At 42.0% G+C, this 72,089-nt stretch overlaps 1 protein-coding gene across 1 annotated transcript; it reads right to left on the bottom strand.

Moving 5' to 3' along the window:
- Positions 1 to 48,491: 48,491 nt before the first annotated feature.
- On the bottom strand, positions 48,492 to 68,381 carry LOC311058120 (hydroxycarboxylic acid receptor 2-like; the record flags this gene model as incomplete). The annotated part of the gene is made up of 8 exons (XM_084075426.1): positions 48,492 to 48,716; positions 49,476 to 49,566; positions 59,488 to 59,636; positions 60,946 to 61,108; positions 62,008 to 62,251; positions 66,208 to 66,218; positions 66,492 to 66,729; positions 68,294 to 68,381. The coding sequence occupies 8 exons, from the start codon at positions 68,379 to 68,381 to the stop codon at positions 48,492 to 48,494; spliced, it is 1,209 nt and encodes a 402-aa protein (XP_083931552.1).
- Positions 68,382 to 72,089: the final 3,708 nt, after the last annotated feature.

Genomic DNA, 72,089 nt, shown 5'->3' with positions numbered 1-72,089 from the left:
GTTTGAGAACATTCGCCAGTTCCTCTCTCAGGAAGAGGGGGACAGGATCTCTGCCCTGAGGGAGGAAGAGAGGCAGAAGAGTCAGATGACGATGGATAAGATTGAGGGACTGAGCAGAGAGATGGTGACTCTTGCCAAAACCATCAGAGATGTCAAGGCAGATGACATATCATTCCTGCAGAACTATAAGACCACAGTTGAAAGATTCCAGCTCACACTACAGGATGCACAGCCACTCTTCTGGGAATTGGGTGTGTTGTCTTTCCAGAGGAAGGGAGACAATGGAATGATGTGGTGTTTAGGCTTTGTGAATGGTAGATACACAGCAAGCTCCTCAACATGGTCAGGGATTGATATATCAGTGAACCAAAAACCCTCAAAGATCAGAGTACATCTGGACTGGAACAGAGGAGAGTTGTCCTTCTCTGATCCTGATTCTAACACTCACATACTCACCTTTGCGCACACTTTCACTAGGAAACTATTTCCATTCATTTCTACTTATGGTCATCTCCCTCTGAAGGTGTTACCTGGGAAGGTCTGTGTCACACTAGAACACCACAGTTAGATGTGAAGACAACAACAATGACAACAATTAGCATTTGTTAGATCCACAACATATCACCAAATATAACAATGTCTTAATACTTTGTTTTCGTTGTTTTATTTACTATTTTTGGGGGGGATGTGATGCACCTTTTTTCTCACAGTCTGTGAATCCAGGAAATAACCAAACCAACTTTGTAGTTGTGTCAATCTGTGGAAGTAAAAATGTACGTATCGCTCAGCTAATTTCTTATTATGAGTAATGTGACGTGCCAAATTCACTGATACAAGAGGTTAATACTTGTTGTGTACTTTAAGTACTTTAAGTGATGTTTTGTATCTTGACGTGCAAACACGTTCATACAACCTGGTGACTTCCTCTGAAATGTTCTTGCTTACAAAAGTATTGTCTGGCTGCAGAATGTTAATAAAGTTTGGTGAAATGAATTCTTTTTTGCTCAATGAATTGCTCCATCCATTACCTGATTACCATACATCTGCACATATTTGGAAGAATCCGTGGTAGAACTTTAAACAAACATCCTAGTAACAAATATTAATTAACAACAAATAAACTACTTCATACCATTGTGTCAGTGTGGGAACACCTTTGCTGCCAAATCTGTGATCAATGTTGGAGCAAGACAATATCTGACTTAACAAAACACCAGAGAATTCATACTGGTGAGAAATTATTTCTCTCTGACGTGTGGGAAAGCTTTAAGAAAGCCAGACAGTTTCAAAGTTCAAAGGCTTGTGCACACAGAATTTAAACCCTTTCCTTGTAGTCAATGTGGAATGAGTTTTACTCAGTCAGGCAATCTAAGATGTCATGAGCACACACATTATGAAAGCCCTATCAGTGTGACCAGTGTGACAAGAGCTTCAGTAGAAAAGATCAGCTCATAAAACGTCAAAACACCACATGCAATAAGTGTAGCATGATGCTTTATATATGTTATATGGCTGATGACAAGGGTAATATTGTTGTTTATTAAGACAGGTAACTAGAGCATGTTCATTTTAGATGTGTGGACATTAAACTCAGGATGCATACATTTGTGGGTTGTTGTACAAGTTCAAAAGCAAGTACACTTTACATTGATCATTTTCAGGATTGTAAAACAATTACTTTTGAGTTCCATGCTGTCCAACAGTATTATATTGAAATGTATCTTCGCTGTCTTAATGCAAATGACTCACCAAATATTCTGCTCTGCTGTTTGTTTTCTTTAAGTAGAATGTGAAGGAGAATGCATAAAAAAACACCAGGGGCTTGAGAAGTGGCATTCTCCAGGAACATGTGTACATTAAGTTTAGGGTAATCACTGTTTGCATTGTTGAAAAAATGGGACATGTTTATGCTAATATGCAGTGTGCCACTTCTATCATTTGATTCACTATTTTTCACTCATTCAAATCAGTTAGCTTGAGAGTGAATGGAAAGCAGACAGTGTGAATGGTTGTCTTTGAACTGGTCAATCTGAAGATTCCCCAAACCTTTTCAGCTTGACACCCAAATGAGAAATGTGGTGTCTTACCAGGAAATAAACTTGATCATTTACAATCTCACAATGTGACATGCAGTGGGCTTATGGTTGGGCTATTGTTTATCCATCCATGTATTCATTCATTTTCATATTTTCTATGACTGGTAGAGTAATTGTATTACACTGATGTCCTTACATTGTGTACAAGTTCTCACTTACTGACTGAATTACACATCAATAGTAAACCAATAGACCAAACAATGACCAATGAGCCATCAGATAAACCAATGCAAATGACTCACCTTTAATGACAATGAACCATCATCATTATGCACTACTTAACTTACTTAATTGCATGTGAATAGTAAAGCTGGAGACCTTGCCTTGCCTACTTGTTGTTAACAAGTTGTACGAACTCTTGTTTTATTGGATCTTGTTTATTCGATACACTTATTTGTTTTAGCTCTTGCTCATTTGATTTTCCTATTTTGTCTCATCTGTTTATGAAAGTAGGTAGCTGATATATTGCACCAAACTAGTGCTAGGTATACTCTTCGTTGCTTGTTTTAGAAGAAAATGCACTCAATGCTTCTGGTGATTAGTAGTTTTGTTCCCTGAGACAAAGATAGGGCTCGCAACTCACTTTTGTGATCCAGGTTTTATTCAAACAAAACAGCTGATGATACGACGTTTCGACCCCTTCTGTCTCTTTCAAGTATAAACAAGAAAGCAGGAAATTAGGAAATTACCTCTTTTTATACAGAAATTAATGATTTTGGTCTCCAGCCCCACCTGGTGATCAGGGGCGGTACCAAGACTTAATAAACATTTTATCAAAAGACAACACATCATCTTTTACATTTTACAAAACATTTTCTTGATTTTTTCCATGTTTTTTTAGAAAAAGACTTTAGTAGAAATATAAGTTTTTAAAAAAAGTAGAGAGGGCACGGTGGCGCAGTCGGTAGCGCTGTCGCCTCACAGCTAGAAGGTCCTGGGTTCAATTCCCGCCGGGGACGCTGTGGGCGCTGGGGGCGTGTCTCCTCCTCCGCGTCATCAGCGCCCATACCCTAGGTGGGGTTGGCGAAAGGGCCCACTCTGTGTGGAGTTTGCATGTTCTCCCCGTGTCTCTCATGGTAGTTGATACCATCCTGGTCACTAAACTCCTCCCCCATGACAGCCGGGGCGCCTGATGGAGGGGAAGGGAACTGGTTGGAATAACGTGTTCCTTCCACGCGCTACGTCCAACCAGGGAAACTCCCCCCTGTCAGGTGACAAGAAGGTCAGTTGGCTCTCATGCATTGAAGGAGGCATGAGCTCGGCCCTGGCCTCCCTAGGCTGTTGAGGGGAGTGTAGTGCAGGATCACTTAGAAAATTGGCACCGGGTGAAAAATAAGGGTTACAAAATCATGGGATACAACTTATTAAAAAAACAAAAACAAAAAAAAACAGTAGACTCTATTCATTTAATTCAACAGACAGACAATAAGGGCTATGCTTAATATCATATAGTTTTGTTCCCTACCTATGTTGAATGCACTTATTGTAAGTCGCTTTTGATAAAAGCGTCTGCTAAATGACTGTAATGTAATGTCATCCTGGATTAGAATGAATGATCATACTGATAGATTATTTGTGTGTAATATCGAACCCTTAAGTATGTGTTTTTTCTCTCCAATGAACAGCTTCTCCTCTGTATGCATCCTCATATCATGTGATCAAATGTTTGGTCAAATGCATGAGTCCTCATGTGTCTTTTCAGATTAACCATTTGACTACAGCCTTTGCCACAAACTGGACAAGTAAATGTTTTTTCCCTTGTATGAGTCTGAGTGTATGTGTCTTTTCAGATGACCCATGTCACTCCAGCCTTTGCCACAAACTGTACAAGTTAAAGGTCTTTCCTCTGTATGTGTCCCCATGTGTCTTTTCAGATTACCCGTGTTACTCCACCCTTTGCCACACACTGTACAAGTAAAGGGCCTTTCTCCTGTATGAGTCCTCATATGTCGGTTTAGCTGACCACTATGTACACAGCCTTTTCCACAAACTATACAAGTAAAGGGTTTTTCCCCTGTATGAGACACCATGTGTGATTTTAGATCACCTTTTCGACTACAGCCTTTGCCACAAACTGTACATGTGTAGAGTCTTTGCCTTGTATGAGATATCATGTGTGATTTTAAATCGTTCTTTCGACTAAAGCCTTTGTCACAAACTGTACAAGTAAAGGGCCTTTCCCCTGTATGAATCATTGTATGGGTCTTCAGATGTATCTTTTGATAGATAGATAGATAGATAGATAGATAGATAGATAGATAGATAGATAGATAGATAGATAGAGTGATTCAGGATGTAGTAAAACTACACATCTGGTTCATTGATATGCTAATCTGAGTTCCCAGAAGTTTTCGCCGGCTCGGCGAGGAACTTCTGGGCCACAGCCCTGGTATTTGTGGGCGGGATGTACGTCACGCTCTGAATCTGAGCGGACACGCCTCTTACCGGTCTGAGAGCTGTGCAACTCGTCTAAAAAGTCCGACGAGAGGCAAACAGCAGTACACAACAATGGCGGCTGAAATTTCTCAAGGGGAAATTGCTTCCCGTCGATCCTATTTAGATGCATCACCCACTGCATGTGGATCCCGCCCCCTTTTCTTCATTGGCTGTTGATTTGAATCACAACGCAGTGGCCGCGCCCCTGCTGTCCAAGCTCCGACGCTAACCCTCCCAGACTATTGATATGCTGACTGGGACATTGTAAGGTTAATATTGCCACTCACACAATAGTGCCACTCCTATCATTTTATTGACTGCGTTTCACACATTCAAATCAGTCAGCCTGAGAGTGAATGGAGAGCAGACAGTGTGAATGTTTGTCTTTGTAATGTGCTTACTACTTCTAATTGTTACAGAACTGACACGATAGTCCATCAAGACCAACTGGTCAACCTGAAAGACATGTTTGTCCACTTCTGATTTCCCAAACCTTTTCAGCTTGACAGCCAGAAGAGAAATGCGGTGTCTTGCCAGGAAATACACGTATAAATACATCATGATTTTAACCAACCATTTTTTTTACAAGTTCAAATTGATCATTTACAAGCTCACAATGTCAGTTGATTTTTGTTGAAAAAAGTAATGCGCCTATGCACCTAATATACATTTGTTAGCTATTCCCATATTGTTTACAATAGCAGGTGACATAATTACTATCAATTAAAATTGAGTAATTCAAATGTTTTAATCTACATGTTGAATCTATTTAAACAAGAGCTTTGACAGTCATTAGTTCTCGACAATGGCAAGGAATTAGCCTGCTGTATTATAGAAAAGCCCTGTGCTATCTTGCACTTACACCATAACTACTGTGAACAGTACTGGAGCAAGTCAAAAGAATGAAGTGGGGGGGGGGGCAAACATACATAAAACAAGTGAAAATGTATATGGATGACAACACCTTACACAGATTGTGTCAAAGGCTCTGGTTAATTAGCAGTCTTTAAACATTTGAGCAATGGAGATAATTTCAACAATGGTAGATCTGGCTCTGATAGAAAAACAACTTTGTTACATACAATGCTACAATTTTGTTTAATACATTTAAACAAATTCATTAGGTCTGTTGTGTTTTATGGTACAAAATGCCTCAAATCACCAACGCAGCATGCAATTTCCTTGAAATGTTGCGCACACATTCCCACTAGATCGAGGAAGAAATGCCACTTGAACATTTTCACATAAGCCTCATGGTGGCGCTGTAACAGGCTGTTTTGCGTTTTTACCTATAACTGCACCGATCTGCGTGAAACTTTGCACGCACACTTCCTAGAGACCAAGGAAAAACCTTTGCCCTGCATTTTTCACATCTGCTTTTTAGAGCGCCACTAGGAGGCCTTTTTGTGCAAAACATTTTTTTATATTACTCCTACAGATTCTGTCCAAAAATCACGCATATCAGTTCACAGTATCCCTATAGAAATTGAATGCTGCTCTTAGAACACATTTGGGCCCCTATAAGTCACATCTGCATCTCTATAGTCACGTGATCAACACAGATCTGTCCGATTTTTCATATTCCATCCCAATTGGCTAACATTGGCTTCCAAAGTTTGCAGGAGAGATCCGTTTTGAACAAAATGCCTCAAAACATGAACGCAGCGTGCAATATCCGTGACATTTTGCACGCACATTCCCACTAGGCCGAGGAAGAAATGACACCCTTTTCACTTTGGCCTGTTATAACGCCACCAGCAGGTCTAATTTATCAAAACACATTTTTGGAACAAAATGCCTCAAATCATGAATGCAGTGTCCGAAAGGCCTAAGAACCTACAATGGCCACAATAACCTACCTGACCTGGCGGAGACCTGTGCTCCGAGGAGCACTTTTTCTAGTTTACATTGTGTTCACGTCTGGGTGATATGGCCAAAAACTGTTGAACCCTTTAGAAAACGTTTGCTGTTCAAATGCTTCACACATTCACATGGTGAATTGTTCAAGAACAGAACAGAGCAAAGGAGCGACTGTTCTAGCAGTTAAGATTTAAGCCTGTTGCTCTGCAAGCCTTTATCTGATCACATGCCATCAGATGTTCACACCTGCATAGCAATGGCTGCATTCCAATGCAAATAGTTACTCTGGAAGAACAATCTGCTATAATGGCTCTTTCCTGTGAGTGTTGTAATTAAAAAAACAAAAAGTGCAAGTCAGAAAGTCATGTAGCTAGTAATGAAACCGTCGTATGCAACAATGCAGGGGTTTCCAGTTCATTAGCAAATTAAAACTTTTCTGTGTTTTTTCATCATCTTGTCATTGTCAGAGCATTTTTTTCGTTTCTGTCCACAAAAAGACAGGTAAGAGTAACATGATGATATTATATATATATATATATTACATAAATGATAGTAATATTAAAATAATTTGAAGAGTGTGAGTTTATAAATAGATGTAGCTATAAGAGAGAGATACAATTGTTTAGAGTAATGATTCATTTATGTAAATTATGTCTGATGTCAATTGTATTATTATCCTCAACAACTGTACATAAATACTATTTTAATGAACCAACTGCAATAATGAATATGTTTTCCACACACGGTGGAAAACATGTTATAAATAATGAATGAACATGTTCTTATATAAACGACACACTTTATTCACAATTTTCCGTCATAAGGGACTTTACAGTATAAGCAGGAAACTTGTAAACACACACCTTGTTCTAACTACACACCCCAAGTGGAAATTCTGGCAGAATTGTATTCAAATGTGGCAACATTTTTCTCTAGCAACATATTTATCAAAAATATGTAATCTCCTGTAATCTATTATTATTATTATTATTACCCTTATTATTATTATTATCCCACAGATTACTTTTGTGACACAGAGATGGCAGATGAGCAGGCAAGTCTAGACCATTTGCTTTCCTCTTTAAACATTTTAGCTCTCTTCTGCCACCCACTGTCCACCTACTGTATTACAACAATGAAAAATTGAAAACACGCCCCCAAGGATAGCCACACCCCCAACCTTTCACATCCTAAGGATATGGTGGGTTTTGATTGATTGATTGATGTACTTTATTTAGTAAGACATGAGAACAACAGTACATGGAAGTACAAATTCACAATACAAGGTCTACTAAACTGGAAGACTCATAAAAGCACTGAGCTTGTTTCAAATGAGTTCCCCATGCACACAAATCATGATGACATATAAGAGACAGACAGATATACACAACTACTATAGAATGTCATACAATCAGTTTACAGGTTACTGGTATGAAGAGTGAGAAATATGTACAAAAGGAGAAGGAGAGAGGGGGGGGGTAGGGGGGTAGGTTAGGTTAGGACTTAGACAGGGGCCATTTTCCAATTGCAACCTCCTGAAGGTGTATCTTTAGGGCTGTTTTGAAAGAGAGTAGGGTTTTACACTCCTTTACTCCTTTTGGTAGGGCGTTCTACATTTTTGATGAATAGCATGAGAACGAGTTACTTCCCTTTGCTGAGCCAAAAAAGGGTTGGACAAGGTTTGTGGAGCTGCCTCTGGTATTGTGATCATGGACATCATTAACATTTTGGAAGTATTTTGACAAATACAGGGGGATCCCAATGTTGTGATATATCTTGAAGACCAGGCCCATAGCAAGTTGCTGTACTCTGTCCGCAACCCTAAGCCATCCAATCCTATCAAAATGATGAGGGGTTAGATGGGTTTTGTAGTTGAGGCCAAGAAGTAGCCTTACAAGTTTGTTTTGGGATGTTTGGAGCCTTGTTTTTAAGGCCTTGGAGGTGTTGTGATACCATGAAGTACATGCATAATCGTAATGACCTTGTATGAGGGCCACTGCAAGAGTCTTCAGAGTCTTCTTACTGACTTTACGATCAATACTCCGCAAATAGCGTGTTTTTTTGTGGACCGTTTTGATCGTTTTTTCAGCATTTTTGTCACCAGAGAGGTCAGCCTCCAAGATAGAGCCCAGGTAGGTAATTTCGTTTTTTCTTTTGATGATATCATCACCCGCTTTGATCGTGAAGCTCTCTGCCTTTCTGAGGTTAGGAGTGGACCCAAAGAGGATGCATTCCGTTTTGCCCAGGTGTAATGAGAGCTTGTTGTCGGAGAGCCAGATGCAGATCTTGTTGAGTTCAGAGCTGAGAGTTTTCTCAACCTGCAGCCTGTCCCTGTCCGAGACTAGCAGGGCCGAGTCATCTGCGAACAGGAACAGGTTGCAGTCGCAGGCTGACGACATGTCATTCACATATATCAGGAACAGTAAGGGTCCTAATATACTTCCTTGGGGAACACCACAAGTCACTGGGAGGGGGGGGGGACTGGGTGCCGTTTACTTCCACCACTTGCTCCCTCCCTTCCAGGTAGGATCTCATCCAGTTCACTGACGTGTCATCAAAACCTATTGCTTTGAGCTTATTGATTATAATCGGGTGATTAACAGTGTCAAAAGCCTTCTGGAGGTCCAGCATGACCATGCCGCAATATTTGCCCTTTTCAATCTCTTGTTTGATAGAGTCGTTCAAATAGAGAAGGCATGTGTCAGTGGAGTGGTTTGTTCTGAAGCCAGATTGGAATTTGTAGATTAGATTTTTCACGGCAAGATACTTGTCGACCTGTTCATAGACTATTTTTTCCATGACTTTCGAGATGGAGCTTAGAATAGAAATAGGGCGGTAGTTGCCAGGGTCTAATTGGTTTCCTTTTTTGAACAGAGGGGTCACCCTTGCTTTTTTGAAGTCGTTGGGGACCTGTCCCTGTGTGGTGGAGAGGTTTAATATGTGGGTAATGATTGGAGCAATGGAGGCGGCTGAGTCTTTTAGAAATTTGGGGGGGATATTGTCGAGGCCTGTGGCTCTGTGTTGATGAAGAGCACTCAATTTTTTAAACACCTCTTCTGTTTTCACAGGGGAGAGTTTAAAGTCATCTTTGCAAACACCCTGTTTTTCGTAAAATGAGACAACATACTCCTCACCATATCTCCCAGAGTGTGGAGGAAGTTTTTCAACCAAATCTGAGGCTACGGTCGTGAAGAATATGTTGAGGATTTTACTCACTTCGTGTTTGGATGAAATGAGAGTGTCATTCACCTTGAGGCTTAAGTTTGAAAGCCTGGTTAGTAAGAATGTCCGAATTCATCCATGGTACCGAGCGGGTTTTGACCCTGATGGTTTTCATGGGAGCCACACTGTCCAAAATTTGAATGAATTTGGTTTTGAAACTAAGCCAGGATTCGTCTACCTGTGTGCTGTTTAGAACGTCGGACCAATCCTGTTCCTCCAGTCTGTGATCTAAGTCCTCACTCTTATAATTTTTGAGGTCTCTGATTGTGACTGTTTTGTGGTAACCGGTCTTAGGTTTACGTTTCTTTCTGGTGCAGAAGATCATGTTGTGATCAGATATGCCACAGGTGGAAACACCACTATTTAGGATTTTTTCCTTGTCCGTTGTTAGAATGAGATCTATGGTAGTTTGAGAGGAAACACACAGCCTTGTGGGCTGAGTGATCAGCTGGTGGAGTGAATGCCGATCACAACACGCCTTGAATGACTTATACACTGACGCTTCCTTGCGGAGTATGTCAGTGTTAAAATCACCAAGAAGAATCGTCTCCGCATGGTCCACTTTAGCTAAGCATTCATCAAGTCTATCATAGAAATCAGTCTGGTTAGGAGGTCTGTATATGGTACCGACTAGCACAGGTTTGGCATGTTTAAAAATGATCTCGACCCACACAGCTTCAATGTTTTCATCCATCAGGTCTTCCCGAAGGATGCAGACATTGTCAGTATGAACATACATGCAAACACCACCCCCGTTTCTGTTCCTATCTTTCCTGAAGAGTTTGTAGTTTTCAATCTCAATCACAGAATCAGTTATCGCTTGATCAAGTTTTGTTTCAGAGAAAGTTAAAATGTCAACCTTACCATCATAAAACATCTGCTTGATTTGTGTTAGCTTGTCTCCTGCTAGAGAATTCACATTAAGATGTATCATGTGCAAGCCAACGCCAAACGATTTGATCATTTTTTCAATGGATAGGTGTTTATCCACTGAGAGATGTTTAGGAGCAGTCTCGGGGGGGGGGGGGGTGTAGTGTCCATCAAAGCCATTGTTCCGTCGTGGGCAGCCAGCAGTGGGGGTTGGGGGGGGTTGGGGGATTGGGGAGGGTTGGGGTAATGATAGGTGCCTTTCAGAAACTGCGAGGCAAAAGTGAACAGGTGTCCACTGTAGTATAACTATTTATGAACATTTACTCTTTTTCAAGTAATTATCCTTGTCACAAGGGCATACATTTCATGTGTTGTTCTTGAGTTGTTGGGTTTCGTGAAAAAAATGCATCAATATTGGGAGAAACAGGAAGATGTGAATCATCTCACCTGCATATTTCCTGACCAGGCCACACATGAACTTGCGCTCCACAGTGAGGTTAAAGATGTTATTTAACACCTCCTTGGCTCGCTTCTCCATTGCTGACGAGAGGAAGGTCTGGGCCTGAGGGGAGGTGAGTGACCACCTCTGCTTCACATGGTGCTTCTTTTCTAGACCACAGATCTTTCTCTGAGCCCTACCACACACACACACACACACACACACACACACACACACACACACACAAGGTACAAGGTAGAAGAGGGCTGCAGACAAGTCAATAATTAAAATCAGATGTAGACTTGTTAATATGCAAAACATATAAAAGACATGTTCCAACAATTCAAGGAAGTCATTTTAAGTGTGTGTCAAGATTTATCCAAAATAGCAGATCTAAACAATTTTGCAAACTTTGAATATATATTTTTAAAGCGAAAAGTTTTCACTCAAATCTTTGCTTCTGGGGTACCTGGAACAACATATTTTGAGAAGGGGGGGTCCACAGCCAAATACATATTATTTTGGGGGTCCTTGAAACATGCATGACATGAAAGTTTGCACACCAATGATCCGACATACGTTCTTCAGGGGGAAAAAAATTTAGAAGACATTTTGTAGAATCAGCCTCAGGTCTTAATGGGTTAAATACAGTTCCAAATACAGGATGTCACCTTGACAAGACATGTATTAAAAGGCTGAGCACCATTTTATTTCATTTGGGTGCCCCTCTACCCCACACCCAAGAGTTTTTTCATTCATTTTTTTTGTTTTACAAACTGGGCAATAGCAGGTTTCCTGGCTCCTAAAAGCACAGAAAAGCGATTACTTTCATTTGTTTCAACACTTACTTTTCTGTTTTTGAGATCAAATCCACAACTTGAGCTCCTCCTTGAGATGTTTCAAGTTGGGATCTAAGAAAAAGGAGAAAGAAAGGGGGGGGGGGGGCATTAGCATACTGTAGGTTCACTGCAAGGAGACAAAATCTTTAAGCAATGGGTACTTTGTACAAAAGTGTTTTATGTCACAAATTAAATTAGATAATAAAAATATTTGTATTTACTTACTGTCCCCTCTGAAACTGGTGGAGATTTTCAACATACATCTCTCCTCCCAGGAAAAGGAAAGCTCTTGCTTCTTCAGTGAATTCTCCAGATCCTTCCCCCAACCCCTGATGTCTTCAACCGAGGTCCCTTGAAAATGCATGTAAAAACAAAATCAAATAGACAGCTTGTCAATTAGCTCAGCGTTTCTCCAACAGTGATGGTTAACAGTCAATGGTTGAATCATTTTATAAAGCAAGTCTGGAAAAGGATATGGATGCTGACACAAAAGATATTGAGTTTGCATACCTATCAAATCAGTTGGAATTTCAATGAATAACAATGAGCCCTACATTAATTTGGCCAACATATGAATGGCTTAGTAAAGACACTCATTTAAGTACAATATCAAGACAGACAATAACAGTAATTAAGAACATGAAAAACATGTATTATGCACACCTGATCAGCTTAGAGATGCCTGATGCCTGAAGAGTGTCTATTGAACGAAACGTTGCCTAAGCCTAATAAAAGTTATTTTTGTGAAAGTGTCGACAGTGTGCGGGTTATTTTATTGTATTCAATAATTAAGAACATACAATGAAGAAAGTGTACACACCTGGCAGAGACTTCAGGAGACTTAACAACTCTTTCATTGACTCCTCTTTTATTTTCTCAGCCTTCAGAAGTCGCTGAGGAATGCCTGTGACTACAAAAAGATAAATACAGTTTAACCAGTATCACTGGATTAGTGACTGTTCTATGTAGAGCATCGTTTCCCAAACTGGGGATGCATATGTGGAGGTACTACAGGGAAAAACAAAAAGGAAAATCATTTCTTAAGTTATACTGTTAAGAGTATTCAAAGGTAGGTGGGTTATCATTCATTCCAACATATGCAATAGTTTTTTCTTGCAGTCAAAGCAAAATTCTGTAGTCGGGTAAAGTGGTTACTTGGATTCAGAGGTCAGAAAAATGGGGTGCATGTGTGTGTGTAAACATACTCACTTTGTTTCCGTTGCACTTTTGCCAAGTAGTGCAGGAGGGCACCTGTAGGAGGTCAGTGCGGTGAGATGGGGTCATCTCCTTTGTGATTTTCCCAAACTTACGCAGGTAGGACCACAAGCGTTCACTCTGCTCCCCATCAGCTAGTCCAGTTCCCTTCTGGAACCGAGTGTTGAACTTGAACTGTAAACACAACATAAAACAAAACAAATATTAATATTGTTTAGTTTGTGTAAAGTTCCTGGATATTGCTTGTTATAGAAAACCTTTGTTACCTGACATGCAAGATTGTGCCCATAAGAATGGAACACAGGGACGACAAAGTCCTTGTTGGTCATCAGCTCAGGAGGATAGTGATGCTAAAGAAAAGTAAAACATTTTTTTTAAATTCAGAACTACATATAGCCAATTGACCCTGCAACAGCAACAAGGTTGCACTCAGTTCCAGGTAAAATCCTTTGTTATCTGGCTTCCATCAAATCAAGGGGGATATCAGAAAGAAAGAGACAGAGAGACAGAGGCAGACAGTCAGAGACAGACAGACAGGCAGAGACACGTACACATGAGCAGAAATACACAGAAAGAGACAAACAGAGATGCAGAGAGAGACACACTGACAGATGCAGTGATTATAAAATATTACACATTTGCTCTGTCAATAGTAACTTTAATGTGTCGTGTTACCTGAAGGTGGGGTTTCAGTTTGCATGCAATGTCGTACATGAAAACTATCTTCAGCTGACGTTCCTCCTGCCCTCTACTGATGTCCTTCAGTAAGAGGACAGCGTTAGACAGTCTGAAGAAATTAAGCAGAAAGATTGTTAGAATGACTACAACAAATGACGTATTTAAGCATACATTTAGCATTAGTTCTTACAAAAATCTTAATACCTTTCTCCATATTTCAAGTTTAAAAACTTGACTGGATGTTCATGCCTGCAGGTGAGGCCGAACACCCCACTCTCATCCAACTTTTTGTATCTGACCTTGGACCGTATTGCGCTCCCAGCGCGGAATCCAGGACACCCCCCCTTTGAGGGCAGAAGACACAGACACAATACCTTAATTACTAAACACGTTACCTTAATTTGACATCTTTAATGTGGTAGGATGGAAATTATAGTCCTACCTCAGGTTGTGCAGATGCCTTCTCAATAAAACTGTCCACTTCAGTCTGATTGAGGAAAAATCTTTGTCCATGTTTTGGCGCCTCAAAACTTTGCCCGGACGACTTTTTCCGCGGGAGACCAAAGAGGGCATCGGCAGCCACACAGAGGGTCCCATTTTCCTAATAATATACAAGCAATGGTTAAATATATGCACATAAAATAATAAAGTACATGCAAAACCACATGCCTGCACTAGGGCTTTCACCAACTACTAGTCGACTAGTATAACCACTAGTCGACCTTGTTGGTACTAGTCGAATAGTTAAAAAAAAAAAAAACTTTTTTTTTATTTATTTATTTTTTTATTTAATTTTTAATGCTATAGTAATGGCCCATCTTACTATTATTATTATCCTCCTGACTTTATTTTTTATCAAAAGGGGGTCAAAAGCATGCCCAATAAAAGCCTATTATTGGGCAATGGGGATCCTTGGAGACGCTGCTGTGGTGCTGTGCTGCTGTGCCAGAAGCGCTTCCCTTAAAACGCCATAAAAATAAGGGCAGGAGGATAATAATAATAGTAATATAGTAGTAGGATGGTATTAAAACAGTGCCACCCAAAAAAAAATATATATATATATTTTTTTTTAATTTAAATTTCGACTAGTCGACTAGTCGACTACCACTGGGTCAAATTAGTCGACCTGTAAAAATCTCTAGTCGTGAAAGCCCTAGCCTGCACATAAAATGATTACCTTTGGACGCATGGGACAACTGGCTCCATCAGCCAGATTTGGTGCCAATACGGAGCAGGCTGTCTGCAGGAACTGCCAGTGCCTGTACTCCTCATAGCATTCCTTTATTAAAATGCTATACAGATCAAGCACCTACAATGAAACAAAATAGGAATTTAAACAATAATACACCAATAATGTGAGCCCTGATAATGTGATACAAAATTACACATGCAAATCATAACATCCACCTGAGTTGAAGGAAAGGCTTCCTGAATAGCAGAACTCATCCCCCTGAAACCCCACACTCCAGTTGCATAATAGCAAGAAGCCTCATCAGACCCAAGGCTATGGCTGATTGTGGGCGTCTGGGTGAGCCTGGCCACAACCCCACACGGATAAGAGTCGCATGTTCTGACTCGCACACACAAAATGTGCACAGAACAACATGCACTCTCGCTGCAACAAAAATGATTAAAAAAAAGATTAATCTTTCAGGTGGATGGGTTATACAATTAGAGTGTTAAATTAATTGTTCCGACTGCATATTGTGATGGTCTGAAATGATTTTTAGTTTTTTTTTTTTGTACTAAACAGAGGTACAAGCTCATAGTGTGTAGATCTGCTATTTTTGAATAGCCAACATTAAAATATAAAATAACACGGATGCTTTCCCGGTTATAATGTGTTAATACTCTGTCGGAGATACTGTAACTGGGGAAAAAGTGGAACCAACTCCTATGAGTTTGGGGTTTAACCCTTATTGTCTCCGCCAGGCCGAAAGGCATGGCGAGAGAGTATGTTTTCCACCCCGTCCGTCCGTCCGTGTGTGTGTCCGTGTGTGTGTGTGTGTCCGTCCGTCTGTGACCAGCTAATCTCCGGCACCATTGTCTTGATCGTAGCGAAACTGTGCACACACACTCCCTGGATGCCAATTCAGAACCTTTGCCCCAAATTTTTCTCATGGGCCTTTCATAGCGCCACCAGGAGGCCGATTTGTGCAAAATATATTTTTTGACAGCACTCCTACAGATTTTGTCCAAAAATCACGCAAATCGGTATACAGTATCTCTGTAGTCATTCAACGAAACGGGTCTTTCAGATTTCTCATATTCCATCCTGATTGGCTAAAAATGTCTTCCAAAGTTTGCAGGAGTACTCCGTTTTGAACAAAATGCCTCAAATCATAAACACAGCATGCAATATCCGTGAAAATTTGCACACACATTCCCATTAGGCCGAGGAAGAACTACCATTTGAAAATGTTCAAATCAGCCTCATGGTGGCGCTATAACAGGCCGGTTCGTGTTTTTACCTATAATTGCACCGATCTGTGTAAAACTTTGTATGCACACTCCCTAGAGGTCAAGGAAAAACCTTTGCCCTGCATTTTTCACATCTTCCTTTTATAGCGCCACCAGCAGGCCGACTTATGTAAAACACATTATTTTATACTACTCCTTCCAATGTTATCCAAATTTCACGCAAATCGGTACACATGATCTCTATAGTCATGTGATCACGACGGATGTGTTTGATTTTTCATATGCCATACTGATTGGCTAAGATTAGCATCTAAAGTTTGCATTATTGGCTTGTTTTGAACAAAATTCCGCAAATCATGAACGCACCGTCCAATTGCGCTCAAACTTTGCACGCACATTCACACTATGTTGAGGAACAAATGCCACCCTTTTAACATTGGCCTGTTATAGCGCCACCAACAGGTCTAATTTAACAAAATGCCTCAAATCATGAATGCAGTCAGTGTCCGATCATCGTGCAAGGCCTAAGAAGAAATGGCAACCTTTTCACGTTGGCCTATTATAGCGCCACCAGGAGGCCACAATAGTCTACCTGACCTGGCGGAGACCTGTGCTCCGAGGAGCACTTTTTCTAGTTGCTCCTGTTTTGGTGTTAAGCACTGCATATTATGTCAATTGGCACTATGGCAGAAAGCACAAAGGAGCTGGCCAGATGTATGGAGATCCGAGGTGGGTGACAGGAGACTCCGATGGAGGGCTCGTCTGAGGACGACGTAGAGAGACAAGTAAAATATCAACACATTGAAAATGTCCATGCATGTACCCCCCCCAACAGAGCATAGATCTAGACACATTTACACATTTTCATTAGTCTGAATAGGTTATGCGATGGAATACCTTTCTGATCAAACACATGCAGTTGTCTTTTGTAGGATGTCATGCAGGTGTGTCCATCATGCCTTTTCCATTCCCACCTGAAGCCATTTGGCAATCTCCTCACATATGCGTTACCCTATTGTAAATCAGAAAGAGCTTCCATGTTAATATTTATATGCACATCTAAATACCTCATGCTTAGTAAAATGCATTGAGTAAACGGTTAATAACTTGATTGATTTAAATAAAGTCCCCTTTGACCTTTTCTGCAAAACAATGGTTTCATCTAGGAACATTTGAGAATCTACTATTCGTAACATAGGGGAAGACGTGGAAAAGACTTACATCCCACAGCTCTATTCCGGGTGCATTTCTCCTTTTCGACATGTCGCCTTTCCGACGTTGACGAACCCTATACCTAACCCTAACCCTAACCTTAACCGCACGCGGAAGCCACTAGTCGGAGTGGTGAGATGTCGGAATGGAAGGAGCACCCCCTCTATTCCATGCAACATATTGAACTTGCTGTGGACTTCAATGATACATGGGGAGCAGAATATAGCCTGACTGTCACAATCCCCACACTTCCACATCTCTGCATCACTCAAAACAGACTGGCATATGTGGCAGAACGGATTTAGGGGTGGGCAGAGGGACTCCACAGCTGGTACTTGCAGGCTGGGACGTATTTCGATCCATGCCTGCACATCCTCTAGTTTTCGAACTTTGGAAGGCACTGGACCACCCTCAGGTTCTGGAGCTTGTTCAGCCACTGCCTGCACTGCTCCACCTGTGACTCTAGAATAAGGACCTCTGTCCTCTCTAGAGCTGGTAGGAGGGGTGCAATACGTTAGTCCGACAGCGCATTCCTCCGACAGCGCAGTGCTCCGACATTAAACAGTAAACCCGAACCAAACCCGCACCCTAACCCTAACCGCACGCGGATGCCACATAGTCGGAGAAAAGGTCTGTCGGATTAACGCATGCCTCCCGGTAGGAGACTGGAGGATGTTGTGCCTCCTTACTGAACTAACAGTACTCCCCTGGCGAACAACACAGCTTTTCCACTGGACAAATACCTTCTTCTTCTCTTTAACCATCTTTCTGCAAGGAATAACATGATGAGAAACAGAACATACTTTGTTGCTAAGAATGTAGTATATTTGTATATGTATGTAGCCCAAAGCCCATAAGCTACAAGTGATTAGATAGCTCATTAGAATAACTGAATAACTCTGTTAAATGATAGATGTGGGTATAAAACATCTGTGAGCACATACAAATCAAATACTTAGTAGTTTTTCACACGTAAAGGGGACATTATACCAAATGAAGAATATGAGCATTTTTACATAGTATAGTCCATTGGATGAACGTAATAATCTCTTCATAGCTTTGTGTTGCTCCACACCAAAACAGAGCCAATTATAGCATGAAGGTTTTTGCATTTGTAGGTATTTGGGTAAAGTGATCTCAAACTCTACTTTTCAGGCCGTCTTTCATACAGTAAAAGTTCTGTTAATGTTCTCAAGTATGTTTGATTAGTATTTCTTGGATAAAAAAAAATGGAGCTAGCGTTAGCTAATGCCTTTAAACGCTTAAGACGTTTGTTAATGTTATCCCACATATGTGAGTGCACGAAATGACGCAGCTATAGTTAACAAGATTAGATCTTCAGCTAACACCAGTATCTAACATTAGCTTTGATATTTGATCTGAAGTAACGTGGCCCACGTTCACTAGCATTCTAGCTAACCTGCAGCAAAGGTACACAAAACATTAGCTTTGCGTCTAAAATAACGTTAGCATGTCATAGCATGTCATCCATTTACAGAACAGAAGCTAAACAAACTTATCTCTTAGCTTCTAAGAGTCCAAGTTACAGGGTGTAATTGGTGAAGTTTAATCTGTTTTACACTCAATGGGATTAGCGCTGGTAGCTACCGGTAGCTGCTACTACTTCTCATATATGACCTCGACTACAGAGAGACGTAACTTCCGCCCCGTTGAACTTCCGGGTGAAATATGCGATATTTCTTTTATAAATATTTTTTTATTTTATTTAGGAAGGACAAGGTACAAAAGTGTCAATGTAAGCTATTGTACAATAAGTGCATGATTATACTTCCACCCCCCCCCCCCACCCTATTTTCGTCCCACCCTACCAATCGCCTAATATACTGACAATTAAAGTACTTGAAAATAGTAATAATAATACAAAAAGATCAAATAATGTAAGTAAGTATATATTATTGGAAAAACCAAAAGAGGGAATACAATGGGGGGGGGGGGGGGGGGGCCCTCCCTTACCAAGGGGGTCCTTGGTAAACTTAACAAATAAACTGATTTTTATCATTTAATAATGAATAAACACGATGGCCCAAATTACATTATCAATATCATTAAATAATTAATAATTAAACACAATGGCAACGCAACGTCGGTCAGCACGAAATAAATGAATGAATAAATAAATACATTATAAAAAAAAAATATCATGTAAATTCACTGAAGGAAGGGAAAATAAAAAATAAATTATGAATGTGACAATATAAATGTTGTCAAAATGCATTTAAAACCACTGTAATATTGAAACGGCCACGTGACCATCGTTAATTTTTAGCCCATGTTGCCATGGCAACCTCTCAATACCATTAAATGGGACTTCGGCAGTAATTTTTGTAACCCGAGTCTGAAAGAGGTGGGCGGGGTGTCCGACAGAGCAGCCAATGGAGAAGACTTTTCATTAAATGGGGATTTAGGAGTAATTTCGGTAACCTGGGTGAGCGGGGTTGCAGAGATTGTACAATTCCACCCCATTGAATGGGAACATTTGGATGCAATTCCTTTCCATTGAATGGGGTGATTCATAGTAGATCGGGTGCAAAAACAGTCATCACCCCGAGGAATCAAAAGGACTGAGTGTGTGTGTGTGTGTGTGTGTGTGTGTGTGTGTGTGTGTGTGTGTGTGTGTGTGTGTGTGTGTGCGTGTGTGTGTGTGTGTGTGTGTGTGTGTGTGTGGGGGGGGGGGGGGGGGGGGGGGGGGGGGGGGGTAACTTTTCTGATTCTAATTTGAACATATTGTTCAAATTCCAAACACCTTTGACTATTATGATGTATTCACTTTATGCTGAGCCTTGATGTGCATACTGTACTGGCTGTTGCTGTATCATTTGGATTCTACAGTCATTGCGAATGCGGAAGGAGGCTGCCCAAGTGGAGCTTACTATGAAAGTCTGCTCGGCTTGTGTGTGTGTGTGTGCGTGTGTCTGTCTGTCTGTCTGTGTGCAGTGCACTGCCTGGGTGCGGCCCACAGAGTGCGCCAGAGTGCAGCTACAGTCAAAACACAAACACACACACACACACACACACACACACACACACACACACACACACACACAGTCCGTAAATACACAATATTTTCGAGCTGCGTTCGCTTCCAGCGTTCGCGCGTCTTACTTGTATTATATTGTTTCGATAAAATTAAATTGTTTTCTCCAGTTTGATCTTGACTCATTCCTACAAGTACTGTATACACTCTATCTGGATGAAACTTTATTTTACAGTACATGTTACGGTAATTGGGTATATAGGACAGAACAATCAAAAGCAACTAAATGAAAATGAACATTTTTACTTTTACTTTATCTGCACGTTCTTTTACATGACATGTTGTAATGCATCCTCAAAAGTGTTATTGTGTCCTTGTAAACATTTTGATAAAGACAACATTTGAGGGGGAAAAATTAGTTTGTTTTCATTTACAAAAACAGCTGGCAACTTATGTCGTGGTATATGCGCCTAAACCTGACGTCTGAATAGCCAATCTACAAACCCACAACGCAATGCACCACAATGTTGGACAAAGTACTCAACCCCAGTACTCGAGTCAAAGTATAGATACTCCTGCTAAAATATTACTCCAGTTTTCAATGTACTAAAGAAACTAAATGTACATGCTTTTAAAAAGACTGGCATTGAAAAGCAATGCTATGTTTTAGATCAATGGATTTCTGTATTGAAATTTAGAAATGTACTCCAAAAACAGGCAAGCCTGTCAGTCAGCCAGCCAGTCAGTCAGTCGATTCAGTCAGTCAGTTCTACATCTTCCAGAGCTGTTACCAACATGTCACCTTGTACCTCACTGTCAGGCTCTTCATTTTTGAATACATCCTCAATGACATCTAATATTAGTTGTGCCTGTGAAGTGTCTGAGACTTGGATTTGACAAAGAATATCCTCCAATGTAAACAGAGTGCTGCATGACTCCAATACCTCTTCTATTATGCCACTGGGGGTGTCTTCCACGTGGTCTGATTGGCAGTAGAATGCTACACCACTGTACTTCCTGAATGAGACACTCACTTCTCTGTTCAAGCTCGGCCCGAAGTAAAGCTCTCTGTTCTTCACTGACTAGTCTCTGTTTTTCTGTGGTTCCTTTTCCTGCATGTCGCTCCAAAGAGCTAGAACCACGTTGCATTGTTGTACACAGTTACAGGACAGAGCACACAAATCACAACATGCATGCTTGGGAGTTAATGGTTGAACCTCTTCCCTATCATACAGGGCCAACAATTTCACCCTCCTACAGGAAGACACATTTGTTACATAGTCTCTCATGTTTTCTCTCAGTCCAACCCTTTGTGCTCCATGGTAAAGAATGATGGAGTGTGCATCACCACCATCTCTAACAGCTCTTCCAAATGCTTGCATGTAGGACTCCAGCTCTCTGGGGGGGGGGCATAATTAACAACAAAGTTCACCCCTTTAAAATCCACCCCCATCCCTAAGGCAGATGTTGCAATCACAACCCGGAGTACAGACGATGGATCGCTCATTGAGTTTATGATGTGCTGTTTGACTTTGTCTGAGGTCTCTGAGTGGAACATATCGACAAGTCGATTCTTGTCAACATCATCACTTCCTGCAGGGAATACGGACTTCTCTCCAAGAAACAGCTTAAATACATCCCAGTAAAGTAGGCCACAGTCATCGATACTCTTGCAGTATATTACAACTTTTTCTGTGTTAGGCCCCTTACTTGACAACTCCTGACAGAGCCATGCACATGTCTCACGTGGATATTTTGAAACTTTTTTGACTGCTAGTCGAATGTTGGTGCGGTCAGGGCTCCTGACCACCTCCAGACATTCCTGCATTCCCAATTCTTTCTTTATCATCTCTCTGGTCATTGCTGATGCTGTTGCTGTTACTGCAAGCATTGGTACTGATCCTGAGACGATAGAACGAAGCTCTCCAACCTGTCCGTACCATTTCCTAAAAGAAGCTTCTGTGCCCTGTGGTAGCCCCCTGTAAAGAAAGTGAAGAATACAAAAAAACACTGAAATTATAAAGACTCAAATAGTATGAATAGTGTAAACAAAAACAAAAAAAGACAGATTTCATATCTCCATAAGCATATTCTGGATACACTGCTGCTGTGTTTACACATCAAGTGTTTTTCATGGGATAGTAGCACTTTTACTTTTTACATTAGGCTAAATAATATTGGCCATTTGAAAATATTTTTAAATGGAGATCTGTGGACAATTACATATTAATCTGGGGGTCCTTGACATGAAAGAGATATGCTAACCACTGTTTTAAACAACATTAGGAAACAAGCCCAAATAAGAAACTGCCAGTGGTGGAACTCTGCAGTTTCTGCTTGCCGCCTTTGCCCATGAACGCATAGAGGAACGGGTTGATGCAACTGTTCGCGCTCGCAAGAGTCACTGATATATACAGTCCAATGTCAATAAATGCGTAGTGAGTCAGACCGGGGATGATGGTTAGTACAATAAAGATGTTGTAGGGGAGCCAACAGAGCACAAATGTGACAATCAAGGCAGTCATGACTTTGTAGGGCTTGGCCGTCCTGGCCTTTCTGGCCATCCTCTTGTTCCGTAGCCTTACAATGATAATAGAATAACACACAATGATGATAACCAGAGGGAATACGTAGCCTAGAACAAAGCGAAAGACAGGGACACCTATAGAGCCGCTGGGTAGCATTCCATAATTGTTGTAGCAATAAGTAACCTGATCATCGTCTGTTTTAACGTCGCGAACCACTAAGGAGGGAATGCTCAGCGCCATCGCAAAGAACCAGGCCACGACCACTGTAAGCGCTGCCCTTTTCAGCGTACGATTGTTTCGGGCCCAAAATACAAACACAACAGCCACACAACGGTCAATACTGATGACAACCATCAGGAAAACGCTACTGAATATGTTGAGGAACAAGACAAAGGAGGTGAACTTGCACATGAAAAGTCCAAAGATCCAATATCCTGTTGCTGTCAGATGGATGTGGAAAGGCAGCGTTGCACAGAAGAGGAAGTCGGAGACGGCCAGGCTGAGGTACCATGTTGTGGTCATTGTCTTCTGCTTCATCTTGAAGCCAATGACCCAGATGACCAGGCCGTTGCCCACAACCCCGAGCAGGAAGACGATCACACGTATTACAAGCAGAGTGACGCACCATGGTTGGTTAATGCACGGTGGTGAAGGGTCGTTAGTGATGTTTGGAGCTGGTGTGTGGTAATAATCTGCACTGGTAGGTGAAGGTGACGTCAAGGATGCCATGGTGCACTCCTACTGTATAAAGAAAGGGAAATGCACATTGTTTATGCAAGTTAATTTTAGTTATATACCTCTAGGGTTGTGCGGTTTACACATTTTTAAACCACGGTTTATGCCCCCCCAAAAACCACGGTATTCGGTTTTACCGTTTAATTAATTTTAAGTGGCCAGCGGCCACTTAGCCTGGTCTGATAATGACAGGCTGTTAAATGAATGCAAACAGAGACTGCTATTACAGTCTGTCGCCACCAGAAAGCTCCCTTTCCCCAATAACAGTGGTATTGAGGAAAAGAGACATCTGGTGGCGACAGACTGTAATAGCAGATTAGCGCGGTCTCTGATTGCATAATTACCACACTCTAAAATTAACGCATAATTGTCCATTTAATGTGCGTTTATGTCGAGTGTCGACCCATTCAAACAAAGCAACGTTACGTTTCCAACCAACATTTGACAGCATTACCATTTAGACAGGCTGCTATTGCTTAAGGATCAAATTAAAGCAGTTAGTTTTCTTTCAGTGCTTTAAAGAAATAAAAAGATTCTTATAGGGAGAAACAACTGCACTTTATTAACGGACTCCAGGCGCTGGGAAAAGTATTCACATTTTTTACTTAAGTACAAGTATCATTACTGCAATGTAGAAATACTCTGTTACAAGTAAAAGTCCTGAACAAATTTACTTGAGTAGAAGTACAAAAGTATTGATGCCTTGGCCTAGACAGAACATCGGATACAAAACATTTTATTGCCACTTAGGCTATTAGGTATGATGTTTTACCTACAAATACAACTACAAAAAACATTTCAACAATACCAAGGAACAAGCCCCTAGGGGCTAAACTGTTAATATAGTATTTGATACAAAAAAAAACTTTTTTTCTTTTTTACAAATGAACACGAATATTTTACATAAGTGCGCGTTTTTAGCCTCACTGTAGGCTTAATACCAAAGGCAACTTCAAGTTCAGTGCAAACTTTGTAACAACTCTGAAGTTTGTAAACAATATAACATTGTAGGCTATTGCCTATGTGCATGTGCAGATTGTGCACGTTAAGTAGCAGCGCATACTTAGCCCAACAGGCTTTATAACAACAAGGTGACTTTATGCAGTGCAAGTAGCTGCAGGCTGCAGCAGCACAACATTCAACATTCTTCAAATTAAAATAATAAAACCTAAATTAAACCAAAATGAAAGTCTCACTCTCTTTCTAAATAAACGTTGTGTACACAAAAATCAATTGCTCTTCATAGCCATTATTCAAACAGATAGCGGCAACCTACTCTAGGTTTTTAGCCAAAAACACTAGCATGTCAACTTTTTCTGGTTTAAGGAGATTTCGTGTGGGGCACACTATGTTACCAGCTGTGCTGAAGACTCGTTCAGAGGCCGTGCTTGTGGCACAAACACACAGATATTTCTTGGCAACGATCGACACTTGTGGAAAACGGTCTGCATTGCATTTCCACCACATAAGGGGATCTTCATCCCCGGGTAGGACAGCTTCTCTCAAATAGTTATCCAGCTCTTCTTTTGCCTTTTGCTCTGGGGTCGCAGCAGGCTGGTCGGCTGCAACAGGTCTTTGTTGGAGCAGCCTACCCAGCGAGATCCTTTGTCGTGGTGCAGCAGCAACGCGACGCTCTGTCTCCTCATCTTCCTCCGTAGCCACTGGAGGTGGAGGACGTTCCCTGACTTCCCTCCCAGCCAATGCGACCATCTCCGCCTGTAGATCAGCTTTCGTATCATCTAAAGCAAGTTGAACTGCCCCTCCCCCATACTGATCCTTGTAGCGAGGGTCAACAATGGTGCACTTGCGCAACAGTTTCTGAGCCTTGTCCGAGTCATATTTGTCTTTTAGCCTGTCAACAATTCCCAACTTGATGTCCTTCGTTAGTGTGACATCATCTTCTGTGACATGCAGCACATCATCTCGGCACTAGTTTAACAGGGGTAGGATACAGGAGCTTGTGACATATTTTTCTGCAGACAGTATGTCTGTGAAGTCAGCAACAGGTTTGAGAGCAGCATTTATAGATTTCAAAACATCCTCGTCACTCCACGTGAATTTCACCTTGGATGTTCTGTCCGCTGCCAGTATTGCTCGAATTGCTGGTCCCTGTTCCAGGATACGGTCGATCATTGCTTGTCGGGAACCCCAGCGGGTCACACACTCCTAAAAGTAAAAAAAAAAAAAAAAAAACGAGAACATTATAAGTCACGAAAATAATAAAAGATAAGCACACGTTTGTCGGCCTACGCTAGGCATAATTTATTGGCCATTAAATAAATTAAATGAGAAAATATATGTAATCATTAATATCCCAAATAAATAACATATTTAGTGCTACATCTTACCGTTATGAGACGATGATCTGGTAGGTCCAGCTCCTTTTGTTTCTTGTGTAGCTCCTGCTGTCTACGCCAGCTGTGAGAGAACGCAGTAGTGATGCAATGACAAACTCCAATCGCGCGGTCCACTATCCTTTTATGTTGTGAAACTGAGTTGGTGACTGCGAGGTTTAAGTTATGGCCGAAACAGTTCAACCATTGCCATCCAAGTTTGTCGATGGCAGATTTTATGTTGCTGGCATTGTCTGTGGTTATTGCCACGAGTTGTCTTGCATCTAAGCCCCAGTTTGCAAGTGCATCTTCCAGGGCAGTTGCAAGATTGTCAGCGGTGTGTTGCTCGGGGAAAAAGCTAGTTTGGAGGGTTTTAGATTCCAGTTTCCATTCCGGTGTGATGGTATGGAATGTCAGCGACATATATGGTGTCATGTTACGAGCTGACCACATGTCGGTTGTCAGTGAATAAAAGTCAGATGCCGCCGCCAGTACCTGCACGTCCTCTCTAACTTTATTGTATAGGGCAGGTATGGCCGTCTTTGAAAAATACCTTCTATCTGGCAGCTCATACTGTGGATCCAATTTGCTCAGCATGTCTTTGAACTCTTTTTTTTCCACAGTGTTGAATGACACCATTCCCCTCGCTAAGTAGTTGGTTACAGCTGCGGTGCGTGACTTCCACCCCGCACTGTCCTTGCTATATTTTGTGCATTTAGCAAAGGCAGATAAGATTCCTGGCTGTCCTCCAGCTGCAGGTCGCTTTGTGCCCACTTGAGTTGGAGCCATCCTCGAGTAGGTTAGCGGGTGGTTCTTTTGTAGGTGATTTTTTAGGTTTGACGTATTACCGTCGGCAGCCGCAACTTTTTTCAAGCACAGCTTGCATATCGGCTTGTTTAGGTTTTCTGGGTCTCCGTTTTCGTTGGCTATGAATCCAAAGTGTTCCCATATTGGGGCTGTTGTTACTTTTAGAGACCAGGTCTTCAGCTGTTATTTGACTCGCTGCCATTTTCTCGAGTAGGATACTACTGCTGCAAAGCGTGGCCGCTTCCCAGCTGATTTCTGCTGCTGTGCTTCCGTAATCAATAATCACGTGACACCTTTTCACGTGCACGTACCAGAGCCTTCTTTTTTTGTTGAGAGTTAAGTCAATGAGGGGGACAAAACAGCGCTGGTCATACACGTAAACACTTTTTAACATAAGCGCAACGCACATGTCACGTGACATGCGGTTTGGCTGACAGACCGTCAAGATTTTATAAAACCGTATTAAACCGTTAAACCGCACAACCTTATATACCTCAAGGATGCATTTGTATCAGTTGCACATTTTGGGTTGCAGAAAAAAGGCTCTTTACACTACAGTTTCCTACATTTCATTAAGTAATGCAAAAAGAAAAACTATACAGAAAATGTATTAGAAACCACATAAAAAACTTTTTATAACTGTATCCAGGGCATGTACAGGAGAAAAGTGTATTCTAAATGCATTTTGCAATAAAAAAAAAACATAAAAATGATGTAATCATGTTTATATTGACATTCATCCCTCGTCGAGCCTACCACCCCCCCCCCCCCCCCCCCCCCTTTGTGTTTTTTTTCTGTTTGCTGATTCCCAGCAACAAAATAAGTCTAAATAATAGCATTTTGTCTTATTTCAGTGATTCTTGTGAACAGAAATTAAATTATCTTTTTTGAAACGCAGGTAAAAAAAAAAGCTTAATGAGGCTTAAAGAGATAAAACAAATTGAATTTACGTTACAAGTGTAATGAAGAGTAGACTCTTATATCTGCATATTGTGTTTGAATATGGGTTGATATCATTCAGCAGGATATGTTGTAAATGATGTTGGTGTGTGGTGTTTAAAAATAGATAATTTTTCCTTTTGAACTTTGATCACCTGCCTCTGTCATGACCTGTCTGCTTTTGTTTATTTTGTAGTAGCCTCGGAAACCCATGCTTTTTTTTGTTTCAAAAGAAAAAAAGCCTGGGAGAACCTTGCAGGAACGCTGGTCTTAGGACCTTGTTATCATCTAACCAATCAGCGTGCTCCAAACCCAGGCGCTGGAATCCAGCGCCTGGGTTTGGCTCCGCCCTTCAAGACCATCGATTGGGCTCGTTCTTTCAGTCTAATTTTGTAGTGACTTAATGTGGTTTCCTGTATGGTGTTGTATTTAGGTTTTAATTAAGTTATGTGCCTTTATTTTGCAGTTTCATCCTAGTGTTTCCTGTTTTACTAAGTTACTCTTTGCCTGTCTTGTCTCATCTCACCTGTCCTGTAATTAGCAAATGTGATCACCTGTGTCTTGTCCGGAACCGAATACCCAAGACCCGAACCGAGAACCGAACTTTTTCGGGTCCAAAAATATTGACTTGTCCGTCGGGCAGGGTCGGATCGGTTCCTTATTCCCACGGGGCTTGGTCGGATCCATTTGAAATGGATAGACCCGTATGGTCCCGTGAGGACCCGAGCTTTAAAAAAAAAACTACATATATATATATATATATATATCTCAGGGATTCCGAAATCCCTGAGATATAGTAGGGCAGTTTCGAGGCTCCGTTAGCACCCCAAAAACACATCTCTTAAAGGAGCATTTCACCCCTGGAAGAAACTGCAATCACGCAATGGTAATAGTATTTGTAGTAGATAACAGTAGCACAATTTAAAATTTGCACCCTATGGCCAGAAAAATAATGAAATCTGTGTTTGACTAGGCTTTGACTGGACTGCTTATTACTACAATGACCATAATGCTTTTGGTGCACTGCCCCTCCTTGTGGCAGGGGAGGTTCGGTGTGGGTGGGATCTCCAACAACAATGTTGAAACAGCATGGCAGTGTTGCCATGTCTGCTTATTATAAGCGGCTTCTTTCTAAAATGTAGTTGATATTTGGGCTTGTTTCCAAATGTTTTGATTGTTGTTTAAACCAGTGGTTCTCAAACATGTTCATGTATTTTTCCACAGTCCCCCATCTGAAATTATAATTTGTGCCAGGGAGCCCCTAACAAATATGTGTGTGTCAAAAATATTCCACATTTTGCACTTTTTCCCCCTCAAGATTAATTTGTAAATAGCAGATCTACAAGCTCACAATGGGTCGCAAAGCGTTGTGAGCTTGTAGATCGGCATTTTTCAAATATATAATATCCCATGTCTAGGTAAAGTGCTCTTGGCCTAGTTATCTTCTTTTGGGTTTGTTTTCATAGACCTGGTTGCTTAATTCTCTCACAATATCTGGCAACACTGAATGAAGATCTAGTTACATATATGTCCAAGGATTCGTTAGTGATGTCATATCACTGACAAATCCTTGCTATCTTCATGCAGTTCTACTTCCGTGTCGCATAGTAGTGACATCACTGTCGAATCCTTGGTATTTTTATCCTAGCCTTTCGCGACGGTTTGTTTACCAGCGCTGCCACTACACGCTGTCTTTTTTTTTCACGCTTGCGCTTATGAAACACTACAAAGGATTATTATTTCATGTCAACATTCAAGTACAACTATCAGAAGATAACTCAGGTAAAGTCTCACTCTGCAAGGGGGTTTGTCCGCTGGGCGCAGCTAATGGGAGTGACTGGCCGTGTGGGGACACCTCATTGGGGCGGTCTTTGGAGCTGGTCTGTGTGAGACGCGTCGAGACATGTAGTGCGGAAAGGAATTACGTAACATCTCGTGACGTAAATAACGTCACGAGATGTTCGAAGATTACTAGATATCTAAAAACACAGATTATACACACACAAAAAAACAGGACCTTGTTTCTTGAGTCCTAAACTTCATTAAAAGTGATCTGCGGTGAAATGTCCCTTTAAACCTATTTTTTTAGGACCCTAAAGGTGTCTAGTTATGATTTCTGCTTGTTGCCCATGTCAACTAATGTCCCATGGGGTTTATTTTTAACCCTTTCTGACACCTACCCCCAACCCAAACCATAACATGGAGATAACAGAGAATACCATAACTCTTGAAGTAAACAACATACAGCAACAAATGAACACATTTTTTCTATATCATTTTGACCCAAGGAATTCATTAAAGTGTTTTTTATTAAGATTCAAACACATATTGACTCTATTTCAGGGCAGAAACAGCCAAAAACTAGCAGTAAATGTTGAAATCATAATGATCACGTCTATATTTCTCTTTGTACTAAACGTTTACCGTGTATTCTTTTTTACCATATGTTTTTTAGGACCTTTATGGTGTCTAGTTACGATTCATTCTTATTGCCCTGGTCAAATAATGCCCATGGGGTTCATTTTAACCCTTTCTGACACCTATTCCCAATCAAACCATAAAATGGAGATAACAGAAAATACCATAACTCTTGAAGTGAACAACCTACAGAGACAAATTAATACATTTTTCTATATAATTTGGACCCAAGGAATTCATTGAAGTGGTTAATATTAAGATTCAAGCACATTTTGACTCTATTTCAGGACAGAAACAGCTAAATAAATAGCAGAATATTTTGAAATCACATTTATATTTCTCTTTGCACCACATTTTTAAGGTGTATTCTTTTCTACCATATGTCTTTTAGGACCCTAAAGGTGTCTAGTTAAGTTTTAATCTTGTTGCCTTAGTCAAATAAGGTCCCACTGGGTTTATTTTAACCCTTTGTTACACCTATTCCCAACCCGAATCATACAATGGAGACAATAGAAAATACCATAACTCTTGAAGTAAACATACAGAGACAAATGAACACATTTCTATATATAATTTGACCCAAGGAATTCATTATCATTCATCAAGTGGTTATTATTAAGATTCAAGCAGGTCTTGACTCTATTTCAGGACAGAAACTCCAAAAAACTAACAGAACATGTTCAAATCACATCTATATTAATCCTTGTATTAAATACTTAAGGTGTATTCTACTATACCCCATGTTTTTTAGGACCCTCATTGTGTCTAGTTAAGATTTCTTCTTGTTGCCCAGGTCAACTAATGTCCCATGGGGTTCATTTGGTGACCATTTTAAATCGATGTCCACGCGAGTGGCGTTTTCATATCTGAACCAGACAACTTACAAAGACAAATAAACCCACTTTTTCATAGAATGTTTACACCAGGAATCTAATGGAATGGTCACTGACATGGTACAACCATTCTTTATTGGTGAAAAACACACAAATATCAAATTCTGGCTTATATTTAGGCATAATATAACTTTCTTAAATAATCAAAACAAAATGTCACTGATCGGTATCATCCATCTCAACCTCTTCCCTCTTATCATCATCATCATCATCATCATTAAATATTTTTAGGATGATCATACACCAACCTGAAAGCCTTTTGAAATTTGGGGTTCTTCTGGAGCTTTTTTAGTGGTGCCACCTTGCCCTTGAAGGAACTAGTACAGCCCTGATCACTGAATGGTACCCAAGCAGGGTGCTACAGTATGGCTGCCCAAGAGAGGTTGCTAGCTCCGTGACATTTACCAGCTGACGGTGCCTGCCTGTGCGAGTGTCAAGGTAGATGAGCAGGTTGATGTCGTCATCAACATCAACAATCATTCTTGCAAAAACACAAGAACTCACCAAAGTTATCTAGGTATTGATCAATCAACTCACTTCTCAATCGAATGCCACAAGTGTATGAGCTGTTCTTTCCACGATGAGAGCAGCTGTTACACTTTTTGCCAGCCGGGATGCTGCCTCCTTACTCCCCCAGACCTTGAGCATCAACTGGCAGAGCTGTCGCTTATTTTCCGCATTGCCCAGAAAGTCCACGCCTCAGCCTCTACTGCGCCCTTGATGGAATCAAGAGTGGTCTTGATTCCATCAAGGCGCAGTAGAGGCTGAGGCGTGGACCAGCTCGCTTGCCCCCATGCCAGGACACACTCATCCCCCACATCCAGTGGGTGAACTATAGAGTGACCTGTTACAAGCAAGTAGCTGAGCCAATCTTTTGGAGGCCTAAATCCTATGATGATGGTCAGGGGTGGCAAAGCAAAGCAAAGCAAAGTTTGTTGTTTACCCAGGGTGTCGGACTAAGTACGAAACTTGTTTCCAGCCGGACCCTGCATGGAAGCCTTGCTCAAGGGCTATTCAGCGGTGATTCATGATTGATGTGATGAATTGGGGAATCGAACTAGGCACCTTCCGGTATCAAGGCCGCCCCTCTAACCACTAGGCCACCGCTACCACAAAGACAGAAGGAGGGATTTTGGAGCCTTTCTGGTCTTGTGGGCCAATTCTGCCCCTATCTCTCATTGACCTGTTGGCTGCTGGTGTGATCAGTGATGATGATGATGATGATGATGAGAGGGAAGAGGATGAGGTGGAGTTTGATGATGAGATGGATAATACTGATCAGTGAAATTGTGTTTTGATATAAGCCAGAATTTGATATTTGTGTGTTTTTCACCAATATAGAATGGTTGTACCATGTCAGTGACCATTCCATTAGATTCCTGGTGTAAACATTCTATGAAAAAGTGGGTTTATTTGTCTTTGTAAGTTGTCTGGTTCAGATATGAAAACGCCACTCCTGTGGACATCGACTTAAAATGGTCACCAAATGAACCCCATGGGACATTAGTTGACCTGGGCAACAAGACGAAATCTTAACTAGACACCATAAGGGTCCTAAAAACATGGGGTAAAGTAGAATACACCTTAAGTATTTAATACAAGGATTAATATAGATGTGATTTGAACATTTTCTGTTAGTTTTTTGCAGTTTCTGTCCTGAAATAGAGTCAAGACCTGCTTGAATCTTAATAATAACCACTTTAATGAATTCCTTGGGTCAAAATTATATTTAGAAATGTGTTCATTTGTCTCTGTATGTTTACTTCAAGAGTTATGGTATTTTCTATTGTCTCCATTGTATGGTTCGGGTTGGGCATAGGTGTAACAAAGGGTTAAAATAAACCCCATGGGACCTTATTTGACCAGGGCAACAAGATTAAAACTTAACTAGACACCTTTAGGGTCCTAAAAGACATATGGTAGAAAAGAATACACCTTAAAAATGTAGTACAAAGAGAAATCTAAATTCAATTTCAAAATATTCTGCTATTTTTTTGCTGTTTCTGTCCTTAAATAGAGTCAGAATTTGCTTGAATCTTAATATTAACCACTTCAATGAATTCCTTGGGTCCAAATGATATAGAAAAATTTATTAATTTGTCTCTGTAGGCTGTTTACTTCAAGAGTTATGGTATTTTCTGTTATCTCCATTTTATGGTTTGATTGGGAATAGGTGTCAGAAAGGGTTAAAATGAACCCCATGGGCCATTATTTGACCAGGGCAACAAGAATAAATCTTAACTAGACACCATAAATGTCCTAAAAACATATGGTAAAGAAGAATACACCTTAAAAGTTTAGTACAAAGAGAAATATAGATGTGATATCCTTATCCTTATCCTTATAATTGTGATTTGAACATTTTCTGCTAGTTTTTGGCTGTTTCTGCCCTGAAATAGAGTCAATATATGTTTGAATCTTAATAAAGACCACTTTAATGAATTCCTTGGGTCAAAATGATATAGAAAAATGTGTTAATTTGTTGCTGTATGTTGTTTACTTCAAGAGTTATGGTATTCTCTGTTATCTCCATGTTATGGTTTGGGTTGGGGGTAGGTGTCAGAAAGGGTTAAAAATAAACCCCATGGGACATTAGTTGACATGGGCAACAAGCAGAACTCATAACTAGACACCTTTAGGGTCCTAAAAAAACAGGTTTAAGAGATGTGTTTTTGGGGTGCTCACGGAGCCTCGAAACTGCCCTACTAATATATATGTTTAATTGGCCGGTAATTATAAACACCACCGGCCATCGTGGCCGGTTGGGAAAATGCTGTTATTAGGCTATTTTATAATTGAAGCCTATTATTAATATTATTATTTGGATAAAGTAGTTGGCTACAACCATTAAAATCATAATCATTTAAAGTTTTTATCATGATCTGACTGTGTGGTTTAATTCCGACAGCCTGCTCTGCTGCGCGCTGCAGTTATAGATTAGCCTATTCGTTGTACGATGGTGTCGCGCGTTGAAAATATCAGAGCTGCAAGCTCACAGCACGTTGCAACTCGCCGCTTTGTGAGCTTGTATGTCTGCTATTTTTGATACGCCACAACACAGCTGAGACTGAGAGACACAGCTGTGTCTCCTACTAATCAGCGCTGAGTAGGGTGTTCGCTCGGTGTTGATAAACAGGCTCTGGCGCAGCTCGCCCCAAAACACCCTCGCCCCCATTTTTCAGGCGGACCAGCGGTTCTTGATATTGGCATTATTCCATTTCTTCTTCTTCTTCTGCCGTTTTTGCCAGTTCTGGCTGAACCGTGCATACGCTTTTTACGAAACTCGGCCATATGATAGATGGTCATGAAAAACTATCAAGAAATAAATCTCACAATCTTTCGTCAAAAGGTGGCGCTATAGCACTCAGTTGAAAATGCCAACTTTGAACAGGTACAACTCATGCCTTGTTTGACCTACAGCCATAAAACTTTGATACACACATCAACACGTCTCCTCATGATGAACAACTTTCACACTCTGACGTTTGACCTCTGACCTTTAGATCTCCCACCATTTTGAATTACATGAAAAGCTGTTAAAATGTATCTCCTCCTGGGATTTTTGACAAAACTTTTTACACATGAACTTTGGACCTATGCATTAATGAGCCAATGAATATTGCAGTTTTATGACAATTATTCATCTGCCCCTAACACATACATGCAGACTCACATTTCTTTGAAAATTTGCAGTAATGTACAGGGTCATTCCAAATATCACTGAAACCAATCTTACTCCAATTGGTCAAACGGGGGTGCTATAGCAATTTTTTGAAAATGCAAACTTTAAACAGGCAAAAGTCATGCCTCGTTTGGCCGACAGCCATTAAACCTGCTTACACATGTGCCTTGACTCATGAGGAACACATGTATCACTTTTACCAGTAAGCTCCGCAATTTTGAGTAGTTTGAAAAACACTTAAACCCAGGATTTTTCAGCTATTTGCGTGAAATGGTATCATCTGTCTGACCTCTGTTTTCACTAGATCAGGTCTGTTGGTCCAATGGCTTCCCGCATAAGTGAATCATGGTAGCCGGTTCAAGCCTCACTTGGTGCAGACTTCATTTAAAGTGCATTGCAAACAACAAGACTGTATCAATGAACACATGTGCAATTGCTAAAGATAACATGAAATGCTTATTTGAGAGGGTATGTTTTTGCAATGTATGACATACTTCATTCTGAAAATAGCCGCTCTACAATCTCAAAACTTTTCAGATAGCAACGTGTTTCTGAGCTTGTAGATCGGCTGCTTTCACTGGTTCACTTTTATCTTCAACAGACAAACTCAGCCTGGACAAAGCTATAGCACTATAGGTAGTGTTGCAGCCTGTCAATCCGAAGGTTGAGGATTTGATTCCTGTTAATGGCAATAGGTTGAGATGTCAATCAATCCAATCTGCTTCCATCTCTCTTCAATCTATTCCCCCCCTCTCTCTCTCTCTCTCTCTCTCTCTCTCTCTCTCTCTCTCTCTCTCTCTCTCTCTCTCTCTCTCTCTCTCGGTGAGAGGTGGCCAGGGTTGGGAGGGTTACTTTTAAAAAGGAATCCCCTACAGTTACAAGTTACTTGCTAAAAAATGTAGTCAGTAACGTAATCCCGTTACTCCATTTAAAAAGTAACTACTTGTTACTTTCAGTTACTTTTGGATTACTTTTAAGCAAAACTCTATTTAATTAGATAAAACACGTTTTACCATTGAAAGCAGGCCTGGAATTTCATGTCAATTATCTGAGGGCACAAAGGCCAAATGCCAGGGCAAGAAGGCCATCAAATAAAACGATGATTCCACGGAAATAATGAATTTAACTTGAAGGTTAAGGATGATTTAATTTTAATATAGTACAAGACAAGTGTAACTATCTGTGAAATATAACTCATTAATTTCATAAAATGATGTAGGCCTATTGGGAAATTACCAATATTTGTACAAAGTCATAGCCTATTGGTCTCAATATTTGTCACATTCAGCCCTGGACTTCACTGACTGTAGGGGTCACATTAATCACATTAGAATCACAGATTAGAGATTTTATGTATTTTCCCCACAAGTTATTTTCATTCAAATGAAATGTGATTGAACTTGCACTATTAATGACTTTAGTTGGTTTTTCACAATTTAAAATGTAGTATTTCTTAATTATTAATAATTATAGCTTGTAGATTGGCTTTTTTCACCATTTTAAATTGTTTTAAACTATATATATGTTTTTAAAGGAACAGTTTTTCCAACCAACAGTGACAACAGTTAGCCTATATGGTTCTGTATCAGTGTATGAGTCAGTTTGAGCAGATTTCATTCTAATTGGCTACTATGACTGCCTATGAATTTCATAGGCCTGGGTAGGTCACCCTGGCCTGGCGGAGATCTACCCTGTTGTGCGCAGCAGGTGAAGGCAATTAACTTAAAGAGGAGCTGCGCACCAAAAACAGCTCAAACGATGTGAAACTGCTGAAATAAACTTCCCACTTGGATTATTGTTAACACACAAAGAGAACATGGATATTGTTTGCAAAAGGATTATATTTACTGTCCACCAGAACATTGAGATCACAGCTTCTTTCTAAACTTTACATGCATACTGTTATTTCGACTTATTATTATTTTATTGTTTGGTGACGGTGTTATAATGATGTATATATAAGAACTCAGGCCTATAAAATTATATTTATACCCCATAGGCTACTCTTTAAATAAAAAGCCTCATTTTATTTGACCTAAAAGAAGACTGCGCTACCGATTATTCATCCCCAATCCAATATACTGTATATGTTCTCCTATCTATCCCCCTGTCTGTAGTGTTGCCTGGTCTGATTATTATAAGCCACATTGGGCTTACTTTTCTGAAGTTGCTTGTAAATAATGGTAGAACGGTTGTGAGCTTGTAGATCGTCTATTTTCAAATTGCCAACATATATAAATATGTACATTGTTTAATGGATGACATATATATCTTTGAAGTGCTCATGTGGCCTTTTATAGTCGCTTCTTTTGGGCTTGTTTTCATAGACTTATTTTCTTATTTCTCTCGCAAAGTCTGGCAACACTGCTCTTGACGCAGCTGTCTCCAGTCTCACTGTGAGGATTTTACGCAGATTTTACACAGAGAGCTACGCGCTGCTCAACTCCAATCCATTGCGGTCTGTGCGGACTAGTGTGCGCTCTTGCAGGTGGTTGGTTGTTTCGTTTGGTGTTATAATAATTTATAACTTGTTTGTAAAATTAATGAGGGGAAGGGGAGAATGTAACCCTCCTGTAACGCCCGTTACAACACCCCCGTTACTGTAATCCAGATTACACATTTTAAAATGTACTCTAAAGCGTTACCGTTACGTTTTTTTTTTACTCTGTTACGTAACGGCGTTACATGTAATCCGTTACTTCCCAACCCTGGAGGTGGCATTGCAAAAAACATGACCTTAAGCTCAGTCTTCTATGGCTTATTGTGCATATTGCTTATAGTTTTGTCTCTCTTTTAATGTATGATATACTTCATTTTGAAAATAGCCGATCTACAACCTCACAACTTTTCAGATTGCAACGTTTTGTGAGCTTGTAGATTGGCTACTTTCACTAGTTTTCGTTCTGAGGAGACACAAAAATTGCCTTTATTGGTAAATGGTTTGTGAACCAGTGATCTAGAGTAGTTCGGGACACAGAGGCCTGGTTCAAAATGAACGGAAATACTTATAAATATCAACAGACACTAGCAGGGAGGCCATATATCTAGCTCAATGAGAAGAAAGGCAGTCTTGGAGTCCGTAGGTTGCTGGTTCGATCCCTATCCATGACAATGTATTGAGGTGATCATGATTTGGCATTATTCGGATAACACATAGTGTGTCTTGAGGATAGGCTTAGGCGTTGTTTTACTGAGGTTAGGGTTAGTGAGGGTTTAAAATCCTCATGTTAATTACATGGTCTTCTTTCTCTCAAGTTCAGTATTCTATGTTTCTATGGCTTATTGTGCATATTACTTATCATTGCTTCTTTCTTTTTTCTCTCTTCATTACCTGGCCCCGTATTATCGCTGCTTGCAGCTATATTCTTGTATTTGTTTTACTGAGGATAAGGGTAGAAATAGGTTTAGGATTAGGCATAGTTTTACTGAGGTTAAGATTAGGAATAAGGTTAGGTTTAGGCATAGTTTACTCATGTTTATGAATGTTTAGGAATACCAGGCGAATACCGCCGGATTTCCCCCGGGGCGACTGTGTTTTGGGTCGAGCGGGCGTTTTCATAGTTTGGGTATTCGTTGCGCAGCAGTTCACTCATGCCCACTTTATTCATTTCATTTTTAACACCTACAACAGGACAGGTCACACAATGGACAATTGATATGCATCTAGGCTCATTCCTATGTTAATTTATAGGTTGAGTTGGGGGGATAGGAAAATCTGTGAAAACGTAGCTGTTCAACTTCTGCATGACGCAACCCTCCGCTGTAGCTCGCCTCGGAGAGGCTGCGGAGGGTGGCGCTGACTCGCTGAGACGACCAGTCTCGATGTTATGGAGAAAATAAGCATAATATAGCATCGGACACGGTTCGGGTCTAAAGACCCGGCCGGATCGGCTCCATTTCCCCCGGGTCCATTTAAGATCGGGTCCAATTTTAATCTGCTCCGTTTCGGACCGGATCCAATCATTCTCTGTGCCGTTTCGGGTAGGGTCCAGTAAATTTGATTTCTTTCTAGGGTCCGTTCGGTTCGGTTCAAATATCCTTGGATCCGTTTCAGTTCGGGTCCAATGCGACCCTCTAGTTCCAACCAAGGGGCAAGGCTTGGATATTTACAATGAGGCCAATACGGAAGAGAGACAGTTCATACAAACGGCCAGTAGGTGGCTGCAGGTGTCAGAAAGAATATTCTCTCATTGTAAGCGGATGTTTTTTTTTTACAAACTTTAGACTAGATTTTCTTACCTTAAAGGTAGGGTAAGTGATATTTTTTGGTTAAAACAAAAAGTATTTTGTTAAAAGGTTAAAGCACTATATTCTGATAGGAATCATTGCTATAGAGTGTTTGTTCAGTAACAGGAGTCTCCCCATCTCTCCAGCTCTTTAAAGGGTTAGTTCAGATTTTTTGAGTATTGTCTGTAGGAAATACTTACCATTAATGAAGTGGTTGCAAAGGTATTAATTGATTGCCCGAGTCCCGTGGTCAGAGTTATGGTCCGTTTCTGATAAATATGAAGTAGTTCCGGTAGATTAGTAGATTTGGTGGGGGCCGCTCATTAAAAATAAATTCATTTAAAAAACTAGCGTCATTTGTATTGTTGACCTATTTCTACCATATAGAGCAGGTTTCGTTCAATTTCGACCCCTCTGTCACATGGTACTAATGTTTGTGTCCAGAAACACTGCGCCGCGGCAGCCTACTCACGCACAAAATATACGACACAAAAAATAGCATTTACGGTCTGTAGAAACCAATGGGTGACGCCACGTTCCCTTCGTCCATGTATTTTTACGGTCTATGGTTCCAACCTATCATGTGTTGATTGCAGTTTTGTTCACATGCGTCTAGTTAGTCTTCTGTCTCGACGTATACCCTCTGAGTCTAGTTTCCCTTGTCAGCTTGTAGAAGTTGGTAGTGTTTTCATGTTCTCCATATATCTTGTATGTCTTATCAAGTAACACCGTTATGAAAACAGTCAAAGACATTATGCGGAATGAGCTTAATGTATGTATCTGTCATGTTATCTGTCAGTATGTGCACTGAACTTCCGCATAAGCACATGTACACATGCCAAATCCTCATTGTTAATTTAACCACCCAATATACCTTCACCCAATATAGCCTACCTTCAAAATCTTTGAGTTAATGTGGTTTAAAGTGTACAAATGGAACCAAATGGACCCCGTAAAGCACTAACCCTATACCATGTAAGTATTACATACTGCACTCTGCACAAATGCATCTGATGTCCATATGTTTACAACTGATGTGCACTCAAGCCATTCAATATTCAAGTCAATATCTTTATTGTTGCATCTTAGTACATGAGAATAACATTTTTGTTGTGGTTCCTCAGATATCATGAACTGATATGAGTTCTTCATCTTTCACTGGTTGTGATGTTCTGTGTTCCACTTGAATGTGTTCTGACTACTTTTGGATAGATCAGAGATCTCTGCCTACCAATATGTCTGGAGACATTCTAATGGGCCAGTAGTTATCAAACTTTTTTATGCCAAGGACCCCCACATGTTATATTAGGCCGTGTAGAGATGTCACCAGACAGTATCGGTCGTCTGTCTATGCAGGACTAACTTCAGGAGTGCTCTTTTCCCTAAACATATAACTTACAACTATCCAACAACTGTCCTTGTTGCCTCTTTTCACTGTGAGCTTGTAAAGCACTGATGATGTTTCCTCTTCCTCTGATATTGCTATCAGAGACAGAGCAACAACTGCAACAGACAGACACCTACACACACATGTTCAAGTAAGCTCAACACTGTGTTTCTACACACAGACTCACAAGACAGAGCTCATTCTCATCTCAAATACACACAGAAAACAGTTTTGTTCTGTTCTTCCTAATTTGAGCAGACTGCACTACACTAGCCTCCCTGTCTGAGCCTGTGAATGAGTGTGAAACATCGCCCCTGTGTGGGGAGGCCTAAGAACTGTGCCAAATGGCCAAATGCCTGTACACACATCTGATTGCACACACAAAATAAACAAATGCACACACGCACGCACGCGCGCGCGCTTTATTAACGCGAGAACAATGTATTCCATTATACCATGCTAACTTTCCAGGAATAGAAAGCCTGCAGTTTCTACTAGGATTCCCCATCAATGATGTCACGGGTGGGTTTCTGAACTGTCCACAGTCCTCCTCTGAGACACAGAGTAGACAAAAATGGTGACATATCATAATGAGGATTAGTGAGGACCAATTATATGAAGATAGGTTGAAAACGGGTGAAGTCGTCCTTTAAAGGGGAATTTCGCCCGGCGGTTCTTACCTTTTCTATGACGTTATATCCTAGGACGAGTGGAACTGTACTGTCCTCAATATAAGTGTTAAATATCTTGACAGTCAGATAAACTCCTCCTTGACATTAAGACTCTGAAGACAGTTGTTCCATATCCACAGGTTTAATAACGTTCAAGGAAGGTGAAACTGAAACATACAAATATGCATAATCAAAATTAACAATAGTCAAAAAATACTCATCTACAATCATCCATAAACATGTTAACAATAAGTACATACCCACGATGCTATCAAACAGCTAAGATGTAGGTAGATGTGGTTACATCCGGCGCGCCATGGAGAAGGCTGGCGCTGGTACGAGCTCCGTAACACCGCAACGTTTTTCCCTCTTTTTAGTTTTTTTTAGCGTTTTCTTTTTCTCCTACACCGTCGGGTGCCTAAGGAGTTATGATAGACAAGCACTTATGGACATCAGAAAAGCGATTGCACATAGAATTTCGGACTTTTTTACCGAAAAACCTCCACCCGGCTGGGTGGGGGGAGGGGATCTCTTTGTCCCTGGAACAGCAACAACGCAGAAGCGTCGCAAACGCAAACGGCGACCCGGCCGTCGCGGAAGGAGAGCAGGCGTCCTCGTTAAAACAACAAAACGTGGATATAAACCTGCACTGTCTTCAATCCTGCTAGCGAACGTTAGATCTCTGTGTGAATCTAGAACAGTGACCACGATGGACGACTTACTGGCGCGCGTTAAGTATAACACCGAGACGAGGAATACGTGCTGTGTTGTGCTAACGGAGACTTGGCTAACGGAGCTAGCATCTGATTCTTCCATCACTCCTCCTGGCTTCACCGCGTATAGGAAAGACAGAGACGCTGTACTGAGCGGTAAGCAACGTGGAGGGGGAGTTTGTGCCCTTATCAATAACAAATGGTGCAAAGATGTTAAAATCCTAGATAGCCACTGTTCACCAGACCTAGAACATTTAATCATAGCCTGTCGTCCTTTCTACCTACCACGTGACTTCAGCATTGTGATTGTAGCCGTTGTTTACATTCATCCTGGAGCTAACAAGGACACAGCCATGAGGGAATTACACCAGGCTATCAGTGCACAAGAAAATCGTCACCCGGACTGCGCAGCCATCTGCCTAGGCGACTTTAACAGGACAGACCTAAAAAAGGTATTTCCCAAATTCCACCAGCACGTCACCTGCAGTACCCGTGGTGACAATATTCTTGACCACTGCTACACGCCCTTCAAGGATGGATACAAAGCCCTCCGCCGCCCACCGCTAGGAAGCTCTGACCACCATGCCATCCAGCTGCTACCTGCCTACAAACAGAGGCTAAAAAGGGAGCCGGTCGCTGAGAAGGAAATCCGAATTTGGTCCGAGGACACAGACGCTATGCTACAATCCTGTTTCTACCAGACTGACTGGGGGATGTTTAAGAACGCCGCTGGGAATAACATCAACGAACTCTCAGACTCAGTCACTGGCTTTATCAGTAAGTGCATAGACGACATAGTCCCAAAAAAGACAGTTCGGATCTATCCCAATCAGAAACCATGGATGAACAGCGAAGTACGTGTACACATGCACGCACGGGATGCTGGTTTCAAATCTGGCGACGTGGAAACGCGTAACACGACGCGCGCAGCCCTAAACAGCGCCATCAGGAAAGCGAAAAAGGCCTACACTGAAAAGATGCAAGACCAACTCAGCAATGGCAACATCAGGAGCACGTGGCAGGCGGTACACACCTTGACAGACTGCAAAACAAGAACCAGAAGCGAGGTGAACCCGCCTGCCTCCCTCCCCAACGAACTGAACACTTTCTATGGCCGGTTTGAGATCAGCTCCAACCGCGGCAGCCAAGCGGGGGCATCAGCAACACCAGCAGAGGAGAACCCTCTAATCATCTCGGAGAGAGAAGTGCGTACAGCCTTTGCACGGGTCAACATCCACAAGGCAGCCGGACCTGATGGAATTCCAGGCCGGGTCCTTAAGGCATGTGCAGACCAGCTGGCGGGTGTCTTTGCTGACATCTTTAACCTCTCCCTCTCCCAGGCTGTGGTCCCTGCAGGGTTCAAAATGTCAACCATTGTGCCCATTCCCAAAAAGGCCAGAGTGACATGCCTGAATGACTGGAGACCTGTCGCTCTCACCCCGATCGTCAGCAAGTGCTTCGAGAAACTGGTGAGGGAATACATCAGCTCCACGCTACCTGCCTCGCTGGATCCGTGGCAGTATGCATACCGCAAAAACAGATCCACCGACGACGCTATTGCCATGGCTCTCCACACCGTCCTCTTGCACATGGACAACAAGCTGCTGAAGGACAAATATGTACGTATGCTGTTCGTGGACTACAGCTCAGCATTCAACACCATTGTCCCAGCAATACTTGACAAAAAGCTCAGAGACCTAGGGCTACACCCAAGCATGTGCGACTGGATACAGGACTTCCTGTCCAACCGACATCAGGTGGTGAGAATGGGCAGCATCACATCTGACCCCCTGACCCTCAACACCGGAGCACCCCAGGGATGCGTGCTGAGCCCTCTCCTCTACTCCCTGTACACGTATGACTGCATAGCCACACATGTCTCCAACACCATCATAAAGTACGCGGACGACACGACAGTGATAGGCCGAATCGTAAACAACGACGAGTCTGACTACAGAGATGAGATCAACTCACTGGCGCTCTGGTGCCGGGAGAACAACCTCGCTCTCAACGTCGACAAGACCAAAGAACTGATCGTGGACTTCAGGAGGCCGCGGAGAGACCACGCGCCCATCCTCATTGACGGTGCTGCAGTGGAAAGGGTCAGCGAGTTCAAGTTCCTCGGAGTACACATCGAGGAGGATCTTAAATGGGAGACGCACACCACACACGTGAAGAAAAAGGCTCAGCAGAGACTGTACTTGCTCCGCCGCCTGAATAAGCTTGGAGTAGGACAGCGCATCCTCAAGCTGTACTACAACAGTTCGGTTGAAGGCGTCCTAACAGGCTGCATCACGGCCTGGTACGGGAACTGCACTGCCCGAGAGAAGATCAGCCTACAGCGAGTAGTGCGATCGGCAGAGCGAATAATGGGAAGCTAGCTCCCAGCGCTTCAGGATCTGTACAAGAAGCGGTGCGTGGTCAAAGCCAAGCGCATCATCAAGGACAAGTACCACCCAAGTCACAGACTATTCAGAACCCTACAACGACCGCGACCGGGCAAGGGGACCTACCGCAGTATCAAGAGTTCCACCACCAGGTTCTGGAATAGTTTTAACCCGGCTGCTGTCAGAATGCTGAATGAAGCATGAGCCCTTTTCAGCAGCCTGACAACAGGCGGTACTGCCCAGCTGGTTGCAGACTTTTCTGGCTCTTCCTGAACACACCTGTGGATTATTATACCAGGAAAATGACTTGGACTTATGAGGAATCATACCAGCGGAAAAAAGACCCTTCATGTGTACAGTTTGTGACAAAAGCTTTAGTCAAAATGCTAATCTTAAGAAACACATGTTGATACACACAAGAGAAAGGGCTTTAATTGTACTCTTTGTGGCAAAAGCTTTAGTCAAAATGCTAAAGATTACTTTTTGTTGCTCTCCTTCATGGAGCTACTTGCGGATTATACCAGGGTCAGTCCACCCTTAGGTGAACACGCACTGACCCTCTGCACCTTAATCCCCATGTATAACGCACAAACTTTTTTTGATTTTTTATTATTGCGCTCTTTTTCTCTCTAAGCACCTTAGCGTCTATAAGTATATCATGCACAGTATACATACATTGCTGCTATGCTCAGGCACCTTAGTTTGTCTCTTATCTCAGGTACTTTGTAAATATGTAGATAACTTGTTTTTGGCTTCTATTGTTCTCTTGATCTCCTTCCCACTTAACCCCCTACCCCTCTTCTTTTTCTCTCTCCCCACTCTTCTTTCTACGGAATTAAACGTTGCGATGGGAGTGTTGTACAAAAACGAATTTCACCCACTTTTTTACCTTGTAAACCTGTGATGTGACAATAAACCTGATTCTGATTCTGATTCTGATTCTGATGTTGCTGGATTGTGATAGATGAAAAACACAGTCTCTCTGTGCTCAGCCATGTGCTAAACTGACTTTACTTCCTGGTTACAGGTGATCACATGACATGCTGCAGGTCACATGACTACTGATACATTCTGCTCTTAAAGTGACCACACACAATTACAGAACATACAGAATTGCTTTAAACAAAACACTCTATAAAATATAAACTCGCAACTTTAAATGTTGTAACTAAACAGGAACAGTAGAACAATTCATAATTCCATTATGAATCAACCGCAGCTAAAAACCCGAGCCAATGGGTTAGATCTCACCAAATTTTGTTTATAAAATGAAAACGATGAAAATAGGCGATCTAGTGCAAGTCCCATAGTCTCGGGTTTTTAGCTGCGGTTGACTCGTTATGGAATTATGAATTTTTCTACTGTACCACTTGTCCTAGGATATCATAACATCATAGAAAAGAAACCGTAGGGCGAAATTCCCCTTTAATGTAGAAAAGTTAAGTACCTGAACCACTGCCGTGAATGACTACCCTACATGACTTGATGGAAATGGGTCAAAGTCAAGACCCTCCCAAAAACTACAGGGATTATATAAGCAGAGGGAGCCTATTCACCTGTTTCCACTTCCTGTCGGATTTCATTGGATATCATTAGTCATCTGACCAGTTTCATTGGATTTCATTAGATCAAATCGACAGGAAGTGGAAAACACATAGGAAGTGGAAAGCCTAGGAAACAGGTGAATAGACACTCTCTTATTAGTGGTGGGAAACGTCAGTGAACGAACGATTTCGTTCACGTTCACGGCAATGATACGTTCAAATGATTCGTTCAAATGATTCGTTCAAATGACTCGTTCAAATGACTCGTTCAAATGATTCGTTCAAATGATTCGTTCAAATGATTCGTTCACGTTCTCGTTCAGTAGCGCAATTTTCTAGTGTAAAACACAATCGCGGGAGTGGTTTTTTTACGTTGCACGTACAGCCCGACCTCCCGTCCTGTGTACGGGGGGGAGGGGAAGGGGGGCATGCACGATAGCGTGAACGTAACAGTTTCAGAACGTTAACAAGCTCGTTCACGTTCACGGCAAAGAACTAGTTCTTTTGAACGAATCGATCATGACCGACACATCACTATCTCTTATCCATTATGTTTCCGTGCCTGCAACACGTACCCCTCACAACTGGGACATGTTGCTTGAGCGTCCCCTCCCCAGCCAAGATGGGTCACACCTGGGTGTGATGTGGGTGCAATTTTGGGTCTGGGGTGGGATGGTTACTCACACTGCACCTGGGTATGATGTTCTGGATGACACAGGCTTCCACAGACAGGCCTTTTCAAGACTATTCCTGCTTCGTAAAATTATGGGGAAAAAAAATGTTGCAAATAATGCTAAAATGATTGATGGGACTTTGAAGATAACAGCACTTGATCCAGTCTCATGTACATGAATGAATGTACAGGAATGAATTGGGTCCCTGTATTACTTCCTTTACAGGTGTTACCAATAATACTAATTAAGGCTCCGTCACATTTAGTGTGGCATAGTGGTTGTCTTATTTTGAAGGACCCCCACAACTCTGAGAGTGTACAAATGGAACGGGTCCATTTGGTTCCATTTGTACACTCTCAGAGTTACACACCCACCACAAGGGGCCATTTGGGAACCAAAATGGAGTGTTTCTAGTGAGCCAACATGCACGATATCAGCACCCTAACCAGAATGGTACAGAGCCTTCATTAGTATCATTGGAAACACCTGTGAAGGAAGTAAGAAGAGGCCCAATTTCTTTCCAATATGGCTGCTGTGCATAGAGCCTATTGACCACCCAGGTAGCAAATCATGTGTGACGACGTCTCCACGGCCCGCCGACCGGAGCGTCTCGTCGGGACCTGTCCTTGATCAGTGTTTACCATGCGCAGTGCCGAGCCAGCCTGCCAGCGGCCGAGTAGCGTTGTGCTGGCGTTTATAACCCCCCCCCCCCATATATATCAATAACTCAGTTGAAATTCTTAAAGAAATGCCATCATGTGTTCATGAGATAAAGAAGTATTTAATTATAATAAATCAAATACAAAAATGAGAACTTGTTCCGAAAGTGCACAGTGTGAGATGAAAACTAACTAATACAACACCCTTTTACAAAAGCAAGAAATAACAAAATATTAAAATATTAACTCCATCTTTAAATATTTACAACTATATATAATATTTCTACACTCAGAGCAGATATACAAGCTCATAGCGCGGTACCGAGTGCCAAACTATGAGCTTGTAGATCTATTATTTTTGAAAAATCGTGAACATTTGTGAAAATCTTTGAATATATATATATTTTTAAAGCAAACATTTGTAACTCAAATCTTTGCTTCTGGGGGGATTCTACAAATGTTTTCTGAACAGTTTTTGAAAAAACTTGCTTCTATATCAGTGGTTCAATTTAAGTAAAACATTTTCGCATTTAAAAAAAATATATATATATTAAAAGATTTGCACACATTTTCAAGATAAAAAAAATAGCAGATCTACACGGCTTTTGGTAGGCCATTCCACATTCCATTCCATAAATTAGAAAACATTTGTTTTCTAATTTATGGAATTCCTTCTTTTTAAATTATTATTTATTCATTCATGAAATTCTTTAGAAAAATCATTGAATTTGTTTTTAATATATATATATATATATTTGTATATTTGTTAATGTTTTGAAATAATAATAATTAAAAAGCTAAAAGTAGGAAACAAAACAATGAAGGGATATTTACTCGTGACCCGTAAATGGGTCCCGACCCTGGGGAAACAGTGTGTTGGACTGTGCTCTTTTCAACACGCGCGACATCGCCCTTACGTTGAACTATATCTCTCTACCAGTGGTGGAAAGTAACTAAGTACATTTACTCAAGTACTGTACTTAAGTACATTTCTGAGGCATTTTTACTTTACTGGAGTATTTCAAATTTTCAGTACTTTTACTTCTCCACTACATCTCAGAAGCAAATATTGTACTTTTACTCCACTACAATTATTTGAAAACTTTGATTACTAGCTACTTTTCAGATATAAATTATTAGAAATTATTGTTATTATTATTATAAAACATACATTAACCACTTTAGCCCTATTTTATACAGAGGCTATTTTAAAATAGATAGATTATACATAGGCTGTACAAGCTCACAACGCGTCGCGACTACATTGCAGTATTGGTACTTTTACTTAAGGAAAGAATTTGAGTACTTTTTTCCACCACTGCCCTCTACGCCAGGGGTCTTCAACAGGGGGTCCGGGACCCCTAGGGGGTCCTCAGAGTTACTACAGGGGGTCCGCCAAATCTTTTTTTTTACCTTAACCACTTGAACCCTAGCATCCCTTATAAGGAGAACTTTACCAAAAAATAGCAGATCTACAAGCTCACAACGTGTCACGCTGCGAGACGTCGTGAGCTTGTAGATCGGCTATTTTTTGGCAAAGAGGAGTTTGGTGTAGAGGGAAAAAATAGCAGACTAAGTGAAGTGAAGTTGAGGACCCCTGCTCTACGCGTTTCATATTTGGCTGATATCCCTGGATCCCGCCGTCTCTCTGGTTTTGTCCCCCGCCGCCTCCACGGCCACCGTTTGAACGTTCCTCCTGAAGATCTTCTGGAAGGAAGGGCTGGACAGGTAGTAGACGAGGGGGTTCAGCGTGCTGTTCAGGTAGGTCATGCAGATGCTGATGTAGAAGGCGGCGGTCAGCTCCCGCAGGCCCTCGCAACCTTCAGTGTCGTTGACCTTGAGTGGTGGAAAGTAAACCAAGTACATTTACTCAAGTACTGTATTTAAGTACAATTTTGAAGTATTTTTTGCTTTAGTGGAGTATTTACAAGTTTCAGTACGTTTACTTCTACCCCAGTACAATGTGATGCGACGCATTGTGAGCTTGTAGATATGTTATTTTCAAAAGATTTGTACACATTTGAAAAGCTGTGAAATGGGACATTCTGCATAATGAATACTTTCTACTTATGGAACTTTAAAGGAGAGATCTGGCCATTTTAAGTGTTATCTTTGATGTGTCGCTAATCACTCACAAAATCTGGCACACGCCAGGTTCTGTGAGAGAAACAAGCAACCAGCGTCATGTCGTTCTGCACTAGCAGTAGCTCATGCGGGGCATTCAGCGCATGTTTGAGTATCATGAGACTCCACGATGAGTACTAGGAGAAAAAAAACAGACTTTGCATCTGTTAAAATAAGCGAATTTCACTCTTACACACGACTCCCATTATGCCAATGGAGGGGGTCGCCAGACTGGACGACAGGGGATTCTCTGGAATAACTCAACGGCCCTTTCTATGTTGGTGAGTGATTAGCGACACATCAAAGATAACACTTAAAATGGACGGATCTCTCCTTTAAGTAGATTTTGATACTTTTGTGCTTTTAATCGAGTACATTTTGAACTCCATACTTCCGAACAGAGTATTTCTACATTGCAGTATTGATACTTTTACTTAAGTAAAACATTTGAGTAGTTTTTCCACCACTGACCTTGACCAGGATGAGCATCTCCGTGACGTTGCTGGGCAGGTAGCAGATGATGAAGATGATAACCACCACGGTGATGAAGACCAGAGCCTTCCTGTGGTGTTAATTGTGACAGCAAAAAGTCTGGTTTACTTTTAGTCTTGTGTGTAAAATGTTGCTCTGGTCATGTTTTCGTCATCTGAAATGTTTTAGTCTGGTTTTTAGTTGACTAAATATCCTAAGATTTGAGTCAACTAAATCTACTGTTGATTTAGTTTGCCTGATTTATACCGAAAATAGCCGATCGGCTATTTTTGGAGCGTGACACCCCCACGCACAGCAATGTCTTGTCTTAGTTCTACTGGATCTCTTCTCCACTAGTCCCTCACTAACATTTTAGTTTTAGTCGTCATGGCTTAGTTATTATTTAGTTTTCGTCAGTGAAAAAAGCATTGATGGAAGAAGTATATATATTTTTTACTTACTTAAAGGAGGAGTTCACCCCCAAAAATACTTATTTTCTATCAATTACACACCCCATGAAGCCTTGATTTCATGGATTTATTTTTGTTTTTGTGGCATTCCTAAGAAAATAATTTGATGACCGGGTGTGTATCCGGTAGGAGACACAAATAATCTACCTTGTGTCTCCTACCGGATAAATTAGCCGGTAGGAGACGGGAATCAAATTATTGGCTTAGGAATGCAACAAAAACAACAAAGAATCCATGGATTCAAGGCTTCATAGGGTGTGCAAAAAAAACATTATTTTTTGGGTGAACTCCTCCTTTAAGTAAAAGTATACTGCATTGAAACACAGTCCTCTTTCTGAAATCCGTATTTTCCCTACTATTTATGTTTGTCCGGGGCGTAAATTAACGCACGCATGTGCGCGTCCGTGTCCGTGTGAACTTTTTACTTTCGGTTTTAAAACGCTCTCAAACTTCGTTTTTGAGGCACAGAATTTACTTTTAAGATAGCGTTTGGATAGAATTTAGTTGTTTAACTTCATATATGTGGTCAATTTATCATGAAAGAGCCTATTTAAGAATAAAAATTCAGAGAACCAGCAGGGGCGGGCAGTAACACGCATTGTATCCGAATAAAGCAACCTATTTTCGGCATGGCCCCTTCAGAAGTCCCCTTAACTCTATGGAAGTCCCTCCTGCATCACCCCCTGGTGGTCGGGGAAACGAACTGCTGGAGGCGCGGTGTTTGTTTATCTCTGAACTTGCCGTCAATCCCTTTAAAAAATTTCACTTTAAAAAAGTATATATATATTCAAACTAAAGATTCGCACACACTTTCACAATTTTTCCAAAAAATCACACCCTGTGTGAAGGAAGCGGTGCCTTTGGGGCGGGCCTTAACTCATTTCAGTTCGGCCCTATTGGTGGTCTGAGTCCACTTACCAAATTTGTACTTGGTAGCATGCTGCAAACTGGAATAATGGCTGTTTAAAGCCCAGCCAATGGGCAGACAGAGGGGGCGGGGCTTAAGTAATGACAGTTAGTCCCTATTGCTGGCTTTAGTCCATGTACAAAATGTGTACTCCATAGCATGCTGCGAACTTGAGTTATGGCTGTTTGAAGGCCAGCCAATGGGAAGACAGAGGGGGCGGGGCTTCAGCAATTCATGCTGGTCCCTATTGGTGGTCTAAGTCCACATACCAAATGTGGACTTGGTGGCATGCTGCAAACTGGAGTTATAGCTGTTTAAAATCCCATGCTCATCCCGTGCTCATACGGGCGCTAGGGGTCCCTGGACCCCTCTTTGATAACTTCATCAATTCATGCTCGTGCCTATTGGTGGTCTAAGTCCACATACCAAATGTGGACTTGGTGGCATGCTGCAAACTGGAGTTATAGCTGTTTAAAATCACGTGCTCATCCCGTGCTCATACGGGCGCTGGGGGTCCCTGGACCCCTCTTTGATAACTTCATCAATTAATGCTCGTGCCTATTGGTGGTCTAAGTCCACATACCAAATGTGGACTTGCGTTTCAACCGGCTGCTGGACATGCACTACTGGCTTCAGGCTGTCTGTTCCTCATGCGGCATAAATTATATTCATAATTTTCATTTGTTTTGGGCACGTCCTGACTTTTATGCTCGTGATGGCCTGCACCCGAGTGCATTAGGAAATAATTCATTATCACTTCACATGCAGCGCATACTGCGCGCAAATGCTGCTTGACTGTTGGTCCCACTCTCAAACAAGTCCGTCTCAAACGTGGTTTCTGATCAAACTCATTTCTGTTCCAGCCCTGTTCACTGCCTCAGCGTGGCACCTGCCCCCTTGTGGTCAAATGGACTAAATGCTAAGGTTTCATCCTCAGCCACAGAGGAAGCTAGTAGTGTTGTAAATCACTATTTTAATATTGAAGTCAGAAATCATTCTATGCGTCTGCCTAGGCATGTGGCAAGGCCAAAAGGAGTAAATAACTTTAACTTAACTTCAATTATCCTGCAACCCCCCCTCACCACTACTACAACCAATAATGTAATTTGCTCTGATCTAAAAACTGCACACGATTTGCAAGCTTGTAATGGTCTAAAATTCATACATTGGAATATTAGAAGTATGGCTCCAAAACTGGATTTTGTGAATATTCTAATTAAGGGGGGCTCCCCGGATGTCCTTGTCTTAACTGAGACATGGTTGTCTGACCTCAAATCAGACTCTGAGATTGCCATAAATGGTTATAACATGTTTAGAATAGATAGAAAAGCAAGAGCAGGAGGTGTTGTAATTTTGGTTAAGGAGCATTTAGCCTCACATTTACTGGAAATGTCATCTATCCCAGACCGTGTTGAATATATTGTTGTAGATATTTGTCTGGGTGGTGATATCCACTGCTCAGCCATTGGTGCGTATCGCCCTCCATCAGCACCAGTTCTGGCCCTGGAAGAATTTGGGATGCTGCTATCCAAATATGTTTCCTCTGAGGTTCTCCTTTTGTCTGATCTGAATTTGGATTGGGTTTCGACCAAGTCTACGCGGTTGAAGCAAATTTGTACTGACCTAAACTTAGCTCAGTTAATTCAACACACCACTAGACCTAATTTAAATAACCCCTCAAATTCTACCTTAATTGATTTAATTTTAACAAATAGACCTTTTAAATATCCTTATAGTGGCGTATTTGCTCAAGGAACCAGTGACCATTGCCCTATAGCGTGTGTCAGAGTGGCTAAAGGGATAAAAACATCTGGTCGGATGATTCAAAAGCGCAATTTTAAAGTGTTTTCTAAACAGGGGTTCACACATGATCTAAGTCACTCTGGCTTAGATAGGGTCAATACAAATCAGGACCCTGACTTAGCCCTTAATCAATTTATTAATATTTTCAATTCTGTGACGGAGAAGCACGCTCCCTATAAGAATTTCAGAGTAAAAGATCGAGCAAGTCCATGGTTCTCTGTGGATCTTAAAAAAGCTCTCCGATGTAGAGATGTGGCATGGTCCAAAGCCAGAAGGTCTGGTGATCCAGTTGACTGGCTCTCATTTAGGACACTGCGTAACAAAGGTATTGCTATGGTCAGAAAGGCGAAATCGGAATATTATTTGTCCAGTTTTGCTAAAACGCAAGGAAATGCAACTAGTTTTTGGAAGGTTGTGAAATCTCTAAAGGCTAGACCTGCTTCCTCTCTCCCGTCACAGATCAAATATGAAGGTGGAGTTGTCTTAAACAAGCCTGATATCTGTGATGTTTTTAATAATCATTTTGTACGTTCTGGCCATCTATTTGACAGGCAGGCTGGAAATCCAGCGCCCTCTGATTATGGTTGGGAAGCATTGATTGAAAACAACCCAATCAATTCTTCCCCCCCAGAATTTTCGTTCAGAACAGTAACACATACTGAGGTTTCAAATATACTCTCAAAAATCTGCACAAAAAAATCAAAGGGTGCAGATGATCTTGACCCATATCTGCTGCAACTGAGTGCAAGTATAATTGTCTCACCACTTGCCCACATTTTTAACTTGTCACTTAAATCAGGCAAAATACCTGCCATATGGAAAGAGGCACACGTTATACCACTTTTTAAAGGTGGTAATCAGGTTGATGTTAACAACTACAGGCCAATATCTAAATTGTGCTGTCTTGCCAAGATTTTAGAATCCCTTGTTAGTTCCCAACTACGTGCATTTCTGAGTGTGCACAACTGTCTACAACCTCAACAATCTGGGTTTAGACCTGGCCATAGCACAGTGACAGCTACAACGCTGGTCACAAACAACATTTTAAATGGTCTGGATAATTACCAGCATTGTGCGGCCATTTTTATTGATCTTTCCAAAGCCTTTGACACCGTGGACCACCATATTTTATTGGAGAAATTATCTTCCGTCGGCTTGGATGTCCCTTCCATCCGGTGGTTCTCTAATTATTTGACGGGGAGAACACAATCTGTCACTGCAGATGGTTTTAAGTCCAGCTCTCTTTTAATTGATAAAGGTGTTCCTCAAGGATCGATTTTAGGTCCTCTTTTATTTACTCTCTATATAAATAATATTGTACTTCCCTCCCCGCTCTGTGACGTCCATTTTTATGCGGACGACACAATCTTATGTAGCACTGGCCCAACTGTTGAAGTTGCCACTGCAAATTTGCAGTCTGCCTTTAATAGGTTCCAACTGGCCCTAATCAAGTTAAAGCTTGTCTTAAACTCGGATAAAACAAAGTGCATGATCTTCACAAGGTCCCCAAACACAAATGCCACTACAGGTATCTGTACTCTTAAAGGTGAACTCATTGAACGGGTTAAATATTACAAATATCTGGGCATCTGGCTAGATGAGAAGCTCTCCTTTAAGGTTCATGTAGAGCAATTAACCAAAAAACTAAGAGGACAAATTGGGTTCCTTTACAGAAACAGGTCTTGTTTTTCTTATACCAGTAGAAAAACTATTGTTCAATCTGTAATAATGTCTGTGTTTGATTATGGGGATGTGATATATATGCATGCTTCAGGGGCCACACTGAAACCTCTTGACGCTGTATACCACAGTGCCTTGCGATTCATTACTGGTGATGGTTATCTCACACATCACTGCCTGCTATATGTGAAAGTGGGTTGGACATCTCTCACAGTTCGTAGAGAGCAACACTGTATTTTATTTATTTATAAGGCCTTATGTGGTAAACTTCCTTTATACTTATCTTCGTTGTTAGATCTGAAAGTCACTGGTCATGCAACACGTGCACAGGCACACATCAGATATACCTGTCCAACTATGAATAGTGAGCAAGGTAAGACTGCATTCGTGCATTATGCTCCACATAAATGGGAATCAATTCAGAACTCTTTAAAACTGTCTCAATTGGTCTCAATAGAGAAATTTAAAGTCCTTATTGAGGACACACTACATAGTGACTGTACCTGCTTCGTGTAATGGCTAGTCATTGGCTGCTCAGCTGACAGCCTATTAAAGGCACTTTGAACTGAAGACTTCGATAATTAGGGGAGGGGCATTCACTCCTGGCAGGTGATTAGCAATCAGTTGAAGTGGCTTTAAATACTAGCTTTGAAAGCGGCAGCTTTCAAGCGGCCAGTCGAACTAAGGCTAGACGAACAAAGGCAAGGCAGGCGACTTTGTCTAGACGAACAAAGGCAAGGCAGGCGACTTTGTCTAGACGAACAAAGGCAAGGCAGGCGACTTTGTCTAGACGAACAAAGGCAAGGCAGGCGACTTTGTCTAGACGAACAAAGGCAAGGCAGGCGACTTTGTCTAGACGAACAAAGGCAAGGCAGGCGACTTTGTCTAGACGAACAAAGGCAAGGCAGGCGACTTTGTCTAGACGAACAAAGGCAAGGCAGGCGACTTTGTCTAGACGAACAAAGGCAAGGCAGGCGACTTTGTCTAGACGAACAAAGGCAAGGCAGGCGACTTTGTCTAGACGAACAAAGGCAAGGCAGGCGACTTTGTCTAGACGAACAAAGGCAAGGCAGGCGACTTTGTCTAGACGAACAAAGGCAAGGCAGGCGACTTTGTCAAAGCGCGACTTAGTCAAAGAACGATAGGCAGTATCATTGACTAGTGACATAGATAGTAGTGTGACAGATATAGCAGTGTATAGTGTGTATAGGTTTAGTGGTCTACAATGTGTTTTCTTCCTATTCCTGTCCTCTCCTCTTCCTGGTGGTCGCACAAACACTGGGTTACACCCAGATGTCGCAATACCACTAATCTAATATATCCTACTCTGTCAACTCACGTCGAGCAAGTGGTAACGGGAGGGCTTTGGAATTGCCACTCGGCCTTGCTCTCCCTCAACTTCCTTGCTCTGACTGAGACCTGGATCCCACCAGAAAACACTGCTACGCCCGCGGCTCTGTCAGATGTGTACTCTTTCTCTCACACTCCCAGAGCCGTGCGGATAGGTGGTGGTGCTGGTCTACTAATTTCCAGAAAATGGAAATACTCTCCTGTCTCACTGTCACAATTCTCTCCTACCTCCTTCGAATTTCATGTGGTCACTGTCTCTCATCCAGTCAAGCTCACCATTGCAGTTGTTTATCGCCCACCGGGCCCTGCTGGTGGCTTCCTGGAAGAGCTGGACACTCTAGTCTCTCACTTCCCTGTCGATGGCTCTGGATTCATCCTTCTGGGTGACTTCAACCTCCCGACTGAGAAGCAGCGAGACCCACTCCTTTCGTTTCTCGCCGCCTTCGACCTAGTTCTCTCCCCATCTCCCCCTACCCACGAGGCTGGCAACCAACTGGACCTGATCTTCACCAGATGCTGCTCTACAGCTAACCTGTCCGTCACTCCTCTTTCCAGTGAAAAGGTTAGAAAAGGTAAGAAATTATCTGATCACTACTTCATGTCCTACTCTCTCTCTCCCCCCTCACAGCCCCTCCCTACCCACATGATTTCCTCACGTCGCAACCTTCGCACACTATCCTCCACTGATCTCTCCTCCTCTGTTCTCTCTGCTCTCCCTGACCCTGAATCCTTTGCTCTTCTATCCCCTGACACCGCCACTGATCTTCTTTTCTCTACCCTATCCTCTTCTCTAGACCATCTCTGTCCCCTCACCACCAGGCCTGCACGCCAAACTCCACCTGCCCCCTGGTTGTCGGACTCAGTGCGTACTGAGAGACGGAGCCTGAGAGCGGCTGAGCGCAAATGGAGAAATGGCAACCTCCCGGAGGACCTTCTTACCTTCCAAACTCTCCTTTCTACCTTTTCCTCCTCTCTATCAGCTGCTAAAGCTGCTTTCTTCTGCACTAAAATTCAGGCTTCTGCTTCCAACCCTAAAAAACTATTTGAAACTTTCTCCTCTCTCCTGCAACCACCTCCCCCTCCTCCCTCCTCCTCCCTCCTCCCTGACGACTTCGCCAACTTCTTTGACAAGAAGGTGAACGATATCCGATCCTCCTTCACTCCTCCCCCGGCTGATGCCCTGCGCACTACCCACACCTGTCTGCCTTCCACCCCTCCCTCCCTATCTTCATCTACTCCTCCTCCCTCTCCCCCACCCTCTCTATCCCACTTCTCTCCCCTCTCCTCTAAAGAGGTCCTTCTCCTTGTTACCTCTAGTCGCCCCACCTCATGCTCCCTGGACCCGGTCCCATCCCCTCTGCTGCAGTCCTCTGCACCTGAACTCCTTCCCTTCTTAACCCACCTTATTAACACCTCTCTGACGTCTGGCTACTTTCCCTCTGCTTTCAAGACTGCCAGAGTCACCCCCCTCCTGAAGAAACCGACACTTGACCCCTCTGAGATCAAGAACTACAGACCGGTTTCCCTTCTATCCTTCCTATCTAAAACTCTCGAACGTGCTGTCTTTAAACAACTGTCTTCCTACCTCCACCAGAACAACCTCCTGGACTCCAACCAGTCGGGGTTCAAAGTGGGTCACTCGACAGAGACTGCCCTCCTGGCAGTGACGGAGTCGCTCCATGCCGCTAGAGCGAACTCTCTCTCCTCCGTCCTGATACTCCTGGACCTGTCTGCAGCGTTCGACACAGTGAACCACCAGATCCTCCTCTCCACCCTCGAGGGGATGGGTGTCTCAGGCTCTGCACTCTCCCTGTTTGCATCCTACCTGACGGGTCGCTCCTACCAGGTGATGCTGAGAGGGTCTGTGTCAGAACCACACAGGCTCACTACTGGGGTTCCCCAAGGCTCGGTTCTGGGTCCTCTTCTTTTCTCTCTCTACACTACATCTCTTGGTGCTGTCATCCACTCCCATGGCTTTTCCTACCACTGCTATGCCGATGACACCCAGCTGATCCTCTCATTCCCCCCCTCTGACACACAAGTGGAGGCACGCATTGCTGCTTGTCTGGCTGACATCTCGGAGTGGATGTCGACGAACCACCTGAAGCTCAACCTGGACAAGACCGAGCTGATGTTCATCCCGGGGAAGGGCTGTCCTCACCGAGACATGGCCATCACCATTGAGAATGCTGTGGTGACGTCAACTCGGACTGCGAAGAATCTGGGTGTGACCCTGGACGATCAACTGTCGTTCTCGGCTAACATCGCATCAGTGACACGGTCCTGCAGATTCCTCCTCTACAACATCAGGAGGATTCGCCCCTTCCTCACGGAGAAAACAGCCCAGGTGCTCATCCAGGCTCTTGTCATCTCCCGCCTGGACTACTGCAACTCCCTCCTTGCTGGTGCTCCGGCATCAGCCATCAGACCTCTGGAGCTTGTTCAGAAAGCTGCGGCTCGTCTGGTGTTCAACCGCCCCAAGTTCTCCCACACAACTATCCTTCTCCGTTCTCTGCACTGGCTCCCCGTAGCAGCTCGCATTCAGTTTAAAACCCTGGTGCTAGCCTATAGAGCAGTGAAAGGAACAGCTCCTTCTTACCTCCGGGTTTTGGTCAATGCCCACACCCCTGCCCGACCACTCCGGTCTGCCACCTCGGGGCGACTGACTCCCTCGCCACTCAACGGTCCTTCTGGTCGATCGACACGGTCACGACTTTTTTCTGTTCTGGCCCCACAGTGGTGGAATGAACTTCCCACTGATGTCAGGACAGCAGAGTCACTGCCCATCTTTCGCCGCAGGCTGAAAACCCACCTCTTCAGGAAACACTATCCTTCCTCTTTGCCTGGCCTACTTGTTGTTAACTAGTTGTACGAACTCTTGTTTTATTTTTGTATTGTTTTATTGGATCTTGTTTAGTCGATACACTTATTTGTTTTAGCTCGTGCTCATTTGATTTTGCCATTTTTGTCTCATCTGTTTAAGAAAGTAGGTAGCTGATATATTGCACTTTTACCTTAGCGCTAGGTATACTCTTGGTTGCTTGTTTTTGCAGGAAATGTACTTAAAACTTCTGGTGATTAGTAGTTTTCGTTCCCTACCTATGTTGAATACACTTATTGTAAGTCGCTTTGGATAAAAGCGTCTGCTAAATGACTGTAATGTAATGTAATGTAGTCTTGCATTTATGATCTTCACCGTACTGAGATTCTGTTGCTTGTTGCTGTTGTATTATCTGTATTGTTGTATTATTTATCATTGCTGTATTGTATGTGTTGTGATCAGGGTGTCCTTGAAAAAGAGAGCTTGCTCTCAACGGGCTCCCCTGAATAAATAAAGGAAAAAGAAAGAAAGAACTTGGTGGCATGCTGCAAACTGGAGTTATAGCTGTTTAAAATCCCGTGCTCATCCCGTGCTCATACGGGCGCTGGGGGTCCCTGGACCCCTCTTTGATAACGTCATCAATTCATGCTCGTCCCTATTGGTGGTCTAAGTCCACATATCAAATTTGGACTTGGTGCCATGCTGCAAACTGAAGTTATAGCTGTTTGCTTCTTTGCCGTGCTCATCCCGTGCTCACACAAACGGACGGACACGCAGACAGAGTCAAACGTAGAGCGGTTGGCACCGCTAAAAATAGCAGATCTACAAGCTATGAGCTTGTATATCTGCTATTTTTATATAGCCAAAGACATCTTAAAATGACACACAGATGCGTTCCCGGTTTTAAAGGGTTAAGTACAGTACTTGAGTACATGTACTAAGTTACTTTCCAAAAAAAGACTAAATGATCAGTGCCTATACCTGATCCTGGCATCCTGATCCATGTGTCTCCTTCTCAGATGGACAACGATCTGGACGCTGCAGTAGAGGATGACGCTCAGCGGCAGCCAGAAGGAAAGGAGGAACACCGACCTGTGCCACTGCAGAGCCACGCCCGACTCTGTCTTCAGCTTTAATCAGTGGCGGAAGAAGTATACCCATAGATATTACAAAAGTTTTATTGGCATCAAAATACACTAAAAAGTACCAAAAGTAAAAGTACTAAAATGTTTGAAAATAGCCGATCTACAAGCTCACAACGCCTCCTTGTAGATCGTCTATTTTCAAATAGCCTAGGTACAGTATAAAATAGGGCTAAGGTGGTTAATGTATGTTTTAAAATAATCATTTATATCTGTACAGTAACTAGTAACTAAAGTTCTAAAATAATTGCAGTGGAGTAAAAGTACAATATTTGCCTCTGAGATGTAGTGGAGTAGAAATAAAAGTATTGGATATTGGAAATACTCCAGTAAAGCATAAAAATCCTCAAAATTGTACTTAAGTACAGTACTTAGTGACTTTACAGCACTGGACAAAAGTATACTGTACATACTCAAGTAAATACTCTAAGTCAGGGGTCTTCAACAGGGGGTCCAGGACCCCTAGGGGGTCCTCAGAGTTACGACAGGGGGGCCGCCAAATCTTTGTGCGATATGATTTAAACCCTATAGCATCCTTTTTCTGAGGAGAACTTTAGCCAGAAATAGCAGATCTACAAGCTCACAACGCCTTGCACTGTGAGGCGTTGTGAGCTTGTAGATCTGCTATTTTTGGCAAAGAGGTATTAGGTGTAGAGGGGGAAAAAGAGCACACCAAGTGAAAAAAAAAGTTTAATCTGACACACAATTTTATACATAATAGAGCTTCATCTCTCTCTCTCTAAGTATTCAAAAGTGCAAATTGACAAAGTAAGTGCTTTTTTTAATATCGATGTATTGGAATTGGAATTTAGAAGAGGATTTAGAGGGGGGGGGGAAGTCAGATATTTTCAAAAAATAAAATAAAATAGCAGACAGATCAGCGATTTTCACTATTTTGAAATAGGGCTTAACTGGTTAATTCACATATTTTTGTAAGTTTGGGTCCTTAAGGTCCTTACACACCGGGGGCGATTTTTTTTTAATGCGAATGATACGTTTTTTTTTTTTTTAAACTTATAAAGTCAATGCAAGCTTCCACATCAGTTTCGCGGAGCGAAAAAGCGTCTTTTATTTATTCGGACCGAGTCCGAATTTTGCGTATATTCGCATAATCGCCGGTGTGTAATGACCATAAGAGTCCCTTCCTTGAAATGTAGTGGAGTCAAAAGCACAATATTTCTATTTGAAATGTAAGCGGAGTGTGCTATGCAAAAAAATAAGTAATAATAACACTCCAAAATGTGCCTATGGAACTGTACTCAGGTAAATGCACTCAGTTAGTGTACTCAGCACTGACCTTGACCATGAAGCTCTCACAGTGACTGGTGTTGTGTCTGCTTAAAGCCAGAGAGTGAGCCGTCATAGAGATGGTGAGCAGCCACAGCCCCGCTGCGCAGCACACCGCTTTGTGGACGCTCAAAGAGTTAATGGAATGGTGGGGGTGCACCACACGCACGTACCTGGAAGAGTGCAATAGTTAAAGGGATATTTCACTTTCAAAAATACTTTGGGTCATTTTATCGTCTACTCAGGCTTTTGTGAGCCCCCCAGACCGTTTTTAAGTTGCTTGATTTAGTATTTAGATATTTGATAATCATTTTATCAGACACGCCCCCTTCCTATACAAACCCATTATAACTTCAAACTCCATTTTTTACCTGTTAGATTCATCAAAAACACCCATCCTTGGTTCTGCTGACTCACCCTGCCCTCCTAATACGTGAGGGGGCCGTGTTTTTTCGATTACTTTTTTCATTTATTTTATTTGATTTTTTTATTGTATTTAATTTTTTTCATTTTCCCCAAAAAATATAAAAACCCGTAATGGTCCATTTGGTTCCATTTGTACACTCTCAGAGTTATGGGGGTCCTTGAAAATATGACAACCACTGTGCTACACTAAATGGAACGGAGCCTTAATTAGTATTATTGGTAACACCTGTGAAGGAAGTAAGGAAGGGGCCCAATTTTTCTCCAAAATGGCTGCTGTGCATAGAGCCTATTGTGTTTGTGTAGACGCTCGACAAAGCCGGATGCACCACGGAGGATTCGATGGACTAAAAACATACCTTTTTAAAAAAACATTTTCTTAGTTTCTTTCCCCTTTAGGTCTTTTTCTATGCCTTGAATTGTATTCGGGTTTTTTTTTACCACAAGGGTGTCTTATGTTATTGTCCCTGTAGCACTTTGAGATTTGTAAAAATGTAAAGTGCATTAGAAATAAAAAATATTTTTATTATAAGTATTCAAACCCACAACCTCCGTGGTGGTGGGCATGGCTGCAGGCACTTTACCACAGCGCCCGTAAATCGCAAATAAAGAAAAGGAGAGTTAGTTAGCAGCTGTGTTACGTGTATACCTGTCCACAGCCACAGCCGTCAGGAACATGATGCTTCCGGTGCGGTTCATGGCCAACATGAACAGGTTGACGTTGCAGAACGCCTCCCCGAACCCCCAGCGGGCCGCGGACAGGTAGTAGCTAGCTCGGAACGGCAGCGCTCCGATTAGCAGGAAGTCCGCCAGGGCCAGGTTGAACAGCAGCACCGTGCTGCTCTTCCACGGCTTCAGGTGGAAACAGAAGAACCACAGAGCCAGACCGTTACCTGGAGGACACACAATCACAATCATTGAGACACAATCACAATCATTGTCACACACCAGGGGGTCCCCAGCAAAATGAGTTAATAAAGCATCACAATAATTGTAACCCCTTTACCCATATGTTATACTTTGGCTATTAAAAAATAGCCAAAGTAGGGCTATTCAAAAATAGCCAAAGTAGGGCTATTAGGGTCCTTGACATGAAAGTCACACCCCCCCCCCCCCGAGTGCCGCGCTATGGGCTTGTAGATCAGCAATTTTTTTTTAATCTTGAAAATGTGTGCAAATATTTAAATCTTTTTTTTTAAAGGCAAACATTTTTAACTCAAATCTTTGCTTCTGGGGGGTCCCTGGCACAACACATTTTCAGGTGCTGGTCCGCGGCCAAATAGTACATATCAATTTGGGGGCCCTTGACATGAAAAAGTTTGAGAACCACTGGAGGGTTACATGTCGCCTTTCCGACATGTCGCCTTTCCGACGTTAACGAACCCTATACCTAGTAAGTAAGTAAGTAAGTAAATTTTATTTATATAGCACCTCTCACAGAGAGAACTCACAAAGTGCTTAACATACATTGAATAGAAACAAAAACAGCAAGAAAACATTAAAAGCTATACGGTTCATGTGCATCAACAACATAGACATAGAGATTATAACGAGACAGCAAATGCTTGTGCAAAAAGTAGAGTTTTCAGTTTGTTTTTAAAAATGTCCACAGATGGTACCTCTCTTAAAACTTGAGGAAGTGTGTTCCAGAGTCTCGCTGCAACCGCTTGGAAAGCTCTGTCGCCTTTGGTTTTTAAGAGGGTTTTTGGGGTCTTTATGAGCCCCTGGTCAGCTGACCTTAGGGCTCTTGGGGGCTCATAGGGCGGGACTAGATCGGCTAAATATTTCGGAGCCTGACCGTTCCGAGCTCTGTAGGTTAAAACTAAGACCTTAAAATTTACCCTGAGGTTAACGGGGAGCCAGTGCAGTGCAGACAGGACTGGAGTAATGTGGCATCTTCTATTTGACCTAGTGAGCAATCTGGCAGCGGCATTCTGAATCATTTGCAGGCGTTCCATGGAGGTTTTACTGAGACAGGTGAAAAGTGAATTACAATAGTCCAGGCGTGATGAGATGAATGCATGAATAATCATTTCGAGTTCCGGGTAAGTGACTATGGATCTGAGTTTTGCAATATTTCTTAGGTGGAAAAAGCAGGTGCGTGTTACAGAACTGATGTGGGTGTCAAGTTGCATGGTCTGATTAAAATTGACACCCAGGTTTCGGAGGTTGGGGCGGACATTTTGTCTGAGGGGCCCAATAGAGTCCATCACTTTTGGCACAATGTGTTCTGGTGCCACGATGAGCACCTCTGTTTTCGATTCATTTAACAATAAAAAGTTGGCTGACATCCAGGCCTTTATAGCTGACATAAAATCGTGTAAAACCTTGAAATTAAAATCAGCAGGGCTCTTGGGATTAAAAGAATAATAAAGCTGGATATCATCTGCATAAAAGTGATAAGAGATACCTTTAAAAGAACTGATAAGGTGCCCTAGTGGAAGCATGTAAAGTGCGAAAAGTGTAGGCCCAAGGACCGATCCCTGAGGGACGCCATATGAGAGGGGGGTTGATGCTGACACATGGGTGCCCAAGGCTACAGAGAAGCTCCTCCCTGTAAGGTAGGAGGAGAACCAGTTTAGGGCCCTCCCTGTGATCCCCACCTGTTCTCTGAGCCTATTAATTAAAATCTGGTGATCAATTGTGTCAAAGGCCGCCGTCATGTCCAGTAGTACTAGGATCGAACATTTACCAACATCTAAGGACATCATTAAATCATTAGAAACTCTTAAAAGGGCTGTTTCTGTGGAGTGCATTTGTCTAAAACCTGATTGAAACTTATCTAAAATATTGTGGTCATTTAAAACTGTTAAAAGTTGGGTGGCAACAATTTTCTCTAAAATCTTGGAAATAAAAGGGAGTTTAGAGATTGGCCGGTAGTTGCTGTGGGCTTCGGGATCCAATCCAGGCTTTTTTAAAAGTGGATGTACGGTGGCTGTTTTAAAATAAGAGGGGACAGTGCCAGAGAAAAGGGAGAGGTTAAAAATATGGAGCAGAGATGGGCCGATGGAGCTAAAAACATCTTTTAAAATAGTGGTTGGGATGATGTCTAGCGGACTGGTTGAAGTTTTCATGCTGCTCACAAGTTCAGTTAAAAGGCGGAGGGAAACGGGTGCAAAGGAATCTAAAATACACTGGTTGGTGGGGGGCAGGTGGGGAGTGGGAGTAGAGTGGATGATGCCTGCTCTAATCGTCTCAACTTTGTTTACAAAGAATGAGAGAAATGCATTACAGTCAGTGATGGAAAAAACAGGGGTGACAGGTGTTGGTGGGCAGACAATGTTGTTTATGGTGTCGAAGAGTACTTTTGGGTTGCGTTTGCTGGAGGAGATTAAATTAGTAAAATAGGTGGCCCTCGCTGCCTTGACCATGGCGTTAAAATTATTTAAAAGATTTTTAAGTTGTAGCCTGTGGGCCTCGAGTCTAGTGGACTTCCACCGCCGCTCAGTCTTTCTGCACTCTCGGCGAAGGGAACGAGTGTCCTCATTTAGCCATGGGGCTTTGTTTAAAGTGCGTACAGTGCATGACTTAAAAGGAGCAACTAGATCCAAAATATTAGAACAGTGCAGGTTAAAAGACTGGACTAAAGTATCAATATCAGGGTCAGTAGATGGTGAAAACATAATGTTAAAAGCAGCGGAGAAATTTTGAGCTGACAGGCTATTTATCATGCGTGAGTGCTTAATGCGCGTACCAGCAACACAGTCAGGATTAAAAGTTACATTAAAAGTGATTTATGATCTGTCGTGACCATATCCTCTGCGACAATGCTGCTCACTGCAAGGCCGAAACTAAAAACAAGGTCCAGAGTGTTTCCCCTATTGTGCGTGGCCCCCGAAACATGTTGTACCAGATTAAAAGCTTCTGTAACCTTGAGAAAATTCACTGCAGCGCTATCTGTGCTCTTATTAATATGAAAATTAAAATCACCAAGTAGAATAAATCTTTCGAACTTAATAATGGAGGTTAAAATCTGATAAAAAAGTGCTGCTATAACCAGGGGGACGGTATATTAAAATACAATAAAAAGGATTTGTGCGACCAATTTTGGTAATTAAAAGTTCAAAAGAGCTGTATGGGCCAGCGCATATCATCCTAGATGGAAAACATTGTTTATAGACAAGTGCCAGGCCTCCTCCGATATTAGAACCAACTGGCCTGGGCATGGAGGTGAAGGAGCAATTTGGCGGACACAGTTCTATTAGGGATGTGTATTCTTCTGTCATTTGCCATGTTTCTGTAAGGCAGAAAATGTCCAGGTTGTTGGTTGTGAAAAAGTTATTGAGGATAAATGAAGACTGGGTGATGGAGCGGGCGTTGAGTAATGCCATTTTTATAGTCCTTGGTCCTGAGTGGTCTGGAAGTGAAAGTGGCTGGTGGGAGGGAGGGAGTGGGACAAGGTTGCTGAGATTTGTTCTTATAATGTTAGGCTTTTGTACAGTTGTGGCTGGGGGTCTGAGGGAAATTATAACAGGAATCTGAGTAAATGCTGGGCGAGTGGATATGGGGAAAATGGGATTTGACTGGCGTCATTCAGAAGACAGGTGGCGGGTGATGTTGTTTGCTAGAAGTTTTTTTGCCATTTTGATTGAGGTGTACTAAGTCATGGTAAAGTGATGGGACTTTCCAGAAATGATCAAAGTTGCTGATGAATCCATACCCACAGGCTTGGCAGAAATTACATAGCCAATTGTTAAATTCGGCTGAAAATTTCGGGGCCACGGTGGCGGGAGGGGATTAGACCCAGAAAAATAACAGACCAATTTAGACTGTCAATTGTAGTTGCCAGCACTTCATAGTCAGACCGCATTTTGAATGCTTGTTTATGCTTAGTGTCATTGAAACCTACATTGAGGATCACTGTGTGGGCAGAGGGGTGGCGTTTAAGAATGACTGGAATGTGGGGGAGTAGATCGGCAATTTTAGCACCTGAATATGAATATGTAATACAGTTGGGAATAGCGACTTCACGGATGATGGAGTCGCCTAATAGAATGTATTCAGGTGAACGTGTGAGCGGGAAGGCCAAGCTGTGAGAGATTGATGCAGCTGATCGTGTATGGAGGGACACAGCTGATTCTAATGAGGAAGGGGGAGGTAAATCCCGAACGGGAACAGTAGTAGACACTTCACCTGGCGTTGCTAAATGAATGGCGGAGATGGAGATATTTTGCCTCGGTGAACTGGGTGAGAGATGTCGGCGCCGTTTTCCTTCGTGGCCGCCGTGTCCTGGTTTCGGCGTAGAGGTGAGGGAGGTAGTCGAGGAGCCCGAAGAGGAGTTGGGACCGGAGCGTTTCCCTGGCCGAGACGGCGCGCCGGGGAGTGATGGTGGGATCCAGCTGGAGTTGGCCGTCGCCGTAGCTGATAAATCCTGGAGCGGTGTGTAGGCGTTTGAGCACGGCAAGATGTTAGCCAGGCTGCAAGCCTCTGATCCTAACCTAACCCTAACCCTAACCCTAACCGCACGCGGAAGCCACTAGTCGGAGTGGCGAGATGTCGGAATGGAAGGCGGTTACCACACTGGAGTAGAGGACAGAGTACAGCAACTTGCAATGGGCCTGGTTTTCAAGGTAGTCAAGGGACCAGCGCCCATGTACCTGTCTGACTACTTCAATGGGCTCTATGCACAGCAGCCATATTATCACTTCCTTCACAGGTGTTACCAATCATACTAATGAAGGCTCTGTTCCATTTAGTCTAGCACAGTGGTTTCCACGACCCCCATAACTCTGAGAGTGTACAAATGGAACCAAATGGGTCCATTTGGTTCCATTTGTACACTCTCAGAGTTACACACCTGTAAGGGGCCATTTGGAAGCCCATGAGGGTCCCTGGACCCCAACTGTAGACCCACTGGTGTAACAGAGTGTTTCCAGTGGGCCAACGTGCACAATATCAGCACCCTGACTTTGTTTGACCAGAATGGAACAGAGCCTTCATTAGTATCATTGGTAACACCTGTTAATGTCTTCATAATATGGCTGCTGTGAATAGAGCCTATAACGTGAGAGAGAGACAAACAGGCACAACACCAGAGGGAGCTCCACTGATCTCATTCCCCCCCGATTCGGCACAGACATGGGGTTAAATTTGTTCTACTGTTATGGCACCTGAATGTGGAATGCCCTACCTGCAGCCATCAAAAAGTCTGACTCCCTAAATGACCCCCCCCATTTGTTTTCCGTATATGTTAATAGGCTCTATGCACAGCAGTCATATTGTGAAGACATTCACAGGTGTTACCAATGATACTAATGAAGGCTCTGTTCCATTTAGTGTAGCACAGTGGTTCTCAAATGTTTACATTTCCACGACCCCCGTAACTCTGAGAGTGTACAAATGGAACCAAATGGACCCCATTACGGGTCCATTTGGTTCCATTTGTACACTCTCAGAGTTACACACACGTAAGGGGCCATTTGGAAACCCCTCAAGGAACCATGAGGGTACCTGGACCCACATTTTTGTCCCACTGTAACAGAGTGTATCCAGTGAGTCAACATGCAAAATATCAGCACCCTGACTCTGTTTGACCAGAATGGAACAGAGCCTTCATTAGTAACACCTATGAATGTCTTCACAATATGGCTGCTGTGCATAGAGCCTATTGCTACTAGTGTTGCTGATTTATTGTATGTTGTTGTATGTCTTTAAAGGTCTTGATGAATTGAATACTATGGGAGTCGGACCCACAATGGAAACGAGCCCTTAGGGCTTTTTGTGTTATCCTTTTTAGCATCATTGTATAATCGTACCACTGTACTATTTGCAAACTGTTAATGAAGTATTCAATCTATCAATCAATTGAGATGTAGTGGAGTCCAAGAATCAAAACAACAAACAAATGGAAATACTCAAGTAGAGCAAAAGTACCTCAAAATGGTACTATACAGTACTCAAGTACATTTACTTTCAAGTTACTTAACACCACTGACCGAGGACGCCCAGAAGAACCTCTGTGATGAGAACAGGAGGCAGCAGCTGGCTGAGCAGGGTGGTGAAGGTTCCATTCAGACAGTCCATGGTTCGCCTCTATAAGTCTACTTGGTTGGATGCAGGTCCAGTGAATAGGCAGTGCTGGAAAAAGTACTCAAATGTTTTACTTAAGTATCAATACTGCAATGTAGAAGTACTCTGTTACAAGTAAAAGTCCGGAATTAAAAAATGTACTCGAGTAAAAGTACAAAAGTATTGGTATCAAAATGTACTTAAAGTACCAAAAGTACTAAAACGTTTGAAAATAGCAGATCTACAAGCTCACAACACGTCGCGATGCGACGCGTTGTGAGCTTGTAGATCTGCTATTTTCAAATAGCCTAGGTATAAAATAGGGCTGAAGTGGTTAATGTATGTCGGGTATGGACTCGTGTTTTTTTTATGTAATAATGTATATCTTAAAAGAACTAGTAACTCAAGTTTTCAAATAATTGTAGTGGAGTAAAAGTACAATATTTACCTTTGAGATGTAGTGGGGTAGAAGTACAAGTATAGACAATTGGAAATAGTCCAGGAAAGTACCTCAAAATTGTACTGAAGTACAGTACTTGAGTAAATGTACTTAGTTACTTTACACCACTGTGGATAGGCTCCAGCTGTCGGTGCGTTGGTTGGATGCAGGTCCAGTGAATAAGCTCACCTCTCTCTCTGTGTTCTTATAAGGGCTGGTGTGTGTGTGTGTGTGTGTGTGTGTGTGTGTGTGTGTGTGTGTGTGTGTGTGTGTGTGTGTGTGTGTGTGTGTGTGTGTGTGTGTGTGTGTGTGTGTCTGTGGCTCCTCAGCTCAGAAGGCTTTGTGGTAGGAGGGAGGAAGGATATTTTAAGACTTTGCAGGAAGTGATGCTGCATTGCATTAGAAGCTCTAATATTTCTTTTTTTTTCTCTTTCTTTTCCAAAGCAGGGCTGACGTTGATGAAATGTGGTCAGTCGCTCGCTCGCTCGCGCACGCACTCACGCACGCACGCGCACACACACACACACACACACACACACACACACACACACACACACACACACACACACACACACACACACACACACACACACACACACACACACACACACACACACACACACACACACACACACACAGAGTAGATGGATGATCAGTGTCAATCTAAATTAATAAAACAGCAGCTGGGCCCAATTATAACCAATTGAGGAACAGAAAAAAAAGGGGAGGGGGGAGCTCAAAGTACCACAAAGGAAGTTCTCCTTTTTTTGTTTTATCCTTTTGACAGATATGTACAGATATTTGCTCAGCCTCTGCCCTGCACAGTCCGAGAGAAATCACATAACCTTAATAAAATAAATAGTCTAGATAAGCTTAATTTATTGCAAAACATGACACCCCTTATCCAAAACAGTTGGCGAATGCATTATTTTCTTTATAGGACCTACACGAGACCTTTATGAATTGAACCTCACAGTTAGCAGTCAGTCAGTCAGTCAGTCAGTCAACAGGAAAACATAGATGTAATCCATCTGACTATTAAAGGATAATCATTTAAAGGATAATCATTTAGTTTGTATACATTTAGTTTGACTCGGTTCCACAGATAAATATTGTGAAAATAGCTGATCTAACACTAGGCATTGAGAGCATGTAGATCAGCTATTTTCATAATTGTTTTACAATCCTTCCCAGGTAATATTTGACAATTTGGCCAATGTTTGAATTTTTTCAATAGTATAGCTTGTTGATTGCTTTTGACACAGAAATGGTGTGATTTTATTAAAAAGGTCTTAAAAGTCCTTAAATTGTAACTTTATAAATGTGCAGATACCCTGCATACACTTATACTGTATGTTGGTTTGTTTACTGTTGAGTGAGAAAACAATGTTGCACATTAAGCAAATCACTTGGGGACCCCCTTGGGGGTCCCTACCCACAGGTTGAGAATCACTGGACTAGACTATAGATGAGCCGTCATCATTTCCTAAGAACAGCGGATTTCACACTTCAAATGTCGCAGAATGACTAAGGAAGCCACAGGCCTGTTTCATTCAGCTGCTGGGTGTTGTTGTTGCTATAATGACATCACAGTTAGTTTGAATGTAGAAGCTCACAACTTGTTGGATGACTCACAACTTGTGAGTTTGTAGATCGGCTATTTTCACTCGTTCGGGTCCCGGGGAGACATCACATTTTTCTTTTGGGTCTCCACTCTCCAAGCTAAAACGTTTGGGAACCGTATTCGAGAATGTCCAACCTTCACTTTGTTTAACCCATTAAAACCGGGATTATTAACCATTACTTTTCCGAGATTTTTTTTCATTTATTTATTTTTATTGTATTTTTTTTTTTTTTTTCAAAAAAAATATTAAAAATAAATGAAAAAAGTAATTGAAAAAACACAGCCCCCTCGCGTAATTAGGGGGGCAGTAGGAGACGGGTGAACCAAGGATGGGTGTTTTTGATGAATCTAACATGGTTAAAATGGAGTTTGAAGTTACACTGGGTTTGTATAGGAAGGGGGCATGTCTGATAAAATGATATCTAATATCTAAATATTGAATCAAGCAACTTAAAAACTGTCTGGGGTGTTCACAAAAGCCTGAGTAGACGATACAATCACCAAACGTTTTTTTGAAAGTGAAATATCCCTTTAAAAAAACCTGTTAGGATTTAGAAGACATTTGTAGAATCCCCCAGAAGCAAAGATTTGAGTTACAAATGTTCACTTTAAACATATATATATATATGTATATTCAAAAATGTGCACACATTTTCACAATGTTTCTAAAATAGCAGATCTACAAGCTCATAGCGCGGCACTCAGTACCGCGCTATGAGCTTGTAGATCTTCTATTTTTGAAAAGCCAAAGAAATCTTAAAATGACACACATGCGTTCCCTTCCCGGCCTTAAAGGGTTAATGGTGTAGCCAACCATAGTCTCTGGTCCTCTCCACCCTGGGCAAGACCTGCGATGTTGGTTGTCTAGGAAGTTGACAACCGGAAATGGTTGAATTTGGCGGAAGTACCGCCCAAGGAAATGACGTTGATGCTTTACAAATCTGTTAACATTCTCCGTGAATGAAACGAGTGTTGTGATTGGTCAAAAAATATCGTTTCCGGGGGAAACGGAAATCTGTCCACTCAGGACTTCCTAGACACTCGCTGCTTTAGGTTGTGACCAGGCTCTTCTCTTCGCAGATGAGTGAGGCTGGGACCGAGGTTAGGTCCTCTCCCCTGGTGGGAGTTGATCTGTTAGTCCTCTCCATCAAACCTGATGTCTTACAGGTGATGGATTACACACTCACACCACATGATATAATAATAATAATGATAATAATAATAATAATAATAATAATAATAATAATAATATTAACTCAACTACTGTGTATGCAGTGGTGGAAAAAGTACTCAAATGTTTCACTTAAGTAAAAGTATCAATACTGCAATGTAGAAGTACTCCACAAGTTACAAGTAAAAGTCTGGAATTCAAAATTGACTTGAGTAAAAGTACAAAAGTATTGGTATCAAAATGTGCTTAAAGTACCAAAAGTAAAAGTACTAAAATGTGCGAAAATAGCAGATCTACAAGCTCACAACGCGTCGCGTTTTTTAAAAGTATTGAAAATGGGAAATACTCCAGTAAAGCAAAAATTCCTCCAAAGTACACCACTGCTACTCCTTGATGGTACCTCCCCAGGCACACACAGTTGCAGTGGAAACTTTTATAAAAAAAACTCAATAAAATAAAACAAATGCCTCTTTTTTTCCAGGAACAACA

Source organism: Gymnoscopelus microlampas (genome assembly GCF_963454915.1).
Source record: "Gymnoscopelus microlampas genome assembly, chromosome: 13".
NCBI lineage: Eukaryota > Metazoa > Chordata > Actinopteri > Myctophiformes > Myctophidae > Gymnoscopelus > Gymnoscopelus microlampas.
This window is presented reverse-complemented; position numbering and strand designations above follow the sequence as displayed.